This window comes from Salmo salar, chromosome ssa20 (genome assembly GCF_905237065.1).
Source record: "Salmo salar chromosome ssa20, Ssal_v3.1, whole genome shotgun sequence".
Taxonomy (NCBI): domain Eukaryota; kingdom Metazoa; phylum Chordata; class Actinopteri; order Salmoniformes; family Salmonidae; genus Salmo; species Salmo salar.
The window spans coordinates 57,637,959-57,698,906 of NC_059461.1; the positions used below are offsets into that span (position 1 = coordinate 57,637,959).

A 60,948-nucleotide genomic window follows, 5' to 3' on the forward strand; every position below is an offset into this window, starting at 1 on the left:
TGACAAAAGGCGAGCCCAGCACAACGAGGGTGAGACCTAGATACCCATCATAAATTACTCATACAATACTTCATATGAAAGGCCTATTAAATGCTAGTTGGGTTTGCATGTCACGTTGAGCACAGAATCATATGTTGCCCTGCTTGCCTACTCAAATGTGTTATTGTGTAATTTGTCTCCAAGTTGAACGTAGACGCAGGGACAAGATCAACAACTGGATTGTCACGCTCTCAAAGACTATCCCAGACTGCAACATTGACCCTACCAAGTCAGGGCAGGTCAGTATCAGTAATGAGGTCAGTATCACCATAAAATGGGTCACACTCAAGTCTCATGGGTATGGCCAGGAGATTTTCCTGAACATGTCAACTGACTAGAAAGAACTTAGCTATAAAAATAAGGACCTAGAGTTTTTCCTTGTCAGAACACATTCTCAGGAAAAACATCCTGGCCCTACATGGGAGAGGGTGACACGGTGTTTCTGTTTTGGTCCAGAGTAAAGGTGGGATCCTCTCCAAAGCCTGTGACTATATCCAGGAGCTTCGGCAGAACAACCTCAGACTCGGGGATGACCTAAGCACCCTGGAGAGGCTCAGAATGGACAACCAACTACTGAGGCAGGAGGTAAGACACTATGGCTGTGTTTACACAGGAAGCCCAATTCTGATATTTTGGCCAATTATTGTAGAAAGAGTTGATCTGATTGGTCTAAAGACCAATAAGTGGGAAAAGATCAGAATTGGGCTGCCTGTGTAAATGCAGCCTACCATGATTCATTCACTCTTTGTAATCTACGAATCACTGTGCATCCAAACAACAACTTAACTACTTATAAAGTGATCAAGGTTAGGTGTTCTGCACCTCGCTGTGCTCAAACTATCCCTCAAACATGCTGAAAATGTAACTTGCAAACAAAATACCAAACCATAGGATAGCTTTTCACAAATCCATGCATCAGCTGTAATAATAGGCTTTGTTTGGGCTGCTTTTTCCCTCCAATTTTGCACAGGTAGAAGACTGGAAATCCAAGAACCAGATTCTGAGGAACCAGATGCGACAGAATGGCATTGTTGGAGCAGCAACAGCAGACCCTCAGTGATGGGCAGCATGGGTAGTCAGGGGAGAAAAAGGATGTTAGATCATAGAATTTGAATATCTCAGTGGAGGAATGGTAGAATTACCTTGTGACAGAACTTTGGACCTCAAACCAGAAGAAAATTCTCACTTCACTACAAAATCAGTCTGAAGGAGTTTGCAGATAAGTCATTAAATGGTCACATTTTACATACGGAAAACAATCTTAGCTCTTATAAGTAAAGATTTTCCCTGCAGCTATTCAGCTGTCATGTACATACAATTGTTTAGCTTTTTTACCTTTGACACAATTGCGCTTCAATGTATCAAGTATATTTAGTAACTCTTAGTGTAAGTCTAAAAAAATACATTTACATTTGATACATCTAGTATCAGATGTCCCCACTTCCAGAAATGGCTCAGCACTTTGTTTTTCTGAAGTTGTCAGTGGAATATGTATTACAATGATATATATATATATTGTAATAAAGGATCTTTGTATTGGTAAATTATGATGGAACTTCACAATTGAGTGAAAAACGTAATGGGATTCAGAGCTTTCTGTTCGCTTCACTTATTGAATCCACTATGAACATCAGTTGTATCATTCTGATTTTTCATTTCATCATTAGCTAACCTAGTACATAATGTATGATTGTTATTAGCATTTTTAATTAAACAAAAATATCCAAGTAATATGGACTTATGAACTATGTTTTCTAATTTGACTGTTTCCTGAATGCATGCAATTTATGGGAACTCGTCGGCAAGGGGTCATCATTCGGAGACTGGCCCTTTAAGAATTAGGCTACAGTGTAGCAGTCACATTTCGACGTGAAATCGTATGGGTACACAATTTTGCTGTTTGTTGTACTGTATCGCATAAACCAATGTATTTGATGTTGTTTACAAGCGAATAAGACTAGGGCCAAGAAAAGTATATGCATTTTATTGGTAGCTGGCCACAGCACCATTCTATAAACTCAGATGAAGGTAGGTTGTTTATGTGAGCAGGCAAGGTTTGGGAGCAGAATTCGCATACGTGGTTGGTTCATTTCACAACACAAGCAGGTCAATGCACACAAACGCATAAACTGCACTTAAATAATAACAAATCAGACTTACCGCCGCACAAGGTAGGCAAATTACCAAAATAATGCAAAGATTTAGTTTCGTTTTCTCAGGAAGAAAAGGGTATGTTCAATGATGCAGCGTTCAGTTAGTCTCGGAGAGTTACGTAAGTCCCTTTATCCCTATTCACCGTTACGTCTGTAGGACAGGCTGAGGTGTGAGCGACAGAGCGATAACTTGTCACTATGCTATAGGCCTGCTGAAATATATTCAAGTATCAACATATTTTGGGGGAATATTATTTTAAGAAGAGTAAATAAAGTTCTATGGTTTGCGACAACTGCCAAACCCACATCTCTTTACTTCATATTTGTCATTTTTCCAGGGGCGGAAATCCCGGGGGGACACGACCCCCCCATCCTGGGAAAAATATGATTTGTCCCCCCCAATATATCACTGAAACATAACTATGTAATTTAAATAATATTAATAATACGCAATGAAAGCAATTGTGCTGATTATAGACACTTAATAGCTCGTTTTTAAGTTTCAAAAGATTGCGACCCCCCACCCTTTGCCTCACAATGGATTGATCCACTGCCAGTTCCTTAGCTTGCGAGGTAATGTAGAGGTCGTATCTACTGTCTGAAAGGCACTCAATGCACGTAACTGACGTGAGGTTAATCCAGTCAATCGCGCACACACACCAGCTGAATATGCAGAGCTAGCGCGCAAATATGAACTATTAAGCTAGCTAGTACCTATTCCATTTATGTGGCATCGTCAAAGATGGAATCTTTGCTATCGTTAATTAATTCCAAGATCAGCATGCATGTAAGTTAGTGCTTCAAAGTCCCTGTGATAAGGTTAGCGATAAACTGAACAGAACTACACTCTCTTCTACCATTGTTTTAAATATATTTAATGATCTCGTTGCAAAAGCTAAATTGTCGCAAGGGAACTTTTATTTATATATTTTATTTCATCTTTATTTAACCCGGGTAGCAAAGATTATAGCAAACACCACTGAATTGGTGCTCGCTAGCTTTGCAAATTCAGCTATTGTTAGAAGCCAGCCAATATGAAACAAACGATTAAAATTACAAAAGGTTGCAGCATATGTTGTGTAAATGGTGAACTCATACAGCTGTCAACTCTTGTCACTGCAATCCGTTTCACATTTGCTAGCTACCTTTTAGATCGAAGCCCATATAGAATGATAGAAGATAAGATGATAGAAGCCCATCTCCTACTGTAAATAACCTACATACTGTGTGTGTGTAGCCAACCAGGTAGAAAAATGGCAGAAAAAAGACGGACATCAGAGTATTTTTCAGTACACCAAAACGCAAAATAAGAACCCTAGTAGCCTAATATCTCAAAGACTAGTTGATAAAAATGTTCATAAGAAAGAAATGTAATTCTAATGGAAATGTTTCACCATGATGTCATTAGGCAGAGCAGGCAACAGATGGCACACAGACAGCAGAGTTGGGGACAGATATGCAGGGACAGACTGACAGAGACAGGGAGTCTCAGGTAAGTTTTTTGAGTCTTTGTTTGGCAACATTATGAAAGGTTCTCAATTTATTTTACTTGTAAAATAGGAACATAATTGGAAAATGCCATGGATACCCCCACTCTCAACTTAAACTGGTGACTGAACTAAGATTTGTTAAAGGCAATGGTATCGCTGTTGTGATTAGTTGTGTAGTTTTGGGTACCGGTAGTTAGGAGTACGGCAAACACCTTATTTCTTTGGTTCCTCAATATACATTTACCATATTAAACGTAGGCAATGTGTTACAGCACTACTTTTGGTGTCCCCCTCAGGAATTGCTCTTGAGAAAATGTAATGTAATTGTCCCCTCCAAAGTTGATATCAGATTTTCGCCCCTGCGTTTTTCTAGAATGATGTCACAGGTTTGTATGGACAGCTGACTGGGGTACCAAATGCATTGTTGTCTGGGATAGGAGAAAATAAAATCCTGGATTCCTGGTGGGAGACGTGAACAAGTGAGTTATCAGTCAAGTTAATGACTGTCGACTGCCCTTACAGTTTTGCTGTACTACATGTCTTATACTCAGTCCCAGTTTACATAAATACATTATTGAATCCCTTTAACTTTGGAATATTCATTTCTCTCCAGGCGGCAGTTGTGCAGCGAGGTCTGTCTGGTCACAAATGCAGACAAGTAAGTACAGTAACATGTAGTAACAGTATTGACACTTGTCTCCCATTCCAGGTATAAGCACTATGAGTGCTGGGCAACGGCTAATAACTTCTCTGTGGAGAATGTAGCGAATGACGGCAGCACCACCCTCGAGGGCCGGCTAGGAGCAGTGGCTGATAACCCACAGATCGCAGGGGATATGTTCTGTGCAGACCAGAACTTTGATATTGCTCAGCTTCTCCGCTTCTTCAGCTCCAAGGTAAGATAACATATGTGCTCCTTCTGGTGAATAACAACTTATACCTCATCTCTGAGAAGCTGTAACCAAATTCATAGTGGAGTAGGTTTTTTGGCCTTGTTTACATGTTAGTATCTCTCTCTTTGACTTAGCATGGAGAGCTGGCCATATACTATGAGCAAGAGGAGGGAGAGAAGAGCAGCTCAAAGGGTATAGTGGGGGTATGCTCTGAGACCCACTGGTAGGCAACAGGAAAAATCAACCCATCTTGATACCAGTATATTGTTGATAACAGTACTCACATTTGATGACTGTATGGGTCATTTGCCACCAACAGAAAAGCCTAAAAGCCTTGGAATCTCTGTGTATTTTAGGATAACTCACTTCCTTCAGAAGCCACAGGAGGGAGTGACAGCATTGCGTCTGGCCAGTGTGGTGTTCTACTGCCTTTACAAAGCAACACTGCCTTCCCTTTCAGATTTCCTCATCCTGCAGCCACAAGCCCAGACAGGACCTTCAGCAGGTTCTGGGTCAATAAGGACTGTGAGTTCAGGGTTCAGTTTTCAATTCAGTGACTTCTGGAAGTAAAATGTATTATATTATTGTTTTATAGAAGGATTTTGTAGTCATGATTTGAATTTCAATTCAGTAACAACCCAGGTTATTACAATATCATTAGTACTGTCTATCAAATCAGTTAGCAACTAACACTCGCGTCACAAGACTCCCTGTTTGTCTTTTCACCCAGCAGTGGATTATCAATGAGGAGTAGTTATCTGTGTTTGTCATGAAACTGCCCACAGGGTTCCAGCTCAGTTAACGGAATATGCTGAATGACAAATGGTGTTACTATAGTGTAAGTTTCAGTTCAAGTTGTTATGAAATGAGATTTGTAAATGTCCACTGGAGAGCACGTGAATAGATTGACAATCATTTAAGCATCACAATATAGTGGAAGGAAGGTGGTATGACTAGAGTGTTAGCTCTATTGGAAAGAGTGATTTGATGATGATGATGTATGTTGACAATATGTATTTCTCTTCTGGATATCACAGGGGCTGTCAGACTACACCAAGTGGCTTGCCCACTATTCTGCCCAGCAACAGGAATACTCTGCCAAACCTATAACATGCCGCTCATATCAATCAATCAAATGTATTTATAAAGCCCTTTTTACATCAGCCGATATCACAAAGTTCTATAAAGAAACCCAGCCTAAAACCTAAAACAGCAAGCAATGCAGATTTAGAAGCACGGTGGCTAGGGAAAACTCCCTAGAAAGGCAGGAACCTAGGAAGAAACCTAGAGAGGAACCAGGCTCTAAGTGGTGGCCAGTGCTCTTATGGCTGTGCTGGGTGGACATTATAACAGTACATGGCCAAGATGTTCATAAATGACCAGCAGGGTCAAATAATAATAATCACAGTGGTTGAAGAGGATGCAACAGGTCAGCACCTCCGGAGTAAATGTCAGTTGGCTTTTCATAGCCGAGCATTCAGAGATCTGACATGGTTAATGCTAATTTGAGTCCCTGCACGCGTTCTTTGCCAGTACTGCTTTGACAAAGCAGAACTTCACTCTCAAATATGATACCAACATTCCTTGCCAGGTGGTAAGTGTCTTCACTACAGTCTCTCTATTTAAAGGCCCACTCTGTGATATTTATTAGGTATTTTTGTTCATTTGAATTAATGATACCCATTCATTCTTGAAGAATATCACTTATAAATGTATCATGAGCCTAGTTCATGACAGTGTATCCTGTGAAAGTCCCTGAGAGAATAGTGCTTTCAATTTTTCTTCTATATTTTATAGATTAACCACATAGTAATCAATATTACTTCTGAGTCATATACTTCTTGATTTTTGCCTTTTTTTTGGTCTTATCTTTTCTATCTCGAACTCGCTTTGTGTTAATAATTACATCTATTTGTTTATACAATTTTATAACGTTCTCTTCTTTAACAGTGCAATAGTGTCTGCCACTCTGAAGAGTGATATTCTACAACATCACAGAAAGTTTAAGAAGAATAACATGTTACTCTGGAGTTCACTCTACTCATGTGCCAAATTATCAACCTGTGTTTTAAGTTGTTTTGTTCCTTTGTTAGCCCTAGGACCTTTCCAAACCCATCAGGGCCAAGACCAGCAGTAACGAAGAGACGGATTAACTCTTCGCCACTGCTGGTCTTCAGGACAGAGTTGTTCAGGTCAGCAATAAAAAGACAACTCTCCCCTTTTCACACTACTGAGCTGAGCCAAACCAAGCTGTGCTGTGCTGTGCTGGCATGGTTACTGTAGTTGTAATTGTCTTGGAAAGGACAATGTGAAAAGAACATATCTCCATAGCAGTTAACCCTGTGCTGCACAGTGCACAGCTAAAGAGTTTGTTCTGACAAAAATGGTGTCTTCTTTTAATTGCAGGTCTATGAGGGCTTCGTCTACATGGACTTTAGCAAACAGCTGATGGATGAACAGGGCTATGGTATTTGAAATGTGCAGTCTCAATAGCTATTATGGCACATTAACATATTTTATGAACTCTTATATGTAATTTAACATTTTATTGGTCACATACACATATTTATCAGATGTTATTGGTCACATACACATATTTAGCAGATGTTATTGGTCACATACACATATTTAGCAGATGTTATTGCAAGTGTAGCAAAATGCTTGTGTTCCTAGCTCAGACAGTGCAGTAGTATCTAACAATTCGCAACAATACACACCAATCTAAAGTTAAAGAATTGAATTAATAAATATAAATATTAGGACGAGCAATGTCAGAGTGGCGTTGATTAAAATATAGTAGAATACAGAATATACATATGGGAGGAGTAAAGCAGTATGTAAACATTATTAAAGTGACTAGTGTTCCATTATTAAAGTGGCCAGTGATTCCATGTCGATGTATATAGGGCAGCAGCCTCTAAGGTACAGGGTTGAGTAACCGGGTAGTAGCCGACTAGTGATGGCTATTTAACAGTCTGATGGCCTTGAGATAGAAGCTGTTATTCAGTCTCTAGGTCCCAGCTTTGATGCACCCATACTGACCTCACCTTCTGGATGAAAACGGGGTGAACAGGCCGTGGCTTGGGTGGTTGATGTCCTTTGATCTTGTTTTGCCTTCCTGTGACATCGGGTGCTGTAGGTATCCTGGACGCAGTGGTGGAAAAAGTACCTAATTGTCATACTTGAGTAAAAGTATAGATACCTTAATAGAAAGTTACTCAAGTAAAAGTCACCCAGTAAAATACTACTTCAGTAAAAGTCTAAAAGTATTTGTTTCTACATATACTTAAGTATCAAAAGTAAATGTAATTGCTAAAATATACTTAAGTATCAAAAGTAGAACTATGAATCATTTCAAATCCCTTCTTTTAAGCAAAGCAGATGGCACCATTTTCTTGTTTTTAAAATGTATGGATAGCCAGGGGCACACTCCCAACACTCAGACATCATTTACAAAAGATGCATTTGTGGTTAGTGAGCCCGCCAGATCAGAGGCAGAAGGGATGACCATGTGTTGTCTCGATAAGTGCGTGAATTGGACCATTTTCCTGTCCTGCTAAGCATTCGAAATGTAACGAGTACTTTTGGGTGTCAGGTTAAATGTATGGAGTAAAAATTACATTATTGTCTTTAGGAATGTAGTGAAGTAAAAGTTGTCAAATATAAATAGTAAAGTACAGATACCCCAAAAAACTACTTAAGTAGTACTTAAAAGTATTTTTACTTAAGTACTTTACACCACTGCCTGGAGGGCAGGCAGTGTGCCCCCGGTGACGCGTTGGGCATACCACACCACCCTCTGGAGAGCCGTGTGGTTGCTGGCGGTGCAGTTGTTGTGATACAGTCCAACAGGATGCTCTTAATTGTGCATCTGTAAAAGTTTGTGAGGGTCTTAGGGGCCAAGCCAAATTTCTTCAGACTCCTGAGGTTGAAGAGGCACCTTCTTCACCACACTATCTGTGTGGGTGGACCATTTCAGATTGTAGTTGATGTGTACAGCAAGGCACTTCTCCACTGTGGTCCCGTCGATGTGGATACTGGCGTGCTCTCTCTGCTGTCTCCTGAAGTCCACGATCAGCTCCTTTGTTTTGTTGACGTTGAGGTTATTTTCCTGGCACCACCCTGCCAGGGCCCTCACCTCCTCTCTGTAGGCTGTCTCTTCATTGTTGGTAATCAGGCTAACTACTGTTGTGTCGTCTGCAAACTTGATGATTGAGTTGGAGGCGTGCGTGGCCACACAGTCATGGGTGAACAGGAAGTACAGGAGGGGGCTGAGCATGCACACTTGTGGGGCCCCTATAGACTGCTAGTATATTAACGCTAACAATAATGATAAATACAGCTGCGAGCAGCAATCAACAGGGTTCATACGATGTCAGAAATGACACAAGATCAGTCTCGTAACAAAGCAAGCACTCTATCATGTAGGAACTATCTTCCTTTACGCGCAATCTGTGAAAGCATTACCACGTTTATCTCTTAATACCACAAGGATGACGCAAGTGAAGTCTAGTTGTGTAGGTTGGTTATCTTGGAATGCAGCAGGTAATCATACTTAATGTACTGAGTTTATATATAAATATGAGTATTTATACACACATATATATATATATACACTGAGTGTACAAAACATTAAGAACACCTGCTATTTTCAGGACAGACTGACCAGGTGAATCCATGTGAAAGCAATGATTCCTTTTTTGTTGTTGTTAATTTAACCTTTATTTAAACTATTGACATCACTTGTTAAATCCACTTCAATCAGTGTAGATGAAGGGGAGGAGACAGGTTAAATAATTACAATTGAGACATGGATTGTGTATGTGTGCCATTCAGAGGGTGAATGGGCAAGACAAAATATTTAAGTGCCTTTGAACAGGGTATGGCAGTAGGTGCCAGTTGCACCGGTTTGTGTCAAGAACTGCAACTCTGCTGGGTTTTTCATACTCAACAGTTTCCCGTGTGTATAAAGAATGATCCACCACCCAAAGGACATCCGGCCAACTTGACACAACTGTGGGAAGCATTGGAGTCAACATGGGCCAGCATCCCAGTGGATTGCTTTCGACTCCTTGTAGAGTCCATGCCCCGGCGAATTGAGGCTGTTCTGAGGGCAAAAGGGGGAGGTAACACTCAGTATTAGTAAGGTGTTGTTAATGTTTTGTACACATTGTATATGCTGATTGTGTGTGCAAGCAGCAGAACTTCCAGTTTATTATTTTACAAAATAAAATATCCACTTTTCTATTTATTCATACCACATAATAGGGCAACATTATGTGATTACACTGATCTACTAATCACGATATTTGAAATTGTTTGTATGCATAATTAAAATGAACATTATTTTGCATGAGACAAAGTCCACTTGATCAATAGTTATTGGGAGTTTATGCATGCGTGTTTTTGAAGTCGGAAGTTTACATACACTTAGGTTGGAGTTATTAAAACTCGTTTTTCAACCACTCCACATATTTCTTGTTAACAAACTATAGTTTGGGCAAGTTGGTTACGACATCTACTTTGTGCATGACACAAGTCATTTTTCCAACAATTGTTTACAGACAGATTATTTCACTTAGAATTCACTGTATCACAATTCCAGTGGGTCAGAAGTTTACATACTTGTTCACTGTGCCTTTAAACAGCTTGGAAAATTGCAGAAAATGATGTCATGGTTTTAGAAGCTTCTGATAGGCTAATTGACATAATTTAAGTCAAGTGGAGGTGTACCTGTGGATGTATTTCTAGGCCTACCTTCAAACTCAGTGCCTCTTTGCTTGACGTCATGGGAAAATCAAAAGAAATCAGCCAAGACCTCCACAAGTCTGCTTCATCCTTGGGAGCAATTTCCAAATGCCTGAAGGTACCACATTCATCTGTACAAACAATAATACGCAAGTATAAACAACATGGGACCAAGCAGCCATCATACCGCTCAGGAAGGAGATGCGTTCTGTCTCCTAGAGATGAACGTACTTTGGTGCGAAAGTGCAAATCAATCTCAGAACAACAGCAAAGGACCTTGTGAAGAAGCTGGAGGAAACAGGTACAAAAGTATCTATATCCACAGTAAAACGAGTCCTATATCGACATAAACTGATAGGCCGCTCAGCAAGGAAGAAGCCACTGCTCCAAAACCGCCATAGAAAAGCCAGACTACGGTTTGTAACTGCACATGGGGACAAAGATCGTAGTTTTTGGAGAAATGTCCTCTGGTCTGATGAAACAAAAATAGAACTGTTTGGCCATAATGACAATCGTTATGTTTGTAGGAAAAATGTGGAGGCTTGCAAGCCGAAGAACACCATCCCAACCGTGAAGCACAGGGGTTGCAGCATCATGTTGTGGGGGTGCTTTGCTGCAGGAGGGACTGGTGCACTTCACAAAATAGATGGCATCATGAGGTAGGAAAATTATGTTGATATATTGAAGCAACACCTCAAGACATCAGTCAGGAAGTTAAAGTTTGGTCGCAAATGGGTCTTCCAAATGGACAATGACCCCAAGCATACTTCCAAAGTTGTGGTAAAATGGCTTAAGGACAACAAAGTCAAGGTATTGGAGTGGCCATCACAAAGCCCTGACCTCAATCCTATAGAACATTTGTGGGCAGAACTGAAAAAGTGTGTGCAAGCATGGGGCACTACAAACCTGACTCAGTTACACCAGCTCTGTCAGGAGGAATGGGCCAAAATTCACCCAACTTATTGTGGGAAGCTTGTGGAAGGCTACCCTAAACGTTTGACCTAAGTTAAGCAATTGAAAGGCAATGCTACCAAATACTAATTGAGTGTATGTAAACTTCTGACCCACTGGGAATGTGATGAAAGTAATAAAAGCTGAAATAAATCATCCTCTCTACTATTATTCTGACATTTCACATTCTTAAAATAAAGTGGTGATCATAACTGACCTAAGACAGGGAATATTTACTAGGATTAAATGTCAGGAATTGTGAAAAACTGAGTTTAAATGTATTTGGCTAAGGTGTATGTAAACTTCCGACTTCAACTGTATCTAGTACTGGTGCCAATGATATCTATGGTGCCACCAACTAGTCTGGTGCAGCCATCTAAGGTGGCAGTGACTTTATATTCACACAGCTTCTAAGGAAAGGTTCTTAAGGTTTACATACCAAATGTCATGTCCCCATGTCCATCGATTCAGTTTTTATAGCCCTCGGGTGAGATGTTGCTATCTAGTGGTGTGGCGTGGCTGACTTTGAATGCAGTGACTAATCATTCTCAAATTCATTATAGGCTAGTTCATTTCGTTTTTTTTTATCAAATCTTGAGTCAATCTGACGTATCATTCATGAGAAAATGATTTTTAAACTATTTTTTTTGCATTAGTATATGTGCTAACGCACATCTGTAGGTACAGTGTGGCCATATTTGAATGCAACTATTTATTCTCTCAAAACCATAAAAGACTGATATAATGAGATATCAATACCAAATTCAGTGTGGTTCATCTTAAGGACATCCATGGTAGCGACGACAAGTTTCAAGTTGATAGGCCACTATCACTATTTTGATTTGTCATTAACTTAGCCATCTTTTGACCAATCCCTTAGCTTTTCTCAAACTAGTTAAGACATGTACCATGGGCCTACATTCCACATTTGGTGTCATTTGGTCCTATGGTTCACTAGAAGAAGATTTTTTAAGTATTTCTTGCGTATTGTAGCATATTACCGTATGTGCTAATATGCATATACTGTTGCCATATATTTCTCAAACTCTTTATGGACTATTGTAAGTCCAAAGAGCAAATATGGAGTGAATCTGACTGTCTATGATATTATGATTTTATGCATTCGCGTTACAAAGTCAAGAAAGTGTTAGTTTCCTTATTTTTTAAGATATCATTGCAAACTTAACATGGTACATCATGGTAATATTTGATGACCCTAAAATGTTTCGAGCTGATAGGCCATTGTGGGGTGGATTTAAGAAGGATTTAAATGGACCAGTAAATTTTTTTTCTTCTGATTTATCAATATCTCAGCCATCTCTTAACCAATCCTTTATCTTTTCTCAAACTAAGTGAAGAGATGACCATTGAGGCAAATTTGTTCAACATGAGGAAAGACACCTACATACAAAGTTTCAAGTCTTTACGTCAAATCGGGCGATGGATATGAGGGTTTAAGTTAGACTGCTTATAATAGTGCCACCTACAGGGGATTACACTCCTATGGACATGAGCAACCTGCCACTGTTCTGGTTAGCTTATCTGACAGCGCTGGCTCAACTGTAAGACACACACACACACACACACACACGGTAAGCTCAGTTGGCAGGCAGCAATGTTCACCAAGGTCGAGTTCAATTCCATTGGGAATTTCAGTTTTTCTTCCTGTACTGATGGAATTATCACTTCATCGATTTTGATATGGCTTAAAGAGCCAATCTAGGATCTTAAGCACAACAAATTTGTAATGTTTAAAACGTATATATGTATTTGCAGGATGTAACATATCATATAAAATGGATGATGTAGTACACAATTTGATGACAGAGTACACAAAAAACAGGGACCACTTTTGGCTCGTAAGCACCACTCAAAACTATTGGCTGAAGTTATACAAACGTTTGAGAGTGAATCTTTAAGTGAGCATTACCGGGTAATGTAACGGTTGGGTTCTCTTGTCCTCCACAGGGTTGCACTGCAGGGAATGGACTGGAGCAGGCTGGCCCAGTTGATGGATGAGAATTTAGAACTGTGATGGTAAAGACAAGCGTGACATCCTTTGAGTCTGTCATTGATTTGAGGCAGTTAATCTCTTTGCTCCCATGAATTAGGCTTTTATATCTGCGACCTTGGAAAGATAAAACATGATCGCCAAATGTCATAGAGCCAGAAAGATTTTCCTGACCACATGACCTGATCAGGAAAAACTCATGGCCCTAAAGAGTTGATTGTCATCAACGAACAGTATGATTTTACATAGTAAGATGTAAGGGCAACTTTTTGTTCACACAGGAAACCACTAATACTGGTACAATCTCTGTCCTATAGGTCTGAGTACACAGAAGACTGTTTGGGACCAGGTAATCTCAAAATGGTGCAACTGGCAAGACAGGTACAGTATAGAGTTACAATTTTCAAGATTATCTTATCTTTTCCTATTATGTTTCTTTGTACTTTTTGTTCATCATTCGTTGTGTTTGCTTACATTGCTTGTCAATGCAGTTTGGCTCAGCTGCGAAACTGCCCGGCAGTGGTGGTGCTGTAGTGGGCTTGTATCTGGATCAAGGAAGACTGATAAGACTTATACTTTCACATCTTAAACAAAACTGTATACTGTGTACGCAGTGAAATCAATGTAAAAGAGCTTAATTATTTGTCATAGTTTGGTCACTTTATTTTGATAGTCCCACATAAATGGTTAATTGATGCTCAAACTATCAACTGCAACTCTGTTATATAACTCGACTTAACTTGAAACACCACGGCTTCCTACTGTTAGGGCTAAAGTTTGTTGATAGTGCTTGAGCATCTATAAACGGGTCCATCTGTAGGCTCTACTATAGAGGACTATCCAAATCCAGTGTTACCCATACAGTAGTAATGCTGCGCATGTCTTTGCTTTGACACTAGGCGGAGATGAGGAAAGCGTTCTGTGTGATTGTACCATATAACCCATCTGGTACCATTGCAACCAACAGCCTAGGATGATTTTAAATGATTTATAATGGACATCATTATAATCAATCAAATGTAAAATCTGTAGCTAAGATAACACAACATTATATTTTTCTCTTCATGTGGGCAGATTTGTAGCCCATGATATCCTGTATGAATGGTATATGATGAGACAGTTGTGAATTGAATGTGCCATGTAATGGTTTGTGAGTCATTTTATAAATGTAACACATTGTCTTTTTATGAACGTTGAATAAATATGGATTATAAATTTTTAGACAAATGCAGTTTATTAGTAGCCTAATTTCACTTATTTATTATTTATTTATTTACCATATTAATACGTTACTCTGTATTACATATTGCTCACTATCTACAATTCTCTTTTATTGTTGTTTCAAACGTTTTGAGGACACAAATTGTAAACATCAAAGCTATACTGAATAGTCTATTATTATGCTAGTATGCCTATTATTATTCGGCTACTATAATTTAGGATACTGCTATGGGTCCCATACAGAGTACAGGCGAAAATTCATAATAAATCCCGTGCGCTCTGCACATATCTTTCCTTTTTAAATTTAAAACGCAGCAGCAGACATAATTCGAGTTTCTGGGGGCGGAGAGGGAGCGCCCGCGACCGCACTTGCTCACACAAATTATCGGTTATAGACTATTAGATATCTTTCCCCACCAATCGCTACAGTATCGTAGACTGGATCCAGACTGAAACCAATGGAATCCTGAATCATGGCTGCAAAAGAGGATCTCTTCAGCAAAATCATCCCGCGAAGCCTTCGTCCGAAAGTAACGGGCACTGTGAAATATGGATCGAATTTGGACGTCCTTTTATCGATGGGTTTCCCCAAAGCCAGGGCGTAAGTAGTGTACTTTATCCGAGTCACTCGTAGAGGTAAACACTAGCTCTTTGGGTATAGTTTTAGCATGTTAAAATGACAATTTGTATTGTTAAAAGTAATGTTTTCAACGCACTGTCGTATTTCATCTTTGAAGGCAATGTATCGATCCCCATTCTCTTTCTCACCATGCGCAATTGGCTGGCAGTTGCCTACTTTTCCTCATGACCAGAAACTCTCACGCAACCTGGACTCAGGGGTAGGGGTAGACGTATTATACTAAACTAAAATCCGGGACACTCAAGTTAGTATGATATGTTACGTTGGTATGGTATGTATTATTTTTGGATCCATTTCGTATGATGTGTTACGAATTACAATTCATATGATGTGTTGCGAATTACAATTCGTATGATGTGTTACGAATTACAATTCGTGCAATATGTTACGAATTTGTAAGAAGTACAGTGCCTTCAGAAAGTATTCACACCCCTTGACTTTTCCACGTTTTGTTGTGTTACAGCCTGATTTTAACATTTATTAAATTAAGATTTTCTATCACTGGCCAACACACATTGCTCCATAATGTCAGTGGAAATATGCTTTTAGACATTTTTTACAAATTAATAAAAAATGAAAAGCTGAAATGTCGAGTCAATAAGTATTCAACCCCTTTGTTATGGCAAGCCTAAATAAGTTTACAAGTAAAAATGTATCACTTAACAAGTCACATAATAAATTGCATGGACTCACTCTGTGTGCAATAATAGTCTTGAGGATTTTTGAATGACTACCTCATCTCTGTACCCCACACATACAATTATATGTAAGATCTCTCAGTCGAGAGACCACAAAGACCAGGGAGGTTTTCCAATGCCTTGCAAAGAAGGCTACCTATTGGTAGATGGTAAAAAAAAAATATTTAGACATTGAAAATCCCTTTGAGCATGGTGAAGATAATAATTACACTTTTGATTGTGTTTCAATATACCCAGTTACTACAAAGATACAGACATCCGGAGAGGAAGGAAACCGCTCAGGGATTTCATGGTGGTGACTTTAAAACAGTTACAGAGTTTAATGGCTGTGAACTGAGGATGGATCAACAACATTATAGTTACTCCACAGTACTAACCTACATGAGTGAAAAGAAGGAAGCTTTTACAGAATAAAAATTCCAAAACATGCATCCTGTTTGCAATAACGCACTAATGTAAAACTGATACAAAATTAGGCAAAGAAAATAACTTTTTTTCCAGAATGCAAAGTGTTATGTTTGGGGAAAATCCAACACATCACTGAGTACCACTCTTCATATTTCCAAGCATGGTGGTGGATGCATCATGTTATGGGTATGCTTGTCATTGGCAATGACTAGGGAGTTTTTTAGGATAGAAAGAAATGGAATAGAGCTAAGCACAGGTAAAATCCTAAAGGAAAACGTGGTTCATTCGGCTTTTCAACAGACAATGGGAGGCAAATTCACCTTTCAGCAGGACAATAACCTAAAATACAAGGCCAAATATATACTGGAGTTGCTTACCAATATGACATTGAATGTTCCTGAGTGGCCTAGTTACAGTTTTGACTGAAATCAGCTTGAGAATCTATGGCTTGAAAATGGCTGGCTAGCAATGATCAACAACCAACTTGACAGAGCTTGAAGAATTTGATAAATAATAATGTGCTATTATTGTACAATCCAGGTATGTAAAGCTCTTAGAGACTTACCCAGAAAGACACAGCTATAATCGCTGCCAAAAGGTGATTCTAACATGTTGACTGAGGGGTGTGGAATACTTATGTAAATTAGATATTTCTATATTTAATTTTCAATACATTTGCAAACATTTTTAATAACATGTTTTCACTTTGTCATTATGGGGTATTGTGTGTAGATGGGCAAGGAAAAATATATTTAATCCATTTGAATTCAGGCTGCAACACAAAATGTGGATTAAGTCAAGGGGTATGAATACATTTTTGAAGGCACTGTGTGATATGTTATGAATTCCAATTTGTTGTGGCTAACGTTAGCTAAGCAAGGGGCTAGGCATTAAGGTTAGGGTTAGGAGTTAAGTTAACGGGTTAAGGGTAGGGGAAGGGTTAGCTAACATGCTAAATAGTTGCAAAGTAGCTAAAAAGTAGTTTCAAAGTAGCTAAAAAGTACTAAGTAGTACGTTTATTAGCTAAAATTGTCTGCGATGAGATTCGAACACACAACCTTTGGGTTACTTGTTTTAATGGTGTTGGTTGTTTGTCTTGATTTTCTAGTGTTGATTTTAGTTTTTTAATCAACCGTTAGTGGTCACATGAAATTACTTATGCGCTGCTTGTAAAACCCATACAGCGCTGTGAAGCGCATAGCCAGAGATCTGATGTCATGTATAGCATGTTACTGTACGGCCACTAACTTCCAATTTAGGTTTATTAGTGCCCAAATCTTCCAATTTCAACAAGTATACGTGTACGACTGTAAAGGGCTACCATATCATACTAATTTGAGTGGCCCGAATTGCCCAGATTGTTATATCTATTTTATGAGGCCAGGCTGTTACTTAAGGTAAAAACCAAAAGGTAGGTGGATGGTCGTATAACCAGTGGTGGTTCTAGACCATTTCAACTGGGGGGGGGGGGGCAAGCTGGGGCCAGTTGTACTGTTAGAGGGGCCAGTTACATTAGACGTTATTGTTGTCATATAATTTTCTTCACTGCATTGCAGGCATTAGCAGGCAAAAGACCATGTTCATAATCATTAGTGTTCCGCGTTGCCACTGTCTAATAACGGATGTGAAAAAAGAAGGATAGCAAAAATGTGTTATGTAAAAATTATTTCATACTCCACATTTAAGGGGGCCACATGGGGGTCCAAAATTGTTGTCACAGTGGCACTGCCACACCCCCCCCTCCGAACCGCCCCTGCGTATAACGTGAACACAACCTGAATCTCATCACGGACAACTTCAGCATTTTGCAACTACTTACTACTTTTTAGCTACTTAGCATGTTAGCTAACCCTTCCCCTAACCCCAAACTTAACCCTTAACATAACTATTAAACCTTAACCCTAACCCCTAGCCTAGCCAACAGTAGCCACTTAGCTAACATTAGCATTACCCACCTAGCTAACATTAGCCACCTAGCTAACTTTAGCCACAACAAATTGGAATTCGTGATGTATTATTCGTATTGCAAATTTGTAATATATTGTACAAATTGAAATGTGTAACATATCATACTAAATGGATCCACAAGTTAATACATACTATACAAAACTTAACATATTATACTAATTTCAGTGTCCCGGATTTGTTTTTACTGTATCGCGTCTATCCCTGAGTCCAGGTTGTCTTATGTAACAATACAAAACATAACATATCATACTAATTTGAGTGCCCCAGATTTTTGTTTACTATGTAACGTCTACTCTATGAAACCAGGCTGTCTCAATAGGTCATGTCATAGGCTACTGTAATCATGAATGTTGCTCTTGGTCTCGGTTGGAGTTTGATGCACAATTGACATTAATGGTAGTTGGTGGAGACTGTATGTAAGCTGTAATTCTTATAAATGCTGATGGTATTGATGAGATGAGATATACACTTCACCTACACAGATATGATAGCTAACAGAAATCGTTTTTAAGCCTGGAAGAAACTGAAATTACGTGACCTTGAAAGAGAGCAAGAGAGAGAGACTGTTTGTGTGTCATATGGATCACGCTCAATCTTATGTTTTGAGCTGAATGGATTGACTGTTCTTGATGTGACCAAATTACTGCAACACAGTATACAACTGTTATGTCAGCTGGGTCCTCACTTGGAGAGACTCACAGACTCAGACAGACCCACCATGTAAGGAAGCATTTACAGTTGTCACCATTATAGAGAGTAAATACATTGTTAACTTTTCAAACTTATGTCAATTGCATAATTTCCATGTGATCAGGATCACAACCCACATCATTGTTCAGTAAAATATTAAACATGCATCCCAGTGGTTATTATCATAGTTATTCACAATAGTATTGTTTTACATCTCACACTTTTAAGTCCCAGTCTCAAATCTGTATCACCTCCTAGACACCGAGGTCAGATGTCATAGGGAGTCTGTTGTGACTTGCATGCTGAATGGTCACAGACATTACGCATGCGTACACACACACATGGCAGTAGGAATGCCTCGAGGCTCCCTTTGTCAGCAGAGAGAGAAAGAAAGAGGGAGAGAAAATGCCTAGAAGCTGTGAGAGAAGCCACAAGCTCTTTTACATTAGACAGCCCGTGACTGCTTGGCCATGACAGAGCAAGTTATTAATAGCCTCTTCCTCTTTCTCTCTATCTCCCTCACTCAAGTATTGACCCACTACATTTCCTGACTGACTTAAAGGGACATGCACTAGGAGATACATCATATCTGTCACCTCTGTCACTGACTAGTGTTTTGGTCCAGGGAGGGGGAGAAGGGGTTGCCTGAGAGCATGTTTGATTCACTGGACACTGTGAATGGACTGAAATAGTCAAGCAGTCTGATATTCACTTAGATGCTTAGGAGAATGACAATGCAGAAGGGGAACAAAGCTGGGTCAGCATCAACTGACATTTACTAGATATTCTATGGTGGGATGAACCACAGTAGCTACAGTGTGTGAGAGATATCCCTGAGGAGTGAAAGAGCAAAAGGCAACAATGTACCGAATAACATCTGGGATGTTGAAACTCACAGTCACGAGGTGCTGTTTTTCAGACTTGCTTTCTACACATTGTCATTTTTCCAAATATACAACCCTTCAGCAGGGTTTTGATTCCAGTCGTACCTGGCGGTGCGTGCTGTGCACTCCCAAGATAAAGATAAATATAGCTGCAAGCAGCCATGCCAGGGCTCACACTTTGGCCCCATAGGGCCACCATAAGGACAAATTTGACACATTTCCCTAGGATAAACTGTAGTCCTTACCACGCTTGCCAAATATCAGAACTCAACATCAAAAGATCATGCAATATGCTTCTGGTGGATTTTGAACCAATTCTAATGATGTTGACTACTTTAAATGTCTTCTTCTCCACAACTGCTAGACCGATTGGCACCAAATTTGGTATATAGCATCTATGTACCGATATCTTTAAACACACTATTTTCCAGGACTCTACCTCAAACAATATGTCTGCTATGAGCCAATGAGCTTGCATTAATGTTTTTCCTGTCAAACGGCGCCACCATGTGGCCAAACTGAACCATACAGTACAGGTTAGCTGGACTTGTATCCCTGAGCATGTGTGCAAAATGTAATCACTCTAAGTCAAACAGATCAAGAGATATAAGCATGTGCCCGTTATAGCGCCACTGTGTGGTTGACCTGAATGTGCTTGCATACGTTGAGTATAGACAGTGTTTGGAACATCACATTTTGTTACAATACAAATATCTGTGTGTGATTTATATGCATTTATGTGCCAGACCACGCCCACATTAATATTTATTGGTCAGTAGCGGCCATGTTGTTTGAGATGCTAGCCTGGAAAATATTGGGTTGAGAGACCCTGGTCCATACATGCTATATATCATGTTTCGCGCAAATCGGTCATTCGCTGCCAGAGGAGTAGTGTCTTAACAAAGAATTATAAATGTCAGAAAATCCATCATTGCGGACCTTATGGGTTCTTGAGGCTAATTTGTTCCTTGTGAGGAGAGGGACCTATGTACCGACTAGGGTTGCAGAGGGTCGGAAACTTTCTGGTAAATTTGCTGAAATTTCCATGGGAAGTAAAGCCCTGGAATTTGGGGAATTTTGCTTAAATTCATCAAAAAAGTAGGCTTATAACAGTGAATCTTTTTTGTAGGATACACAATGCAATTCTAGGTCTTGTGGCATATTTTGGTTAAACTATTCCCAATTCAATGGAATTGCAACCCTTTGCATGCACAGTGCATTCTTCCATCACATGTACAGCTGATTCTCAAGATCTTGCACACTAATGAGATGCTATTGAGCCCACACTACTACACTGTCTGAGCCAAGGACTACATGCTTTCTGGTAAGTTTTGATTACAATACTGGGTGGGGTGAATATATATTATATGACATACATGATTTTTTTGTTAACTAGTAAATAATAGCCTACAGCAAAGAGTGTTTAAATAATTTCTAACTTGTTAACAATTTCTGATAGTTTTTGCTACCATGTGGGTTTTAGCTTGCTTGAGACTGCTAACTGAGGAGTGTTAATTCACCTGTTTCCTTACATGTTTCATTTTAAAACATTTATCTTACAAAGGAGTTGTTTAATCTAACTGCTTAGCTATTTATCTGTACATGGAATTGTATTTGTTTTTTTTACTAATTTTTCTCCTAATCTTTACAGGAAAATGCCACGGGCACTATCTGATGTGTGGAGACATTTCACTGCAGCTAATGTAGAAGGAAAAGCTGTGTAAATTTTTAAATACTGTGCCAAATCATATGTGAAGAATTTAACAAAGATGCAGAATCATCTGGCCAAGTGCATAAAATTCCCTCAGCGCTCACAACAAGCAATCTCTGACTTAAGTCCCACTACTTCTATTCGAGGTGAAAATGATGAATCAGATGACTTATCAATAGCAACAGCTCATGGTCCTCCTGGAATCATACGTTTTTTTGACGCAATGGAGGAAAGTAGTCAGAGAAATGCTGATGAATATCTTGCTTGAGCTGTGTATGCAACTGGTTCACCTCTGATACTCACAGGCAATGTGTATTGGAAGAGATTTCTGAATGTTCTTCTCCCAGCATACACCCCTCCAACCAAACATGCTTTATCTACTCATTTGCTGGATGCAGAGTTCAACAGAGTTCAAGTGAAGGTCAAGTAAATCATAGAGAAAGCAGACTGTATTGCAATCATCTCTGATGTGTGGTCAAATATTCGTGAGCAAGGAATAATTAACTACATCATCTCCACCACTCAACCAGTATTCTACAAGAGCACAGACACAAGGGACAACAGACACACCGGTCTCTACATTGCAGATGAGCTGAAGGCAGTCATCAATGACCTTGGACCACAGAAGGTATTTGCACTGGTGAAAGACAATGCCACGAACATGAAGGCTGTTTGGTCTAAAGTGGAGGAGTCCTTCCCTCACATCACATCCATTGGCTGTGCTGCTCATGCATTGAATCTGCTCCTCAAGCACATCATGGCACTGAAAACAATGGATACAGTATACAAGAGAGCCAAGGAAATGGTTAGGTATTTGAAGGGTCATCAAGTTATAGCAGCAATCTACCTCACCAAGCAAAGTGAGAAGAATTAGAGCACTACATTGAAGCTGCCTAGCAACACCCATTGGGGTGGTGTTGTCATCATGAAGAAGACTTCTGCCTGAAGCCCTACATGCCGTAGAGTACATGTTGGACCCTAAGTATGCTGGCAAGAGCATCCTGTCTGGTGCAGAAATCCACAAGGCTTATGGTGTCATCACTACCGTGTCTCGCCACCTTGGCATGGATGAGGGCAAGGTTCTTGGCAGTCTGGCGAAGTACACATCCAAGCAAGGACTTTGGGATGGAGATTCAATAGGGCAGTCGTGCCAACATATCTCATCAGCCACCTGGTGGAAGGGACTTTGTGGATCTGAGGCTCTTTCCCCTGTTGCCTCTCCATCATCCTCCAAATCCCACCAACATCAGCCACCTCAAAGCGCAACTGGTCCTTGTTTGGGAACACACACACCAAAGCACGCAACAGGCTGATCAATACAAAGGTCGAAAAATTGGTGGCCATCCAAATTTGAGGCTTTTTGAGCCTGACAACGAGCCATCCTCAACAAGGTTGGAAAGTGACAGTGAAGATGAGGCCTCAGAGTCTGATGTTCAAGAGGTGGACACTGAGGAGGTCCAGGGAGAAGACAAGAAAACCAAAGCTTTAGTTTCTGGACTATCATTTTACAGATGTATGTTGAAAACATTTTTGGGAGATGCGATGGATCATTGGGGATCATTCAATATTCCCTTTCTTTTGTTGTTCAGTGAAATCATCCCATGTGAAGAGTCAACTCATTTAATTAAAGTTAAATTCGTAACAAAACATTTTTGTATTTCTATTGGAAGGATTTAATCATTGGCAATTATGTCTACTTATGATAAGGTAAAAGGTTTATGTTTCAGTCTCCATATGATATGGTAAATATATCCAATGCAAACAACATCTACATTTAAATGGTATTAATATTAATTTGCATATATTTCCGTTAATTCCCATATATTCCCATTAATTCCCATATATTCCCCTTAATTCCCGCTGTTCTGTCCTGCCGCTGCACAGAAAACCCAGCCAAATGTATATTATCCGTGTCATCTTTCAGCCCTGACTCGGTGAAACATAAGACATTACAATGTCGTGGTATCCAATTGGTAGTTACAGTTTTGTCTCATCGCTGCAACTCCTGTACGGACTCGAGAGGCAAAGGTCGAGAGCGTGCGTCCTCCAAAACACAACCCAGCCAAGCTGCATTGCTTCTTGACACAATGCCCGCTTAACCCGGAACCCAGCTGCACCAATGTGTCGGAGGAAACACCGTACACCTGGCGACCGTGTCAGCGTCCATTGCGCCCGTCCCACCACAAGAGTCGCTAGAGCGCAATGGGGCAAGAACATCCCTGACGGCCAAACCCTCCCCTAACCCGGAAGACACTGGGCCAATTGTGCACCACCCCATGGGTCTCCCGGTCGTGGCCGGCTGCGACAGAGCCTGGACTCGAATCAGGATCTCTAGTGGCACAGCTAGCACTGCGATGCAGTGCCTTTGACCACGGTGCGGCAGGTAGCCTAGTGGTTAGAGCGTTGGACTAGTAACCGAAAGGTTGCAAGATCAAATCCTCGAGCTGACAAGGTAAAAATCTGTCGTTCTGCCCCTAAACAAGGCAGTTAACTGACTTGTTCTTAACTGACTTGCCTAGTTAAATAAAAATAAAATAAATGTAAAAGAAACTGCCACTCGTGGGGCAGACATTCGTTTTTAATGTCCCGTTGGTAGGATAGTCTCGAACAGAGATCATCCAGTTTATTTTACAGTGATTGCACGTTGGCCAATAGAACATATGTTAGAGGCGGGTTACCCACTCGCCGACAAATTCTCATAAGGCATCCCGATCTCTGCCCTCTATATTTCCATATTTTCTTCACGCGAATGACGGGGATTTGGGCCTGGTCTCGGAGAAGCAGTATATCCTTTGCGTCGTACTCATTAAAGGAAAAATCTTCGTCCAGTTCGAGGTGAGTAATCTCTGTTCTGATATCCAGAAGCTGTTTTCGGTCCTAAGTAACGGTAGCAGCAACATTATGTACAAAATAAGTTACAAACAATGCGTAAAATCACAAAAAATAGCACAGTCGGTTAGGAGCCTGTAAAACGGCAGCCATCCCTTCCAGCACCATTTTAAAGCCACGGAGAACCGGAATAATGAACGCCTACAAATATAATAGGGTTTCACCCAGCTTCGCTGCTTGAATCCCTAATGACTGTACATTTTATTAGGGCACCCCAAGGGCCAATGATTTGACCCTGCACTTGAGGCTTCTCGGTTGGTTGTGCCATGCACTCAGTATACTGGTGTAGTTGTGTCTAATGTACAACTCTGCTCTTAGGGGGAAAAGCCCTCTCTCATTTCACTTCACTGTCTGTTTGGCATCGGTTCCTTTTTATTTGGTTGATAGTAAATAATGCACTAAACATACAACACAAGAATAGAGGGTATGAAACCATGAACAGAGGGTATGAAACCTTATATTCTTGTGTTGTATGTTTAGTGCATAATTGTCTAAAGACAATCAATTAAAATGGCATTTAGCAAAGAAAATGTTTATGGCAATTGCTTGGATTCCAACAATGACCAGATACCCTATTTGCTGCCACTGACTGACATCATTCTCACAGTCTACAAACAAATTACTCTTTTGGTTTGCGTTTACACCAAGGGTTCAAAACAATACGCCTCAGAAATGCTTTTGTGAAATGCTTCCCTTGAGGTTTGTCGTTTCTCCCTCAGTGTCTGCTACGACTGACTAAAACAGTGTTCATTAATTGGAACACATTGGTACAGTTTTGATTTGATTCATTAGCATCCTCATTAGCCGACGCCAATGGCGACAGCTAGTCTGGCATTGGACAGTATTCTTCCCATCTGAATTCCTCTGTTCTTGAGCTGCTATCTCATAATCAGGCTCTGAGTTCCCAATACTCTCTGGGGACTTCATTTATACTGAGTTCCATGGCTTGGTCTGATGCGGGCTTTCAGATTCTCTTCCAAGTCTTCTACTACTTGGTTTAAGCTGATGATGATCAAAAATATATTTCGGAAGACATAGCCTGTACAGTTTCTTTATAACAATATATTTACTCTATATCTATATTCTGTATAACTGTGTACTGTATATGTTTTTATGATTACATTTACTCTAAGGAAAAGCTGGAAAAGAGTAGGTATATAATATCTCATTATTCTGCACATGACTCTTTTCCAGGGATGTTCACCACACATTTCGTGTGTAATAGTAAATGCGGCTTTCACCAATTAACTATGCTCACCGCATAATCCAAAAATGCAATGCACTGCAGCTTCTAGGGATATTTCTGGCTCATACGATTTGGTTTAGTGCAGGCAAACACTGTTTTTGAAATCTCTGAACATTGCAGCATAGTCGCAGTTCAAGTAACACAGTATGCGACGAATGCTGTCTTAGAGCATTCCCCCGGTTTCTGAGCAGTTTAATTGATCATTTTTTATCTCCACACCTCTGTATTGTTCTGAGTATTTGCCGAAGAGGTTTGTGGAAAATTGTGTAAATATGCTGGTACCTATGTGCTGTTCCTGTCTTGCCTTCCACTGTGATGATGAGTGGGACATATCTGTTAACTGTGGCTGGAAAGTCTGAAGTGTTGGAGCATGAGTGGACGACATAGGGGCTGACACAGTGGAACCTATATTTTCAAGGGAATTGCTCTATCTGCCTCCCCTTTCTTAAGCAGCAACATTAGATGTAGAATAGCGCTTTTATTATTATCCATGATTCTTTTTTTGTGTTTTTCTTCAGGTGATTGTCTCTGTCTTTGAAATAGTTATGTAAATGAGAGTTCCTTGGATTGCTTAACATATTGTTTAACATATCAGTGGGGTTCACTTTTTTTGCCACAGGAGCCATTAGGCATTTTATCATACATATTACAATTCTAAGAGCAAACGTTACATTTATATGCCAACTTTGCACTAACGTTGCATTAATGCTGCATCACTGCATCACTCTGTAGCAGGAGGATCAACCTAGGGTGTGTAAATGTCATGTGTTTCCTTCCTAAGAGAGGTACATCACTGAATATAACCCTCATGTCCGTAATGCCTTTAAAGTTCTGTCTGGAAACTCAGGACACCACATAATGTAATCATTGTTCTCCAATATCACGCAACAGGAACAGTTATAGAGGCTATACAGGACCTTTGGATAGAAATATTGTCCTGAAATGACCTCAATGGCCAGAGAGTGGCAAAGTGGCAAACGTTCCAAAGGATTTGTGTGGTTTCATGAGATAATAAATTGATTCATATTATATCATGAACCTCACAGCCAAGATTCAAGCAAACATTGAATGTAAATTATTAGCAACTAAACCTCCATAGTGTATCTTTAGTCTGTCCAGACACTCAGATACCATATCATGTTGTCATTGTTGTCTCCAATATCACACAGTAAGGTCAGTTAAGAAGACTCTTCTTTAAAATCCCATGGGTGACCAGCACAAAGAGAGAAGTGTGCCAGTCTGCTCTCCTCAATGCTGCCTATTGTCTCGCCAGTCTGACGAGGCCTGGCCACAGTTGCTGACATACCCGCAGGTGCCCGCCTTGGCATATTTTGGGACTGACAGCTGTGCTCCTTCGGTCCCCTCTGCTGCTAGTACCGTCTCTGCCCCCTTCTTTCCCCCTGGCCTGCGAGGCAGCTGTTGATGGCATTAAGCCGTACAGGGTTCGTTCAGCGTGAGACTGACTGCGTTGCATCTGTTCAGTGATGCCACCAGCAACAGACCACTAGGAGCTTTGCAACAGACACATGGGGGACAAAGCACATTTACAATCCATCTGTACCTTCACCTCACACATGCACTAGCAGTAGCTGAGCTGATCCTGCTTGGAAATACACCATCTTGTGTGGATGCAACGTGGTCCATTGGTAACTGCTTTTCAGCTTGCCATCCTTTTTCCCTCTTTATGTATTTGTCTTTGTGTGTGTACTCTGTGTGTGTGTGTGTACTCTGTGTGTGTGTGTGTACTCTGTGTGTGTGGGTGTACTCTGTGTGTGTGTGTGTACTCTCTCTGTGTGTGTGTGTGTGTACTCTGTATGTGTGTGTACTCCGTATGTGTGTGTGTACTCTGTGTGTGTACTCGTGTGTGTGTGTGTGTGTGTGTACTCTGTGTGTGTGTGTGTACTCTGTGTGTGTGTGTATTCTGTGTATGTGTCTGTGTTTGTTTGTATAGTTGTGGCTGCGCCATATGTGTCTGTGCTATCTTTGCCAGAACTACGACAGCCAATCCAAAAGCTAGTGTCCTTCCAGCCTCATGCTTCCAGCATACTGCGGCATCCAAACCGCTGACTGGAGTCACTATGTTTGGACTTAGGGAGCTCCAACTCCCTGTCAGTTTGCTGGACATTGGGTCCAAATGATTAGAGATGAAATCACAATTGATGCGCTTTTAATTACAATTTGATATGATGACGGGCGTGCGTGAATGACAAAATGATTATGTCAAAATGCATTTGCCCTCATACTGTGTGCCTGTGCAATGATATGCAGATGCCCATATATGATGCAGTCTACTTTATCATTGTTATGTACACAGTACATAGCTACTGTATGTATACTGTAAACATTTATACATATGTGTAGCATACTGTATCCAGTTTTCACCTACTGCCCTACTAGCAATCAAATTTCAAATCAAATTTATTTTTATATAGCCCTTCGTACATCAGCTGATAATCTCAAAGTGCTGTACAGAAACCCAGCCTAAAACCCCAAACAGCAAGCAAAGCATGTGAAAGAAGCACGGTGGCTAGGAAAAACTCCCTAGGAAAAACTCCCTAGAAAGGCCAAAAACCTAGGAAGAAACCTAGAGAGGAACCAGGCTATGAGGGGTGGCCAGTCCTCTTCTGGCTGTGCAGGGTGGATATTATAACAGAACATGGTCAAAATGTTAAAATGTTAAAATGTTCATAAATGACCAGCATGGTCAAATAATAATAATCATAGTAGTTGTCGAGGGTGCAACAAGCACGTCCGGTGAACAGGTCAGGGTTCCATAGCCGCAGGCAGAACAGTTGAAACTGGAGCAGCAGCACGGCCAGGTGGACTGGGGACAGCAAGGAGTCATCATACCAGGTAGTCCTGAGGCATGGTCCTAGGGCTCAGGTCCTCCGAGAGAAAGACAGAAAGAGAGAAAGAGAGAGTTAGAGAGAGCATATTTAAATACACACAGGACACCGGATAAGACAAGAGAAATACTCCAGATGTAACAGACTGACCCTAGCCCCCGACACATAAACTACTGCAGCATAAATACTGGAGGCTGAGACAGGAGGGATCAGAAGACACTGTGGCCCCATCCGATGATACCCCGGACAGGGCCAAACAGGCAGGATATAACCCCACCCACTTTGCCAAAGCACAGCCCCCACACCACTAGAGGGATGTCTCCAACCACCAACTTACCGTCCTAAGACAAGGCCGAGTATAGCCCACAACGATCTCCGCCATGGCACAACCCAAGGGGGGGCGCCAACCCAGACAGGAAGACCACGTCAGTGACTCAACCCACTCAAGTGACGCACCCCTCCCATGGACGGCATGGAAGAACACCAGTAGGCCAGTGACTCAGCCTCTGTAAAAGGGTTAGAGGCAGAGAATCCCAGTGGAAAGAGGGGAACCGGCAAGGCAGAGACAGCAAGGGCGGTTCGTTGCTCCAGCCTTTCCGTTCACCTTCACACTCCTGGGCCAGACTATACTTAATCATAGGACCTACTGAAGAGATAAGTCTTCAGTAAAGACTTAAAGGTTGAGACTGAGTCTGCATCTCTCACATTGGTAGGCAGACCATTCAATAAAAATGGAGCTCTATAGGAGAAAGCCCTACCTCCAGCCGTTTGCTTAGAAATTCTAGGGACAATTAGGAGGCCTGCGTCTTGTGACCGTAGCGTACGTGTAGGTATGTACGGCAGGACCAAATCGGAAAGATAGGTAGGAGCAAGCCCATGTAATGCTTTGTAGGTTAGCAGTAAAACCTTGAAATCAGCCCTTGCCTTAACAGGAAGCCAGTGTAGGGAGGCTAGCACTGGAGTAATATGATCAAATTTTTTGGTTCTAGTCAGGATTCTAGCAGCCGTATTTAGCACTAACTGAAGTTTATTTAGTGCTTTATCCGGGTAGCCGGAAAGTAGAGCATTGCAGTAGTCCAGCCTAGAAGTAACAAAAGCATGGATTAATTTTTCTGCGTCATTTTTGGACAGAAAATTTCTGATTTTTGCAATGTTACGTAGATGGAAAAAAGCTGTCCTTGAAACAGTCTTGATATGTTCTTCAAAAGAGAGATCAGGGTCCAGAGTAACGCCGAGGTCCTTCACAGTTTTATTTGAGACGACTGTACAGCCATCCAGATTAATTGTCAGATTCAACAGAAGATCTCTTTGTTTCTTGGGACCTAGAACAAGCATCTCTGTTTTGTCCGAGTTTAAAAGTAGAAAGTTTGCAGCCATCCACTTCTTTATGTCTGAAACACAGGCTTCTAGCGAGGGCAATTTTGGGGCTTCACCATGTTTCATTGAAATGTACAGCTGTGTGTCGTCCGCATAGCAGTGAAATTTAACATTATGTTTTCGAATGACATCCCCAAGAGGTAAAATATATAGTGAAAACAATAGTGGTCCTAAAACGGAACCTTGAGGAACACCGAAATTTACAATTGATTTGTCAGAGGACAAACCATTCACAGAGACAATTAATCGATGCCGACACATCTTTCTAGCTGATTTACACGCTGAAGCTATGTTGCGCTTGGTGACCTCTGACTGTTTCATCCTAACATCGTTGGTGCCGACGTGGATAACAATATCTCTATACTCTCTACACTCGCCAGTTTTAGCTTTAGCCAGCACCGTCTTTAGATTAGCCTTAACGTCGGTAGCCCTGCCCCCTGGTAAACAGTGTATGATCGCTGGATGATTAGTTTTAAGTCTAATACTGCGGGTAATGGAGTCGCCAATGACTAGGGTTTTCAATTTGTCAGAGCTAATGGTGGGAGCCGTCGGCGTCTCAGACCCCACAACGGGAGGAGTAGAGACCAGAGAAGTCTCGGCCTCCGACTCCGACTCGCTTATTGGGGAGAACCGGTTGAAAGTTTCTGTCGGCTGAATAAGCGACACCGGTTGAGCATTCCTACAGCGTTTCCCTCCAGAAGCCATGAGAAAGATGTCCGGCCGCGGGGACCGTGCGAGGGGGTTTATACTAACGTTACTATCTGTACTTACTGGTGGCACAGACGCTGTTTCATCCTTTCCTACACTGAAATTACCCTTGCCTAACGATCGCGTCTGAAGCTGGGCTTGCAGCACAGCTATCCTTGCCGTAAGGCGATCGTTCTCCTGTATATTATAAGTACAACGACTGCAATTAGAAGGCATCATGTTAATGTTACTTAGCTTCGGCTGTTTGAAGTCCTGACGAACCATGTCCAGATAAAACCTCCGGGGTGAAAAAGTTGAATAAAAAAAGTTGAGTGAGGGAAAAAGTAAAAATATACGGTAATGAAAAAGTAAAAAACCGTCAGGTATCAAAGTAAGATCGGCAACAAAAACGCACAGCAGCGTAAACAAGTCTGCAAGTTGTGACCGGGTTGTGTGAAAAATAAAGGTGTGTACCAACCCAGAGTCAGAAACAACTCACTGGAGAAACAGCAATGTGTTTTCTAGCCTAAATAATGTCATTAGGATTAGTGACAGAGATTCCCCTGATTTCTGTGAATGTAGACTAGGCACTGAACCAGAGGGGGTTTCTTGACTCTGTACTAGAGCCGTAATGACAAGGCAAGTGTGTTTGAGGCATGGTTTGGCAAGCACAAGGTACTTACAGCTGTGGAGCATCTTTTACGGGCTGTGGCTGTGCACACTGTCTTTCTGAACTGGATGGTTCCTTCCTTAACCAGCAGTCTCTTCATCTGATTTTTATCAAAGAGGCTAGCATTTAAATGTATAACGCATGCTGTACAGTGCATTCGGTAAGTATTCTAAAATGTAGTAAATCGTTTTTTTCCCCCTCATCAATCTACACACAATACCCCATAATGACAAAGCAAAAACTGTTTTTTAGAAATGTTTGCTAATTTATTTTAAAAAAACAGAACTACCACATTTAAGTATTCAGCCTCGAGTCTTCTTGGGTATGACGGTACAAGCTTGGCATGCCTGTAATTGGGCAATTTTTCCCATTCTCTCTGCAAATTCTCTCAATCTCTGTCAGGTTGGATGGGGAGCGTCTCTGCACAGCTATTTTCAGGTCTCTCCAGAGATGTTCGATCTGTAGATAAGTAAAGACCTCCCTCACAAATAATTTGAGCATCATTTGCAGCGTGGAAGATAATTGCAGTCAGTGTGGTAGAGCACAGTGAGGGGAGTTTTGTCTGAACAGTAAGTCCTTCATTTACCCCTCAAGTCTTCCTCTAGACATCAATGAAATGCATAATGAGAGGAAAACACAGCAGAGAATTAGTCGTCAGTAAAAGCCTCAATGTTGTTGCTCATAGGGCTCTGAATCCAGCGAGAGTCTGCATGTGAGAGTGGGCATACAAATATTCTACATTGACACATGTTATCAATAAGAATATGTGTGTGCGTGCGTGCCTGCCTGCCTGCGTGTGTATGTCTGTAAGCCACAGTGCAGTAAGATGTGTTATTCCAATGTTCCAATGTCGTTCAAATTGTGCAGTTCAATATTTAGTTCAATTAAATATAAATCATTAAATTCACCACCCCCTAACTTTCAATTCAAAACACATCTTCACTGCTCCTGTGAGTAGATCAACAAATGCCTCTCAAGTTATTATACTACTTCCTCGTGTTTCTGTGTGACTGTCTGAGAGTAGAGGCAGGCAAACACATAGAGGCTGTAACAATGTACAGGAAAACAGGAAAAAGATGATCAGGTCTATTAACGTTAGGGGGACGGAATTCTCCCACCATCACAGCACAATGCAGGAGGAAACAAAGTCTCCCAGAAGAAATGTAACCTTCTGTGAATAGAACAAAGCAGTTACACCCCACATTGACCTGTCCCAGATAATCACAGGACCCAGATCATGAACAAGTTCACATATTGCCATTATCATTATCGATATTTCTATTTTCTTTATATTTTTATGGTGCTGTCAGTCATCTTTGCATGATTTACTATTTGAGATTTCGAAAGAGGAACATAATCAGAGCGAGAGAGGGGGTGCAGCCCATGGTGTTTCACTCTGGTCATGCTCTAGTGGTCAGTGGCTTAGCTTCAGTGTGACAGGGCCTCAAGGTCTCCGGCAGGTTTGTAATCAGGAACTGTCCGTATGCAGGGGCCAGAGCCATGAGATTTCCCCACAGAGCTGAGGTGGGAGGGGTGAGAGTGTGTCTGTCTGGGTGGAGGTCAGCTGGTGTTGAAATGGTATGGGACATTTCTTGTGAATGGGTGATGGGTGGTGTTTGTGTGTGACTGGCAGGGTGGGAGGTGATGGGGCACAACTGTTGTTAAACAATGAGGAGGGGCCATTGAATATACAAAATTAGTTACATTTTCTAGCACATAGACAACTTCCTTTTGAATGGGATGTCAGAGCTGAATTCGGGAGCCTTCTCATTGCTCCGATCAGCCCTCACAGAGATAGCCCAGTTATAAAGTAAAGCCCTATTTCACAAATTATGAGAGTTCCCTGTCTGTCTGATACTGACAGGCTATAATAAATACTAACTCAACCTCCATTCTCATTAGTTTACCATTTCCAGCAATGCAGTTTTCTATTTTACAGTGCAGTAATGATCAGCGTGTCATCCTTTTGAAAAGAGATAAGTGACAGAGAGAGAGAGAGAGAGAGAGAGAGAGAGAGAGAGAGAGAGAGAGAGAGAGAGAAATAAGCTTTTGAGACAGGGATGCAGCTTTGGCCCCACCCTCTTCAACATATACAGTACATTCGGAAAGTATTCAGACCCCATGACTTTTTCCTCATTTTGTTACGTTACAGCCTTATTCTAAAATAGATTTTTTTTTTAAATTCCTCATCAATCTACACACAATACCCCATAATGACAAAGCAAAAACTGGTTTTTAGAAATGTTTGCTAATTTATAAAAAATAAAAAAACGGAAATATCAAAAGTATTCAGACCCTTTAATCAGTACTTTGTTGAAGCACCTGTGGCAGCGATTACAGCCTCGAGTCTTCTTTTGTATGACTCTACAACAGTGGTTCTTAACCTTGTTGGAGGTACTGACCCCCACCAGTTTCATATGCGCATTCACCGAACCCTTCTTAATTGGAAAAATAAAATTCAAAACATAGGTATATATTTTACTGGTGCACAAAATGAACCGTGCATCAACATCAGTGTTCAAAGAACAAAACCATTAAAACATGATTTTCACACAAAAACAAAAACATAATAATGAATATTTACTGCAAATCAGTGTGACTTCTGCTGTTGCCTTTCAGAGACCAGTTCAGAAATGCGCGGCTTCACCTTGGCAAGTGCCACTCTCATGTCATTTTCGCAACAAATGGTGTGTGGTTTGCCCTGCTTTGCGATCAGGTAAGCAACTACGTACGATGCTGTGAGGATCGGTTTGTTGATGGGTACAAAGCCGAGAACAGGCAGAGTAGCCTTTTCATCGAATCTGGCTCTCTTCACCTTGAATTCAGCGAGCGTTGTGTTCTTGTATTGTCCATCTCCATGCAGCTTAAGGAAGTGTTCTCTTAGTTTTGCCGGTGCTAGACTAGAATTGCTCAACTTGGCATTGCAAATCATGCGGTTAGGACGCTGACTCTCATCACGTTCCGTTATACATGTGAATCCATATTGTACATATTCGTCCGACCACTTTCTTTTTTTGCTCGACATAGTTAGTATGAAGGGATTAAAATATTAAGAAAGAAATCACACGACGTACCATCACGACAGTCACAATTCGACTACTGAGCGCGCCAAATTCCCTGCAGCACAGATAGGCCAAGCGATGTTGCGTGATCACCTGCAGCCAATGATGGCCAAGCGGGGTGTGTCATCACGAATCATATGAGTCGGGTATGTGTCTTGACCTCCGCCGAACCCCTGAGACTGACTCACCGAACCCCTGGGGTTCGATCGAACCCAGGTTAAGAACCACTGCTCTACAAGCTTGGCAAACCTGTATTTGGGGAGCTTCTCCCATTCTTCTCTGCTGATCCTCTCAAGCTCTGTCAGGTTGGATGGGGAGTGTTGCTGCAAAGCTATTTTCAGGTCTCTCCAGAGATGTTCGATTGGGTTCAAGTCCGTGCTCTGGTTGTCTTGGTTTTGTGCTTAGGGTCATTGTCCTGTTGGAATGTGAACCTTCGCCCCAGTCTGAGGTCCTGAGTGCTCTGGAGCAGGTTTTTATCAGGTTATTCTGTCCCCAACCAAGCAGGGCCTACAGCAGCACCTAGATCGTCAGCACATATTGCCAGGACCACAAATATTAATTCTGTCTAGACACCATTGCCCTAGAGCACACAAAAAAGGATACTTACCTCGGCCTAAACATCAGCACCACGGGTAACTTCCACAAAGCTGTGAACGATCTGAGAGACAAGGCAAGAAGGGCCTACTACGCCATCAAAAGGAACAATAACATTTGACATCCTATTTAGGATCTGGCTAAAAATACTTGAATCAGTTATAGAACCCATTGCCCTTTATGGTTGTGAGGTCTGGGGTCTGCTCACCAACCAAAGATTCACATAATGGGACAAACACCTAATTAAGACTTGCATGCAGAATTCTGCAAAAACATCCTCAGTATACAATGTAACTCACCAATAATGCACGCAGAGCTGAATAATTAGCGCATACCCGCTAATTATCAAAATCCAGAAAAGAGCCGTTAAATTCTACAACCGCTTTCTTTCGCTTCCTTTCTACAAAAGGAAGTGATTCCCAAACCTTGCATAACAAAGCCATCACCTACAGAGAAATGAACCGGGAGAAGAACCCCCTAAGCAAGCTGGTCCTGCGGTTCTGTTCACAAACACAATCAAACCCCACAGAGCCCCAGGACAGCAACACAATTAGACCCAACCAAATCAACAAAAATGTAATTACTTAACAAATTGGAAAGAATTTACCAAAAAACTAACCAAACTGGAATGCTACTTGGCCCTAAACAGAGAGTACACAGTGGCAGAATACCTGACAACTGCGACTGACCCAAAAATAAGGAAAGCTTTGACTATGTACAGACTCAGAGAGCATGGCCTTGGTATTGAGAAAAGCTGATGTAGGCAGACATGGCTCTCAAGAGAAAACAGGCTACTCTATTTGCACACTGCCCACAAAATGAGGTGGAAACTGAGCTGCACTTCCTAACCTCCTGCCAAATGTATGACCATATTAGAGACACATATTTCCCTCAGATTACACAGACCCACAAAGAATTCCAAAACAAATAAAATTCTGATAAACTCCCATATCTGTTAGGTGAAATACCACAGTTTGCTGTCACAGCAGGAAGATTTGTGACTTGTTGCCAGAAAAGGGCAACTAGTGAAGAACAAACACCATTGTAAATACAATCCATATTTATGTTTATTTATTTTCCCTTTTGTACTTTAACTATTTGCACATCATTACAAGACTGTACATAGCCATAATATGACATTTGAAATGTGTCTATTCTTTTGAAACTTGTGAGTGTAATGTTTACTGTTCATTTTTGGTTGATTATTTCACTTTTGTTTATTATCTATTTAACTTACTTTGGCAATGTAAACACATGTTTCCCATGCCAATAATGCCATCTGAATTTAATTGACAGCTCAGAAATATCTCAGGGTCTTAAGACTTGGACATTCCATGTAGTGTCTGCATTTGTGTCTGCATTTGTGACTTCACACTGTCTGTCTGCTGCCCTGGTTGGCCAAGAGTAGACTGAGAGGAGAGGAAGCCAGGGATGATAATCATACACACAGTAGTGTTCTCAGCTGTAAATATCACATTGGAAGGCTTTAGTGCACATGGTAACTTTGGCATGAAACAAAGGCCCTGTTCCAATATTTAAGAATTGCATCCTTCCCCACCTCCTTTCGTTGACTTTGTCCATGATTCAATACAAGGCGCGTTATAGAGCAGCACACTAAACAGCTGACAATACACCTTTTTAAAGGTAATTTCCCCCGATGTTCGCACTGGAAACGTTGGCTCAAACATAAGTTGCCTTTAAAATGTGAATTGTCAGCTGTCTATTGTGCTGCCCTATGCCGTGCCTTGGGTTGAAACCCGGCCTTAATCACAGGTCTGGTTGGTGCCCTTTATTGCTATCTCAGCCTGTCCTGACCAACTTGACATTTGATTGTCTCCTTGTTCATCTCGGGGTCTTCACAACACCTTTTGGTTATCAAATATTCCTTATGATTCAGTCTTTCAACACGTGGAAATGAAGTGACTAAAGTTCAGCTTAAAGGTTGACTAACTAACCCCTGGTTTCCTCTGCTTCATAGTTAGTTCTTTTTCAGAACTTTTGGACAATATTAGTCATTGTCTCCATGTGTACTTATATCTCTGCCCAATTATGTGTGCAGTCCTACATTGTATTACTCAGAAGGAGGAACATAATGTTGTCTACAGTGCTACATAAGTACGTGTTAGTTTTTTTGTGCACCTCAAAAACGTGCACACAGACACACACATACACTCGGTGTACTATACATGAGTGTGCTGATTGTGGGGGTGTCCTGCTTAGAGGCTCATCTGTTCCTCTTCCTGTCTTGAGAAGCTCACAGAAACTTTCTGGTTGGAAAATCTCACTTACATAGCGTAGTGGGCGTTAGAAAAATCAAGTGGTTTTCTAACCTTCAAGAATGTATAGTTTGTGTGATAAAGTCTTTTACAACCACTGAATGTGATCTGAATAACAAGCAATCCACGTAACACAAGGTTAAATGATCAATGGGTATAGAAATACACTAGAATAGATCATGAACCATGGACTGAGACAAGCTGACTTCCCATGTCGCTCCATACACTGTAGTAGAGGAAGTATTTCAGCACTATATGAACAGTTATTATTGCACTAGTCTCGGCACCCACAACCAAATTACACAAATTAAAGTTGGTATATGATCTGTAGACTCCTAGGGAGTGGTAACTTGGGGATTGGTGAGAAGGCTCTCAAGGACGGTCTTCTACGTTGATTTCCCCCATACCTTGATCAGTTGCAGACAACATTGTGTGTTTTGAAATGTTCATATTTATTTTATTTTTCCCAGAGAGATTGGACTAAAGTTAGATTAGCTCACAAAACAGAATGTTGTACAGAATCTGTACTTCATCAGCTCTGGAGGAAAGTGGATCCAACTGGGTCCAAGCCTCTCGGTTCCCTTGCACACAAACTCACAGATCAAAATGTAGTCAATTACAAGTGCATATGGACTTGTGTGATGGTTGATGTCATGTTATTGCTGGACAGATGTGATAGGTTGAGAAACTGAGCGGAAGACATGGGTGTGTGTAAATACATACCTCAGGATGAAGCTGAGCTCTTCCATGCTACAGACACACAACACTATTACAGTAGCTCAGTCATATTGAAATTCATTTGAATTCCATTTCTAAATTGACCCCAGCTCTGGTAAAACGACTTTACTCCTCAATCAAAGGTCTATTTTGGGAACATCATTAATTGCAATAGCCGTAGGGACAAATAAAGTTGAATTGAATTTAAATGAATTCAGGGACCAGAAAAAACAGCAGTTATGCTCAATTAAGAGTCTGTTCATGTTCATACTTGATGTAGTTCTCATCCTGCTGTTGCTGGCTCTGTGTCTCTGTCAACTTAGGCTATGACAGGCATCATCAACTAGATTCAGCCACGGGCCAATTTGTTCTTGAGCGGACGGTCGGGGGTCCGGAACATAATAATAAAAAAAATCATTTAGACTGCAAACTGACCACAAGAAGCCTAAAAGGATATAATATTTGACAAAAATTGAATAATTTCAAACCTTAATTACATTTGGGAACATTGTCGTGCGTAGGGTGCCGTCTTTCAGATAGGACGTTAAAACGGGTGTCCTGACTCTCTGTGGTCACTCAAAATCCCATGGCGCTTATTGTAAGAGTAGGAGTGTTCACCTCGGTGTCATGGCTAAATTCCCAACCTGGCCACATTCCATCATGGCCACCTAATCATCCCCTTCATTCCTAATTGGCATATATCACTCCTCAGCTCTCCATCTGAAAGCTGATGTGTGGTTCTGTCACAAAAATAGTCCCTGTGCATCACTGAGGTGGGTGCTACACATTGATGGTGGATGAGGTGAGTTTCCCCCTACTATGTAAAGCGCTTTGAATACCTCAGTTAGTAGAAAAGGGATATATAAATCCAATCAATTATTATTAATTATTATTTGTGTACGATCACGTCTCTCTATTATGTGTGGGAATACTTGGGAACAGATTTCTAAAATTAAAATCGCAGGGCTTCCTGAGTGGTGAGGCGGTCTAAGGCACTGCAGTGCTTGAGGCGTCACTACAGATCCGGGTTCGATCCTGGGCTGTGTCGAAGCCGGCCGCGATCGGGATACATGAGGCGACACACAATTGTCCCAGTGTTGTCTGGGTTAGGGGAGGGTTTGGCCGGCTGGGATATCCTTGTCCCATTGCGCTCTAGCGACTCCTGTGGCGGGCCGGGTGCATGCACGCTGACTACAGTCGCCAGTTGTACAGTGTTTTCTCCAACACATTGGTGCGGCTGGCTTCCTGGTTAAGCCAGCAGTATGTCAAGAAGCAGTGCGGCTTGGCAGGGTTGTGTTTCGGAGGACGCATGGCTCTCGACTTTCGCCTCTCCCGAGATTGTACGGGAGTTGCAGCGATGGGACAAGACTCTAGCTACCAATTGGATACCACGAAATTGGGGAGAAAAATTTCCTGATGTTTTTACAGTCTTTTATGTCAAACAAAGAAAACAACCCACCAAGCCCCCAAAATAATATATACTCTTTTTTTTTTCATAAAAAAAAACAAAAAAAACTTGGAGGGACAAATAAAACCAATTTGTTGGGGAACCCTGGGCTATGATGTGTTCACATGTGGGAGTGATCTAACTGTCACACTGGTTCTCTCTTCATTCACACCATTTCAGTTGATTGCAAACCTTTAAATACCAGTGACCACAGCTTATTTTATGCCTGGTTCAGATCTGAGAAAGACAGACCACAGTCCCCTCAGCTGATTTACTTCTGAAGCGTTTCCTGTCAGAAGCATCTGAAGTGTAGATGGGGAAGCACTGCGATACTCTTAAGGGTTTCACTTCAGCGCAGCCCATAGACAGCCTGACAGGGAGAATGCTTTCGCTACCTGTTTCAGGATGTTTGGCTGAGGCCTGTGCGGTTCACAGAGGATCTCTAGAACAGAGAGCAGGCCACAAGTCAAAAGCAGCTGCCTGTTTTTTCCATTGAGGTTGGAACAATACTGAGCTGAATGTAGCTGAACTAACACAACTGTGGCTTTTGTATGTATGATTGTGTTATGCACATACCATATTCAGTTACAGAGACCTGATCGCTGCACCTCCTCTGATTCAGAGTTTGATACACACTTGGTACATAGGCCACATTTAGCTTCCACTCTGGAACAGGGCTTGTCATATACAGTTGAAGTTGGAAGTTTACATACACTTAGGTTGGAGTCATTAAAACTAGTTTTTCAACCACTCCACAAATTTCTTGTTAACAAACTATAGTTTTGGCAAGTTGGTTAGGATATCTACTTTGTGCATGACACAGGTCATTTTTCCAACAATTGTTTGCAGACAGATTATTTCACTTATTATTCACTGTATCACAATTCCAGTGGGTCAGATTTTTACATACACTAAGTTGACTGTGCCTTTAAACAGCTTGGAAAATTGCAGAAAATTATGTCATGGCTTTAGAAGCTTCTGATAGGCTAATTGACATCATTTGAGTCAATTGGAGGTGTACCTGTGGATGTATTTCAAGGCCTACCTTCAAACTCAGTGCCTCTTTGCTTGACATCATGGGAAAATCAAAATAAATCAGCCAAGACCCCAGAATAAAAATTGTAGACTTCCACAAGTCTGGTTCATCCTTGGGAGCAATTTCCAAACACCTGAAAGGTACCACGTTCATCTGTACAAACAATAGTATGCAAGTATAAACACCATGGTACCACACAGCCGTCATACCGCTCAGGAAGGAGACGCGTTCTGTCTCCTAGAAATGAACGTACTTTGGTGCGAAAAGTGCAAATAAATCCCAGAACAACAGCAAAGGACCTTGTGAAGATGCTGGAGGAAATGGGTACAAAAGTATCTATATTCACAGTAAAACGAGTCCTATATCGACATAACCTGAAAGGCCGCTCAGCAAGGAAGAAGCCACTGCTCCAAAACCGCCATAAAAAAGCCAGACAACAGTTTGCAACTGCTCATGGGGACAAAGATTATACTTTTTGGAGAAATGTCCTCTGGCCAAAATAGATCTGTTTGGCCATATTGACCATCATTATGTTTGGAGGAAAAGGGGGAGGCTTGCAAGCCGAAGAACACCATCCCAACCGTAAAGAACGGGGATGGCAGCATCATGTTCCGGGGGTGCTTTGCTGCAGGAGGGACTGGTGCACTTCACAAAATAGATGGCATCACGAGGAAGGAAAATTATGTGCATATATTGAAGCAATATCTCAAGACGTCAGTCAGGAAGTTAAAGCTTGGTCGCATATGGGACTTCGAAATGGACAATGACCCCATGCATACTTCCAAAGTTGTGGTAAAATGGCTTAAGGACAACAAAGTCAAGGTATTGGAGTGGCCATCACAAAGCCCTGACCTCAATCCTATAGAAAATTTGTGGGCAGAACTGAAAATGTGTGTGCGAGCAAGGAGGCCTACAAACCTGAAACAGTTACACCAGCTCTGTCAGGAGGAATGGGCCAAAATTCACCCCTTATTGTGGGAAGTTTGTGGAAGGCTACCCGAAACGTTTGACCCAAGTTAAACAATTGAAAGACAATGCTACCAAATACTAATTGAGTGTATGTAAACTTCTGACCCACTGGGAATGTGATGAAAGAAATAAAAGCTGAAATAAATCATTCGCTCTACTATTCTGACATTTCACATTCTTAAAATAAAGTGGGGTTCCTAACAGACCTAAGACAGGGACATTTTTACGAGGATTACATGTCAGGTATTGTGAAAAACTGAGTTTAAATGTATTTGGCTAAGGTGTATGTAAACTTCTGACTATACAACTGTATACACACTCACTTTAGGTCTAAGGAGTAACCGCGCCTTAGACCTGAAGACTAGCATTAGCTACCTAAACTAATGCCCAGGTTTTAGCTCAGTCGTATTCAGTTTTAGCTCGGGCTAAAGCCAGTCTTGTGGCAGGACACCCAGTTGATCTGACAATTGTAGCCTCCTTTAAAGTAACTGTCCAATGTTTCCAGATTTTTATGAAATATGATCATTAATATATAATAAAAAAATATAATTCATTACAATATGAGTGAAATAGTTTTCCTTCCAAAAATGTTTAAGTATGTTAAAAAGCAGCTTTTCTGTGTTGGAATCATGTGGGTATACCCCAACAATAGAATGATGTGGGTGTATATGGTCCTTAAAGATATTCATGTGAGTAGACCGCTGATTGGATGACATTTGAAACGGTCTGTTTGAGGTGTTGTTTTTCTTTCTTTTTTCTCCAATTTATGCTTTGGCCACAAATATGAGTATAGGATGAGTCAACAACGTTATTTGGGTATGAGTTAACAGAATATTAACTTTTAAAAGTGAGATTTTCACTGAACAGTTACTTTAAAGAAGTACAAGTAACAAGTAGTAAACTATCCCACTTGAGTGGGGATTCTGTTGATAGACAAGATGAATAAAACAATGGCAGATATTCAGGTTGAAGAGAAGGAGGAACGAGCGATCAGGGACTGTGTGGGATCCTCAGCGGAGAGGTAGTTATTGACTCAAGTTGCTGTTTGCAGAGTACATCTGAACAATCTCCCTTTTCAGCTGTGATATCGTTCTTCCAGAGGACTTGGCCCTTGAGGGTTCCCCAGGGGCTTCTGATGGGGAAAGGGATGCAGGGGAAGAATTCCAGGCAACACATCTCTGGGACACTCTACCTCTGTTGCATGGAGTATGAAGAAATATTGAAATATAAGAGACACATGCACACATTGAGCCTTTACTGTGTGATGGTAGAGTGTTTGTGGTTCCTATGTAGTTGCTCTCCCATGTCTTCATATCTGTGACTGGTGTAATGACGAACTTCAGGCCTTGTAACCTGTGACACTGCCTCTGATGTAGGGAGACATTTGAATGAACTCAATATGGGAGCCCTATGTTGAGTTGGAGCGAATGATCAAAGATTAAAGAGATACATGCACACGTATTGAGCATTTCCTGTGTGAGGGTAGAGTGTTTGTTGTTCCTATGTAGCTGCTCCCCTGTGGCCTCATATGTTTGGCTGTTGTAATGCATGAAATTAATCCTCTGTGGACACTCCCTCTCCGCAACATTACACCTTCACACTATCCTAGTATTGTCAACTTTAAACTAATACTGTTGAAGGGCCTGGGTGAAAGGTGAAATATGTCTTACATACTTAAGGTAGGTATACCATTAAGCATCTGTACTACCCTTTTCCACAGATTGACTTGGGTGTCTGGCAGAGCTCAAACGTTAAACTGGTTGGTTAATATCTTTTGACTCTATTGCGTCAACCTGTGTTTGCAGATACAGAAGTAAGTTAAACTGGATCAACATTGTATTTGCACTTTTAAGTGAGCCAAAAGGTATGGCCAAGAGGCCCTGTCCAAACCAACCAAACACAGATCAGTAGCCCTGAGATGCTCTGCATAATTCCAGTTAGTCAGCAATGTACATCTACATTTACATTGGAGAGGGTCTGTCTCTACACTACTGGTGTCCCCCAGGTCTCAGTACTAGGTGCTCTCTTGGTTTCCACCGCTGCGGATGCCATGGAGACTATAGTCCCCAGAGAGGCGAATCGCATTAACAGTTTCCATTTTTTTTTTCTTCCCTTAAGTATTTTGTAATTAGGTTCTGATGGCCTAATAAGAATCAGCATGCTCCCTCCGCTGCTTGTTAACCAGGCCTCCAGGTGCTGCTGGATTTAGGAAGCTGTCTCACGATGCGGTTGTCTGCTATTTTGGAGAGTGACTGAGCATGTGTGTCTATTTTCATGGATTGAATTGGTTTTGACATTTGAAATGGCTTGGTGGAAAGGATGTGTGGTGAGTTGTTCACTTCACACCTTTATGTTTTATTCATATTCATACTGTATCAAGGAATCTCCTCCACACTTTCCTATGGAGTGTCTTATTGAAAAGATATGATTAACTTAGCATAACTGTCCATTGTATCAAGACCCCACTGTTTATTATAATAAAGGCTGTGTTACTCCTGCTGAACCATGCTCCACATGACTAAAGATACAGTGTATGAACTCTACCTCAGTAGTGCTTATTACAACTGTGTGAATCTGTGCCTCCCAAATGGGAGCCTTTTCCATATATTGTGTACTACTTTTGACGTAGCCTGGGACGTAGCCTGGGTCACTTATCTCAGACAAATAGGGAACAGAGATGGTGAACTCTGATTTTGTGCCGCTCAGTTTGGCTATAAAGAAGTGAGATTCAATCCACTATAAGTAGGCTATATACACCTTTACCATAAAACATTTCTTAAATAGTATTTTAGTAACAATGTCACAATATACCATAAGGGGATGCAAATAAGGAAACTGCATACATGCATTGGAAATAAAACCTTCAAAAGGAAGCATTGTAGCCATCACTGTTTTCTGTATTTGCAGATTGAAGGCACTAGTATCAACAGGAGGCAAGAGTGTACAGGCAGCATGTGACTGGTGAGTTCTAACACACACGCACAGGTATACAAACACACTCCCAGAGATAAACCATGTGTGTTATGCTGCCCTCTGCTGTACTGCATATGTGTGTGCTCTTACTATATAGCCATGTGTGAATGACTACAATTCTTTAAAGGCCCAGTGCAGTCAACATTTCCTGGGTTTTATATATATTTCCACACTATGAGGTTGGAATAATACTGTGAAATTGTGAAAAGTATGATAATGCCCTTTTAGTGTAAGAGCTGTTTGAAAAGACCGTCTGAAGTTTCAGCCTGTTTGGGATGGAGTTTTGGCCTGCCTGGTGACATCACCAAATGGTAAATGAGTTAATAGACCAATAAGAAAGAGAGTTCCAAACCTCTCTGCTAATAACAGCTAGTTTTTCCATTTTCCCCTCCCTACTCAGACCACGCCCAGACAGTCCTAGCTAAGTTCTTGCTTGAGAAATGGCTATATTCTAAGAAGCAATTTTTTGTTTATTTTTGACCATTTTAATTGAAAACAATCACAGTAAGGTACTTTATTGTTACCCAGAAAGGATTTCATATTGAGATTAAAACAGCTGCATTGGAGCCCCCCCCGGCCCCCCACCCACACACACATATCTTCTTCCTCAATCATTGATAAGCCTCCTCCTCCTCTTCTTCTTCTCCTGCTCTTCCTCAGGCTGTTCTCCCATGTGGATGACCCCTTCCTGGATGACCCGTTGCCCAGAGAGTACGTCCTGTACCTGCGCCCCAGCGGACCTCTGCAGAATCAGCTCCATCACTTCTGGCAGCAGTCCCGCGTCTCCTGCGGCAAGAACAAGGCCCACAACATCTTCCCCCACATCACGCTCTGCCAGTTCTTCATGGTGAGCCCAGGGGGAAATGACATGCCTCACGTCATACATCAACACATGGATGCTTCTCCCTTCGAATTCAGCTCGCCATGATGTATTGTAATTATATTACTTAAGACTTATGGAAAAAAAGATGCTGAAGGTGTTCTTTGACTGTCCCAATAGGTGAAGCCTTTGAAAAACACTTTTTGGTTCCATGTAGAACCCTTTACACAGAGTATTCTACATGGTACCTAAAAAAGTTCCACCTGTAACCAAAAATAGTTCTTCTATGGGGACAGCCGAAGAACCCTTTTGGAACCCTTTTTTCTAAGTGTGTATTTATCCAGGAAGTCCCGTTGAGGTCAAGAGACTGTAACATCTGTCTAGTAAGGGCCAGTTTCCAGACATTAAGCCTAGTCCTGGACTAAAACGTGCTTTTAATGGCGATTCTCTATTGAGCAGAAGTCCAGGACTAGGACTAATCTGTGTCTGGAAAACTGGCCCTAAATGTTGATGTAAGACTCAGTGTTTGTGTGGTACTCAGACTCAACCCTGTCCCGCAGTGTGCAGACAAGAAGGTGGATGCCCTGTTGGAGGCCCTGCAGGCCACGGTGGGCCAATGGAGGGGTCGTTTCCCTAGCCCCCTGCCCCTGGAGCTCTACACCTCCTTCAACTTCATAGGCCTCTTCGTTGAGGAGCAGATCGCAGAGGTCCTCAAGCAGTTTGCTGCTGACTTTGCTTCCGAGGCTGCCAGAAAAGCAGGTAGGGACTATCTCTGCCTGTGACACATGGACACACACCCACGCACGCAAGCACGCCAGACACACACACAAGCATGCACACATTGCCTTTTTACAGGCAATCTATCTCTCCACACGCTTTGGTCAGAAAATTACATATTTTAAGCTGGTAAGGGATGACTGTAATCAGGGCTGAATTTATTGGCGGGCCCTAGGGGGCCTGGCCCAACCTACTGATCATTTATTTGACTGAGACACGCAAAGAAAGAAAGACGCATCAATCTCAGATTAAGCATCTGAGCGAGTGAAACAGCACCCCTCTGTCTCTGTATGTGTGGACCATGTATTTGATGCTGTCTGGACAAAAGGGTATGGCATGTCATACTTTTTCTGGCCAGACAGCATCAGATACATGGGCTACATTATAGTAAGACAGAGGGGTGCTGTTTCGCTCGCTAGTTTCAGCAGAGAGGAAGAGGCGAAGTGAGAGGGCTTGCTCTCGCGCAAATCTGTCCTGAATAAGCCCATTGCGTTTATATGCAGACCTAAACTTGTCACCTGCATTCCGGCCTTTGGGACAACGACTCACATTGTTAGGGTGGAGACATGAGCATCTCGTCATTATATACAGATCTTTGGTTTCAGCCACTTGAAAATTAGAAAGGAAAGTTGGCGGGTGCACAGTGCACTGTTCGGATGCTGGCTTCTCCTAAAGTAAATTGATGTTTTGCCAAAATTATATAATTACTCCTGTCTAAATAAAATCATTCAAAAATACTTTACCAGAGAGCTTGACTTGGCCACAGAGGATCATTATCTTCTTAAAATAGTTTTTGCTGTGGATTGTTTCAAATCACAAGTGTATAGGCCTATGTCTATTGGGGTAGCCAGCAATTTGGGCAGAGCGCGTGGCAATAGGCCTAGCTGATTATTGAGTTGCGGCTGTCAGTGAAAAGCATCTCAAATGTGTGAAGATAATGTGCCTTGAGTATAAAATGTTGAGACTAGAAGAAGGGTCTGGGTGTGTGGCGAAGATATGGGCATCTCTCTCCAGAATGCTTGCACTCAGCACTCCAGAATGTTCTCCGGTGTCTCCCGCCAAATCTTGCAGTCATTGTTTCATTGTGTGAATTGTTTGCCCTTTGATTGTTTCTTTTTGTCAATTCAACATTACATATGTAACCAGTAGGTCTAGTAAATGTACCGTTCATCTCTGTCATTTGGTTACATTCATTTTGGTTAATGCATGTATTACAGTAATTTACCATTCTCATTCTCGGAGTGGAAACGTTGTTTGCAGAGTTCACAACCTGCTACACTTGTGAGAAACACGTTTTGGTTTATTTCAGAACCATCATTGAGGAGTTTTGTAAATTTTTTCACTGTCTTTTGTTTGGAGTGCTCCATGTGAGCAATGAGCATGTGTGTGGTTTCTCTGTTCTGACAACATTGAGGGAGCTCACGTGTCTGAGTTCGCCCACCTGCTGAGTTGATACAATGTTGCATTTCACTAGCGATAGCTCAAGTCAAGAAAGACAGAAAGGGAGGCAGAGATATTAATGTGATTGAAAGAACCAGAATTTTCATCAGGATATTTTCTACTCTTTTTTTTCGGCTTTAGTCCTATGTATTTTATTTAGGTGATGATGGAAGTTATAGGCCTACTGCTGCATTGGCCTATAGTTATATTGCACGCAGATAGGTTGAAATGGTAGGATAAATTGTTAGCTTCCTCAAACTTGAAACTCACGAGCTGCCTACACTCTTAGAGAAAAGGGTTCCAAAACGGTTCTTCGGCTGTCCCCATAGGAGAAGCCTTTTTGGTTGCTGGTAGAACCATATTTGGTTCCAGGTAGAACCCCTTTGGGTTCCATGTAGAACCCTCTGTGGAAAGGGTTCTATATTGAACACAAAGGGGTTCTACCTGGAACCAAAAAGGTTCTTCAAAGGGTTCTCCTATGGGTACAGCCAAAGAACCCTTCTGGGTTCTAGATAGCACCTTTTTTTCTAAGAGTGTATGGTCTTTATCATAACACCCATTAACAAAATGTGTACGTGCGCAAGCACACAGGATGTGCCCGTGAATAAAAATCAAATGCCTGTCCAACTGATTCGTTCTGGCGCTGGCCCTGACTGTAATGCTTAATCCTAAAGAGATTATCCTCACCGAAAATATTGGGACATTTTGCTCCACTCTGTAGATGTTTGTAGTTCTATGATTTGCTGAGCTAGATTCCCGCTGTTGTAGTTTGCCCCACAGAAATGACTTTCTTTATATTCTTTACCTTTATTCACTCGTGCTCCTCTCTCTGTCTCAGATGTCCATTTAGAGCCCCATAAGAAGCAGCTCCATGTGACGTTAGCCTACTACTTCCCCACCAATCACCTGTCCTCCCTGGAAAAGCTGGCCAAGGGAATCGAGGTGAAGCTAGGCTGTGATTGGCTGGCTGTCCTTTTCTCCCGGGACATTCGGTTTGCCAATCATGAGGTAATAATAACCACTTTGTTTTCTGTCCACCTTCATTTCAAATCCAATACTACTCTTGTACTTTCTACTAATCAGTACCATGACATGGACCTTGTACCTTCTACAAGACAAGCTCATGAGGCATTTATAATAAGTGATATTCTTCAAGAATTCATGGGAATATACAGTATAATTAATTTAGAAATGGCTGTAAATATCACAGTGGCCCTTTACGAGCTTGCCCATTTAGACCTATAGCCTTGCATTGTACTGTATTCTGGTGTCAGATACGGCATTGGTGTGCTCAAGCTGAGTCCTTCCCTCCCTCTGTTGCAGACGCTGCGCGTGATGTATCCCTACGCCCCTCAGAATGAGGATGAGCTGGAGCTGGTCCTGGGTGACTTTGTCTTCACTTCTCCCTTGGAGCAGAAAAACACCAGCGAGGGCTGGGTCTACGGGTCCTCCCTGGCCACGGGGCTGTCCGGCCTATTGCCTGAGAACTACGTCAGCCGGGCAGACGAGTGTGACACATGGGTCTTCCACGGGTGAGCACTCAGAATGTGCTTTGAGAATGTATTACTTTCACCAGCTTCTTACTTACAGTCCTGGGTCCAGAACATAGGGGCAGGGGTCAATTCCATTTCAATTCAGTCAACCAGAAGGAACTGTTTGCATCTTGAATTGGAATTGACCCGTACCCAGGGCCAGAACACTGTAGAAGAGCGTGGAGAGTTCTGCTCAGTAGTCAGTAGTGATGAATGAGTAGTAGTGAGTATGTGTGTTAACTCTTGTCTTCTATCCTGTGCAGATCACACTCCTTCTTCAATTGCTCCGCCCCCTCCGACAAAGAGAGCAGGGAAAGGGGCCTATTCAATGGGCTGCTGGACAGCCGTCGCCTCGACAACGCAAGCCCTGAGGACACACCCACTTCGAGCCTCATCTGTCATCCAATGCAGGTACTGGTACTTTTTCCAAAGAACAGAAAGAAGTCTCTTTAACTAAACCACACAGCTTTTCCTAACCAGGATAACTAGTGCCTAGCGTTTCATCCTGATCAGGAAAAATTCCTGGTCCTGGTTATGATATGCAACAGGATTCTTATTATTCTTGAAGAATGACTTCAATTCAAGGTTATCATAGTAAACGAAAACATAAACGAATCCTTCCACCATATTTTTTTGCACCAGTCTTTGCGCTATTCCTATTAAATCCAAGTCACATTGAGATTGACTTTATAATTTATGTACTACTGCCCTCAGTTGCAAGAAATGACATCCCCAAAACACTATATAACACCAATGGCTCCTAGCCTTCCACGCATGCTTTCTGTCCCTAACACTACATTTCTATTTATTTATTTAACCTTTATTTAACTAGGCAAGTCAGTTAAGAACAAATTCTTAATTTACAATGACAGCCTAGGAACAGTGGGTTAACTGCCTTGTTCAGGGACAGAACGACAGATTTTTACCTTGTCAGCTCAGGGATTCGATTTAGCAACCTTTTGGTTTCTGGCCCAACGCGATAACCACTAGGCTACCTGCCACCCCTAAAACTGAAACTAAATAATATAAAAACAAAATGTAAATATTTGTATACAACTATAACTGAATTAAAACTAGCAAATCAGGTCTGAAAAGGAAACTAAACTGAACTTCAAATAAAAAAATATAAACTAATATAAAAAAAAACTAATGTAAAAACACAAAACTATAATAACCTTGCTCCAATACAAAAGCTGTTCTTCTGGTGTACTGATCAATTCTTGAAAATGTTGGGGAATGTTATGGATTTGATGCACCAATTCACTGTATTGTTTCTTAGGTCCTTCGGGTCGGCAGCAATCACTCTCGGCTGCCCAAGCGGACACTGTTTGTCTGTCGGCACGGTGAGAGGATGGATGTGGTGTTTGGGAAACAGTGGCTTTCACTGTGCTCTGACTCCAAAGGTGAGCAGAGTCGAATCAAATCAAACTTTATTTGTCATATGCGCCGAATACAACAAGTGTAGACCTTACCGTGAAATGCTTACTTACAGTACAAGCCATTAACCAACAGTTCAAGAAGAGTTAAGAAAATATTTACCAAATAAACTAAAATTAAAAATAATAAAAAGTAACACAATAACGTAACAGTAACGAGGCTATATACAGGGGGTACCGGTACCGAGTCAGTGTGCTGGAGTACAGGTTAGTTGAGGTAATTTGTAGATGTAGGTAGGGGTGAAGTGACTACGCATAGATAATAGTCACCTGGGGGGAAAAGGTTTTGTCGTGCCCTCTTCATGACTGTCTTGGTGTGTTTGGACCATGATAGTTCGTTGTTGATGTGGACACCAAGGAGCTTGAAACTCTCGACCCGCTCCATTACAACCCCGTCGATGTTAATGGGGGCCTGTTCGGCCTGCCTTTTCCTGTAGTACATGATCAGCTCCTTTGTCTTGATCACATTGAGGGAGAGATTGTTGTCCTGGCACCACACTGCCAGTTCTCTGACCTCCTCCCTATAGTATCGCCGTTGTTGGTGATCAGGCCTACCACTGTTGTGTCGTCAGCAAACGTAATGATGGTGTTGGAGTCGTGTTTGGCCGAACAATCGTGGGTGAACAGGGAGTACAGGAGGGGACTAAGTACACACCCCTGAGGGACCCCAGTGTTGAGGATCAGTGTAGCAGACGTGTTGTTGCCTACCCTCACCACCTGGGGGCGGCCCGACAGGAAGTCCAGGATCCAGTTGCAGAGGGAGGTGTTTAGTCCCAGGGTCCTTAGCTTAGTGATGAGCTTCGTGGGCACTATGGTGTTGAATGTTGAATGAACAGCATTCTCACATAGGTGTTCCTTTTTTCCAGGTGGGAATGGGCAGTGTGGAGTGCGATTGAGATTGCGTCATCTGTGGATCTGTTGGGGTGGTATGCGAATTGGAGTGGGCCTAGGGTATCCGCAAGGATGCTGTTGATGTGAGCCATGACCAGCCTTTCAAAGTACTTCATGGCTACCGGCGTGAGTACTATGGGTCGGTAATCATTTAGGCAGGTTACCTTCGCTTCCTTGGGCACAGGGACTATGGTGGTCTGTTTGAAACATGTAGGTATTACAGACTCAGTCAGGGAGATGTTGAAAATGCCAGTGAAGACACTTGCCAGTTAGTCCGTGCATGCTTTGAGTACACGTCCTGGTAATCCGTCTGGTCCCGCGGCTTTGTGAGTGTTGACCTGTTTAAAGGTCTTGCTCACATTGGCTACCGAGAGCGTTATCACACAGTCATCCAGAACAGCTGGTGCTCTCATGCATGTGTTACGAACCGGCTCAGAGTTCGCAACAAAAAGGAGACAACGTGGAGACAAGGAGTATCAAAATATATATTTATTAAATAAAGTAACTAAGTAATTAACAATGGTGTGTGTAATCAGTAATCAGTAGTGTAAGTGAGTGTTTTGCATACCTGAATGTAATAATGCAGGGTGTTGAAAAGTGCCAAAGCAAATAACCAAAAAGCCACAAAACTACACAACCAAAATCAACAAAGTGTCTGCGTGGAGAGAGACTCCTCAATGACTGTGGAAGAGGTGCCTTTATCCTGGGACACACCCGAGCCCAGGTGTTTCCCATTTAGCTGACAACCCTTCCAACTCCGCCCACCGGCATCCTAATAAAGAAACAAGAACAAAGAGAGAGAATACGGCAGACAGAGTGGGAGGGTCGTCACACATGCTTCAGTGTTGCTTGCCTCGAAGCGAGCATAAAAGGCATTTAGCTCGTCTGGTAGGCTCGCTTCACTGGGCAGCTCGCGTCTAGGTTTCCCTTTGTAGTCCATAATAGTTTTCAAGCCCTGACACATCCGACGAGCATCAGAGCCGGTGTAGTAAGATTCAGTCTTAATCCTGTATTGATGCTTGATTTGCTTGATCGATGGTTCTTCTGAGGGCATAGCGGGATTCTTATAAGCATCCGGATTAGTGTCCCGCTCCTTGAAAGCGGCAGCTCTAGCCTTTAGCTCGATGCAGATGTTGCCTGTAATCCATGGCTTCTGGTTAGGATATGTACGTACGGTCACTGTGGGGACGACGTTGTCGATATGCTTATTGATGACTGAGGTGGTATACTCCTCAGGATGAATCCCGGAACATATTCCAGTCTGTGCTAGCAAAACAGTCCTGTAGCGTAGCATCCACGTCATCTGACCACATCCGTATTGAGCGAGTCACTGGTACTTCCTGCTTTAGTTTTTGCTTGTAAGCAGGAATCAGGAGGATAGATTTGTCAAATGGAGGGCGGGGGAGAGCTTTGTATGCATCTCTGTGTGTGGAGTAAAGGTGGTCTAGAGTTTTTTTTCCTCTGGTTGCACATGTGACATGCTGGTAAAAATTTGGTAAAACTGATTTAAGTTTGCCTACATTAAAGTCCCCGGCCACTAGGAGCGCCGCTTCTGGATGAGCATTTTCTTGTTTGCTTATGGCCTTATAGAGTTGGCTGAGTGCGGTTTTAGTGCCAACATCAGTCTGTGGTGGTAAATAGACGGCTACGAATAATATAAATGAGAACTCTCTTGGTAGATAATGTGGTCTACAGCTTATCATAAGGTACGCGAACAATAACTTGAGACTTCTTTAATATTAGACATCGTGCATCAATCCTAAAAGCAAGTGTGCTTTCAAAGGAGTCACATTTTGAGTTGGATGAATCTGATGTTTTGATTGGATAGATAAAAGGGCAGTATTGTTTGTAGGTTTTGAAACCTTAACAGCAGTGTGCTGGGTTGTGGTGTTCCGTTCTACAGGTAGATATGTGCGCACTAACCTGAACATGCCAGTCAGCCTGCCCATGTGGAATGGAGGACACCGAGATTACGACATGGACACCCCAATCACTGTGTTTGGTTCCACACAAGCACAAATAGTGGGTATGTGGTTGTCAACACATAGTTGTAGGCTATGTTATCTGCCCAATTCCATGTTTAATGTTTCATTACAGCGTGAAAACAATCTATTCCTCTGTCTATCTGTCTGTCTGTTGCAGGTCAGGCGTTGTTGGAGAGCAACACAGTGATAGACTTTGTGTACTGTTCGCCTTCTCTGCGCTGTGTCCAGACTGCTCAGAACATCCTCAAAGGTAACCAGCATGTAGTTACTTGCCACCACAAATCCTGCTTAGGATAAAAAGCCTTATCGATAATGTTTGCCTCTCTAACCCCTGATGAAGACTTAAAAGGGTGATCTGCAGTTGCTACATCCATTTTGGGGCTTATAAATGAATGATATGTACCCACTGATTCTAGAAGAGTATAACTTATAAATGAATTGTATGTACCAATTGATTCGAGAACAATCTAATTTACAAATGAATTATATGTACCCATTGATTCTTGAACAATCTGATTTATAAAAGCTTCATGAGTTTAGCAACTGTTGTACCCCATCAGAACCAAAATATACGCTTTTTTCACTCCAGTGTTTGTAAACAAAGTAAATGTAAACATACACTATATAGCCTACAAACATGGTTAACACTATAATTTGATATCAGGGATGGTCAGTTCTTGCATCCATAGCTCTGTCTATGAATTAGAACATGGTTACATTTCTCCAGCCCCATCCCGAAACAGTGGCAGGGAAAACGCTTTGTTATTGTTTCAACTGTGGATTGCCCCTTTAGTGGTTGAAATGTTGTCAATGAACATAGTTGAGAGCATATCATGTGTTCTGGTCCAACCCTTTCCTCCAAGGCACTTATGTAGATCTGAGAGGGGGTTGATAAGTTTAGCCAATATGGTAGTAGTTCCCTTTCCTTCTGATAGGCTAAGTGAAATTGTCTCCATATTGCTTATCTAAGTCCAATCTATTCAATCCAATCATTTCAGATCTACATAAGTGACTAGGGGACTAGGGGTTGTTTTTGGACAGGGCTGGTGTGTGCAGCAGAGGCTGCAGTCTTCCTCTGTTGCTTACGCGCCTCTCTGTCTCCCCTTGCAGGTCTGCAGCAGGATGGCAAGCTGAAGATCAGAGTGGAGCCAGGGCTATTCGAGTGGACCAAGTGGGTCTCTGGGAGCTCTCTTCCTGCCTGGATCCCTCCCACAGACCTGGCTGCATCCCACTTCAGTGTTGACACAACATACAGGTGATACAGGCAAGACTGTTTCCTGGTTCACCTCCATACTGTACTCTTACTGGCCATTTACACTATACAAGCGGCACTTGCCTAGCCACGCTAGCCTCGCCCTCATGTGTGTGCTAACAAGCTAGCAAGCAAGCTAAGTTGTGCTACGTATTAACATAGGGTGACCATACGTCCTCTTTTTCCCGGACATGTCCTCTTTTTGGACCTAAAAAAAATGCGTCCGGCCGGGATTTCTAAATTGCCCAAAATGTCCGGGATTCGGCTTTTGATTTCTACAGTCGGCCATTCATTGTGTGCGTTTTTGGGGTTTTGCATTGCTTTGACCTTTCTCTTTAGGTCCCGCCTTCTCACACGCCACCATTGGTGGGTCATGTAGGCCTACGCAAACATTGGTCAAACTGCATCTCAATCATTACCCTCACCATGGCAACAGCCAAGAGACAGAGCAGCAGCTTGCTTGTCAACGCAAATGTAAATTCACAGACGATTTACAGAGAAAATTCCCGTGTTTTCGTCTTGGTCGGGATCCGTGTGAAGCAGAATGCATGACCTGCAAAGCTGGCACGTACGTGTCAGTGTCAAATAAAGGTGCTAGCGACCTAGAAGCCCACATAAGCTCCGCAAAACACAAAATTGCAGCTAAAGGAGAGAGTTCGTCAGGTAAATTAACTGACTATTTTGTGAGAGCAGGTAAAACAGAAGATGCTGTTACTTAGGGTGACCATACGTCCTCTTTTTCCCGGACATGTCCTCTTTTTTGAAAACTAAAATATGGTCACCCTAATTAACAGCCACTGTCAGCCAATCCAGTAGGGGTTGGAAGCTATGGTGAGATTTGATTGGTCAGTCGCTTTTGATGAAAATTCTCCTTTCCCCAGCTTTAGTCCTGCCCTTTTCAGCTCCTGCGCCCATGCTCGCATCTATCAACGGTCCCCCGCCCACTCTCCACTTCTCTCGCTTTTCTTCCATTGAAGGTGAATGGCTTCCGATGTTTCACAGCGCGATGCCGCTTCCATGTGTAAACGCAGAGTTAGGCTCCATCCAGAAACAACCCCTAGTCCCTTTAACCTTGGGCCTAGGCACAGGTATAAAGACAACCAGATATGTACAAATAATATGGTTAACATTCCATTAAGCCTATCAAAGAAAAGTATGGAGCTACTACCATGTTGCATATGTTTATTTAATTCCTTCTGACCAATGTACATGAAGTGGTAAAGGTAGGGGCTAAGGGTTGTTGCTGGGCGGGGCCGGAGCCTTTTCAGCCATGCCTCTGTCTCACATGTTCTCACTCCTTCTTCCCACAGACCTCTCATCCCAATATGCAAACTTAGCGTGTCGGAGTCCTATGACACGTACATGAGCCGGAGCTACCAAGTGACCAAAGACATTCTGTCTGACTGCAAAAACATGGGTAATTATGATGCAGGGTTCAGTCACTGCTGTGGCTTTTGATGGGATGTGTATAAAAAACAGTCCTGCGTTCAATTAGTACTTATCTTTCAAATCCTTTAGCTGTGCTCGATTGAGCTTGCCTGGCGCAATGGAATCAACGGAATAGTCCCAAAAGTGAAAACCCTGTTCATCTCCCACTCCAAACATCTTGTGTGGGATGGACATTGGGATTCATCTGGTCCGTGTTGTTCTTCCCTTCCCTCATCTCCTCATCTCTCACTCTGTAGGAAACAACATACTGTTTGTGGCCCATGCTTCCTCCCTGGAGGCCTGCACGCGACAGCTCCAGGGCCGCAGCCCCCAGACCTCCAAGGACTTCATCCAAGTAGTCAGGAAGGTCAGCTGAAGTTTATTTTACTCGCTCAATGTGATATTTTATTTTGATCTCATTGTGTCTTCCCACTCACTCTTTTTCACTCTTACTTTCACTCTGTGCCTGTCTCTCTGTATCTGTGTTTCTGTCTGTCTGTCTCTCTCTTTGTCTGCCTCTCTCTCTCTTTCTCCCCCTCTGCCTTTCCACCCCACTTCCTAACTTTCATTCTGCCTTTATTGCGGCTGACGAGAGCCTCTTTCCCTCCTGTAGATCCCCTACCTGGGTTTCTGTTCCTGCGAGGAGCAGAGCGACACGGGGGTCTGGCAGCTGGTGGACCCGCCCATCCTGCCCCTCACACACGGACCCAACCACAGCTTCAACTGGAGGGAGACCCTCCTCCAGGAATGACATCCGCTTCCCTGGAGAGCAGACTTGCTCAGACCCATCCCGAGGATTTCGTTTCTGGTCAAACAGCACTGAAAGACCCCACCAGGGTCAATGGGTGGTTGGACCTGGATGTACTGTACTGTACATATTGTAATTTGACAGTATCGTTGACATTTCTAATTTGACAGTATTGTTGTTAGTGAGAGCAGAGGTAGAAGAGAGTGGAGAGGGCAGGGCTAAGTCTCGGCCTGGTTGATCGTGGAGGCTAGCACATGAACCATTACATATTATATCGTCAACTGCGTGCCAGAAGGAAGTCACAAGGTTGAGAACATTGACCTAAAAAAACGAACAGAGTAGTTTGTGTTTCGATAAGCAATTGTATCCCTTGTCCCGCTTGCAGATGTTATCCTCAAAAGCCCTTGATTGTAGCCTCAAGTCATGTCTCGGATGTTTCCCAGTGTGGAATCTGTGTTTCTGTGTGTATAAAGTTTAACTCATTTTGGGAGAAAACATGCAAAATTTAGTTCATGATCTCTTGCAATGTGGTCAGTATGATGTCTTCTATGACTTTATGGTCACGTTGTATGCTGGTTGTATACTAACGTTTTGTTAACGAAGGTAACCAGAAAAATCTATCTGCCTGGTTGTTATGTGACCAGATAACAACCAACATATGACGGATTTACTTTGACATCATGATCTCGTCATAAAGAAATGCGTCTTTACGTGGTTGTAACAGAGACTAGTTGAAAATCTGGTTTTCTGACTTCTTCACAACCAGAAAAACAGTTTACAACCAGAAAATGACGTCATTAAGATGGCATGTGCCAAATGTTTTCCACTTGGTTTTCACCCGGTTTGTTTGAAACAGTCTCGATGGCACAAAATGCACTATTGACAATCACAGGTGAGCCTTGGTGAGGCAGGTCTAATAACCAGAAGTTAGGAACTTATACTGTATGTGTTTGTTTTACATAATGTAAGTCTTATGGCAGAATAGTTGTCGACCACTGCACTAGAAAATATCTTTCAGTCTTCCAGTTGTGACCATTTATATTTTATTCAGATACGTAACAATTGAAGAGCTTTTATCATATCATATTAAAAAGACCTGTTCCGTGGTAGGAAAATACGTTTTTCTCAGGTGCAGTTTTCATTGTGACCTAATACAGTATGTGCATTTCATTGGGTCATGAAAATTGTTGTGAGTGCCTCTTAAGATTGAACCTGATTTCTCTTGATGTCTCAGTGGTGAAATCAGAGGGAAGTTCTCTGTTCATTATGTCAACTTGAATGCTTTTGTTTAGCCTCATCTAAATCTATCTGCTCTAATCTTTCTGCAAATAATGCATTTATTATTGAGGAGGCTCTAAAACAATGTTCTTCCATTGATACATGCAAATATAATACTTACAAGTACAATTAGAAATTTGTGATTAAGGTGTCAGTGAGGAACAAAGCAGGCCTACATCAGAGGTTTGCCACATGCACTGTTGAGGAAACCCTGGAAACTGAGGAGGAAGCCATCTGTGTCAATTTGTGTTAATTTATTGTCTCAAATATTATATTTCCAAATGTATATAAACGTTAATTTAAGTAATTTAAGTTTTTCACCAAAATGCTAAAAGTTAAGTCAAACATATTCTTTATGTTTGGGCGAAGATTTGCAAACGATTGAAAAGATTGCCACTTGTATATTCAGATATGAGCATATCTGAGGCGTGTTCTTTATTTTGATTCAAAAATTGTCTGAATTCCCCTCTCTATATGATACAGACATTATCACTGTTTCAGATATGTAGAAGTTACATATCAAATAAATAAAAAAATCTGGTAATTTCTTTTTGTATTGTTATCTATTTTTATTTTATTAGATCGAGAACTCCTTCAACACCTTGTTCAATAGGATTATGGTTTAGCCACTAGGTGTAGGTATAAGACCTTTGGAGTTGACTACATATCTTAGGGAGAAAATTAGCCTGAAGCAGAGGCGACATCCCCACATGGGGCACACGGAAACGTGACCCCTCAGATTTGTCTTGTAATTTCTTTTCAGATGTTAAATTAATTACTAAACTTATGGCTCTAGATTGCAGGAAAAATATGCTTCAGGTGTTGGGTGCCCCCTATAAAATAATAGGTGCATGACACCCCTGGCCTGAAGTGATTTAAAATCAAAGAAATCCTTAGAAAATGATGCAGTAAGTAGACATAAATAACGAACTGAATGGAATAAGATACAGTCATATTGTTTGTAAAAAAAATAGTTGGAGTTTTGGTCTGCCTGGTGACATCACCATGAATGAAATTAGTTAATAGACTGATAAGAAAGAGAGCTCCAAACATCTTTGCCAATAATAGCTAGTTTTCCCCTCCACACTCAGACCACTCCCAGACAGTCCTAGCAAAATTCTTGCTTGAGAAAGTGCTCTATGCATTAAGTTAGTTTTGTTTCTTTTTGACCATTTTAATTGAAAACAATCACAGTAAGGTACTTAATTGTTACCTAAAAATTACATAATATTAGGATACAAACAGCCGCATTGGACCTTTAAAGGGATACTTCAGGATTTAGCAATTGTTATGTCTCTGTGTCCAGTATAAGGGAAATTAGAGGTAGTTTCATGAGTCAATGCTAACTAGTGAAAGTGCAATGACTGGAAGTCTATGGGTATCACGCTAGTTAGCAATTGCTCTAGCACTAGTTAACAACTTCCTTCAAAAGGCACGCAGAGACATAAAAATGTTATCCACAAGTTAATTTGAATCTGGGGAAGCAGATAAAGGGCCTCATTGCCAAACTCCTCAGGTTAAGCGACCCAAGCCTGGTTAAACCAGAATGAACTCTGCTGTCAGTCTAATTTACCAGGCAAAAGTGACCCTATCACACCTGATGATGATGATGCATGCATGTCAGCACCACTGATAACGTACCTTGCCACACAAATAATCATGCATACAAGTAGGCTATAAAACCTCATAAAACCTAGTGGTCAAACAGGTAAATGGCTCCAATAATTTTTCCACCATTCATTTTTTCCGTAGAGAATTTTAGAAACACTTAAATGAAGGGCTGTGTTTCGTGTAGGCTTACCTTGGCGTGACATTTTGATAACCATGTAAATCTCTCTGAAAAGGTGACTTTTATCAATATATTAGACTATTTACTCTCAGATTCAAACATGCTAATTTGCATCAAAGTAAACATCATGCAAGACTTCAAATCCTTGCAAGCTCCTGCATGTCATCTCTAGCTGACACCTTTGTCTTCAGGTATTGTCTTGTTCAGATCATCATGGCATTTGTAGTTCTTTATGATAGCCACATTAGCATCTAATTAGCATTTCATTTTGGGGGGGGTAAATACAGGCAAATATATTGATAAAAGTCACCTTGTCCTAGAGAGATTTACACAGTTATCAAAACAGATTTATCCTACACGAAACACAGACCTTATTTTAAGTGTTTTTTAAATAACCTATGGTAAAAATGTATGGTGGAAAAAAGACTGGAATCAAATCAAATCAAGTGTTATTAGTCACATGCACCAAATACAACAGGTGTAGACCTTACAGTGAAATGCTTACTTACAAGCCTTAACCAACAATGAAGTAAAAAAAAAAAATATGAATGCAAATAGTCTGGGTGGCCATTTGATTAGATGTTCAGGAGTCTTATGGCTTGGGGATAGAAGCTGTTTAGAAGCCTCTTGGACCTGGACTTGGCGCTCCGGTACCGCTTGTCGTATGGTAGCAGGGAGAACAGTCTATGACTAGGGTGGCTGGAGTCTTTGACTATTTTTAAGGCCTTCCTCTGACACCGCCTGGTATAGAGGTCCTGGATGGCAGGAAGCTTGGCCCCAGTGATGTACTGGGCCATACGCACTACCCTCTGCAGTGCCTTGTGGTCGGAGGCCGAGCAGTTGCCATACCAGGCAGTGATGCAACCAGTCAGGATGCTCTCGAAGGTGAAGCTGTAGAACCTTTTGAGGATCTGAAGACCCATGCTAAATCTTTTCAATCTCCTGAGGAAGAATAGGTTTTGTCGTGCCCTCTTCACGACTATCTTTGAGTGCTTGGACCATGTTAGTTTGTTGGTGATGTGGACACCAAGGAACTTGAAGCTCTCAATCTGCTCCACCACAGCCCCGTCGATGAGAATGGGGGCATGCTCTGTCCTCTTTTTCCTGTAGTCCACAATCATTTCCTTTGTCTTGATCACGTTGAGGGAGAGGTTGTTGTCCTGGCACCACATGGCCAGGTCTCTGACCTCCTCCCTATAGGCTGTCTCATCATTGTTGGTGATCAGGGCTACCTCTGTTGTGTCATCGGCAAACTTAATGATGGTGTTGGAGTTGTGC

General features: G+C 41.8%; 2 protein-coding genes across 14 annotated transcripts in view; both read left to right on the top strand.

Moving 5' to 3' along the window:
• Positions 1–1,770, top strand: part of usf1 (upstream transcription factor 1) — a 4,468-nt gene extending 2,698 nt beyond the window's left edge. For 8 of the 13 annotated variants that reach the window (XM_014162463.2, XM_014162468.2, XM_014162465.2 and 5 more), the window contains 4 exon segments: positions 1–29; positions 184–296; positions 496–624; positions 1,010–1,770. The exon segment at positions 1–29 is cut by the window's left edge and continues 30 nt beyond it. In XM_014162463.2, the coding sequence (XP_014017938.1) occupies positions 1–29; positions 184–296; positions 496–624; positions 1,010–1,099 (361 nt within the window). In that variant the 3' untranslated portion in view covers positions 1,100–1,770. 13 annotated transcript variants of the gene reach the window in all.
• Positions 1,771–14,799: 13,029 nt separating this feature from the next.
• On the top strand, positions 14,800–58,429 carry LOC106580923 (ubiquitin-associated and SH3 domain-containing protein B). The gene is made up of 14 exons (XM_014162481.2): positions 14,800–15,107; positions 44,229–44,282; positions 44,955–45,141; positions 45,675–45,873; positions 48,170–48,339; positions 48,655–48,863; positions 49,127–49,274; positions 50,143–50,266; positions 53,094–53,216; positions 53,333–53,425; positions 54,286–54,430; positions 55,738–55,844; positions 56,113–56,222; positions 56,469–58,429. The coding sequence occupies exons 1-14, from the start codon at positions 14,980–14,982 to the stop codon at positions 56,604–56,606; spliced, it is 1,935 nt and encodes a 644-aa protein (XP_014017956.1). The 5' UTR covers positions 14,800–14,979; the 3' UTR covers positions 56,607–58,429.
• Positions 58,430–60,948: the final 2,519 nt, after the last annotated feature.

Bases quoted from the DNA above. Each gene is read 5' to 3' on its own strand.
- LOC106580923 (XM_014162481.2), top strand. From the start codon at position 14,980: ATGGCTGCAAAAGAGGATCTCTTCAGCAAAATCATCCCGCGAAGCCTT. The intron at 45,142-45,674 runs GTGAGCCCAGGG...CCTGTCCCGCAG, and splicing joins CGCTCTGCCAGTTCTTCATG to TGTGCAGACAAGAAGGTGGA. The intron at 50,267-53,093 runs GTGAGCAGAGTC...TCCGTTCTACAG, and splicing joins ACTGTGCTCTGACTCCAAAG to GTAGATATGTGCGCACTAAC.